Raw genomic sequence first — 62,220 nt, 5'->3', positions numbered from 1 at the left:
GTCCGATGGGTCGGCGGCCGCGGCGCCCAGTCCCAGAAGCAGTGCAAGAAATCCTCCTTCGCCTTCTACCAGGCGGTGAGGGACCTGCTGCCCGTCTGGTTCCTGGAGGACATGCGGACCATGGAGGTCTTCCACTGGGAGGACGGGGGCAAGGTGAGCGTGTACTCACCCTCGGAGGCCCTGCTCTACGCGCTGGTGCACGACCACCAGCCCTACGCCCAGCACCTGCTGACTAAGTTCCCCCAGAGCGCCCTGGCCGTGCCCAGCCAAAGCTTCAGCTGCTGCCAGTCCTCGGCCCCACACCTGGCCATGGCCGTCCGCTACAACCGGGTCCGCGTCCTCTTCCGAATCCTCAAGGCCATCCAAGCCTTCCCGCCGAGTGACAGAATCGGCCACCTGGACCGCCGGGGCTGCAGCCGCGTGGAGGGCGGCAAGACAGCCTTGCATGTGGCCTGCGAACTGGTGCGACCCGAGTGCTTGCTCCTGCTGCTCGGGCACGGCGCATCGCCCTGCTTGCAGGACAGTGCCGGGAATACCCCCCTCGACACCTTGCTGCAGCAGATTTCCCACACGCCGGCAGTTAACACGCGTGCCAAGCTCCTCTGCCTCGCCTGCCTCTTCTTCTTTGTGCCTCAGGACCTCCAGTTCTCAATGAAGCAGCAACTGTTGGACAACCGGCAGCGGTGGCAGGACCTCCTGGGGGAGAACAGGTTCCAGTGCCTGCTGGGCTTAGCTCCCCCGTCACTGTTTGTCGGAGCCATGCGTGTCTTGATCAGGACCATTTCACCTGAGCATTTCCCAGAGGCTCTGGACAATCTGCCTCTGCCTCAGTTTCTAAAGCCTTTGGACTTGAAACTGGAGAGCTAGAGGGGTGGTATGAGAGTCTCCTGCTCACCTGACAGAAATAGACTGTTGTTCTAAAAATGTATTGGTATACAAAGCTGCTAATGCGGCAGCCAAGTATCCATTTTAATTAGAACTGTATTTTTTAAAAGAATTGTATCTGGCACTTTACAATATATTTTATTTAAAGATCCTTGTGGTGAGGTGGTCTGCACTGCATTTTATAAAAACATTCTATGGCATGTAAAAATGAGGGTATGTGGGAGAATATATTTGTAAATACATCTGAATAAACCAGTGGCAGATGTGATCAAAAGACAAATTGAGCGACTGAAAACTCTGAAGTGGCATGTGCCTTGGGAAAGCATATGCGGGGTGGGGGAGTATCTTTTCGTTAGGATTTCCCTGTTACATAAGTGTCGCGGTCCTGGAACAGGATGACTCCTTTTTTACAGCTCTCCTAATACATCTTGGCAGGGATGCAGGGTTTTTTTAAAGGCACAGATGAAAACTTCCTCATCTTGTACACAAGACCAAAGAGAAGCCAGATACTATTAAAACTTCCCTAAATAAGGCTGGCAGGGATGTGCAGCTGAACAAAATATGTTTTAAAATATGCATAAATAACAGTTGGTTTCCTTGCGAAGTTCTCTCTGTTCCCCTTGGTGAGCCACGGTACTTGTTGTCGGGCAGAGGAGAGCCTGAGTACACACGTTGCTCTGGCCAAAAATGTTCCTGCCCTGGCAGGAGGCAGGAATGGACCCTGCAGCCACTCTGCGTGATTGCTGCAGGGTGAGGAGGGAAGCACAGAGCAGGAGGGCCAGCTTCCTCATGCCTTCCCTCTGCTATGCCCAGAGGCATTTATGTAGGTATGGCAATGGCCCAGGTCCCTAGAGCAGCTTTTTTCAGTGGATTCCGGCCCCTGCACTGCCAGTCCCCAGCAGGATGTGATGGCTTAGGTTCAGCTGAGAGAGCTGTGGCAGTCTTGGTGTCCACTCTGGGTACCAGAGGAGTAGCTATGATATCTGGCCTTCCCCCAACCATCCCTTCTGAGATGCTCCAAGGTACATAAAACATCTTCACAGCTGCTCCAGATCAAAAAGCCCTTTACGGGTAATGTCCTGCCTCCAACACTTGTGTTTAGACACATCGAAGTCCTGAGCAAAGGGTTCTTTGCTCTGCAACCTTTACTCTACAGCATTGTGGGCAATCACACTGTGACAGCCCTGTAAAACTGGCACTGCCCCTGCCTGCTCTGCAGGGAGCGAGCTGCGCCGGCTCCACCAGCATTGCAATGATAGAAATCTCCTAGGCCACAGCGCTGCAGCTTTGTGTCTGTTGTTGGAAGGTGTCAGTGAAACTGCAGGGTTTTGTTTCAGTGCTTAAAGTTGTAGCCAGGGAGTTGTTTGCCACTTGAACTATTTCAGCACTGTTGTTCCCTTTGGGGTCATCAAGGAACTGATGTGCTCAGAGAGAAGAGGCCATGTTCAAGGCACAGATTTCTTTATTCGTGAATTAATTTTGGTTAGGAAAAAAACCACAGAATGAGGCACTATAAGCTGTTCATGCTTCAGCAGAACAGAGTGGTATTTCATCTAAAATAATCTCCATACTGCATGCACAATAAAAGATAAGCCATACTTCTGAAATTTGAGATGCAACAGAAAGATTGCTATTCTTAGACTGCTGGCACCAAAAATGTTTCCTAGAAAAGCAAATGTTCCTTTTTCCCAAGAAACCAAGCTGATATGTGCTCAAACTAATTACCATGGGAAATTTAGGTCCCTTGCTAGAAAGCATAGAACAACTCTAACTGTTCTCTTCAGTTACCTTGTTGATAATGAAAATACAGAAATCCAAAGAACTAACCCCTCGCTTAGCCGCTTAATAAAAAAATTTTGAAAAGCTATGTTGCTAAATTCTTTATTTGACTACACATTCCCCATTGCTTCTGTAATAATGTGTGTGGAGGCATCTTCCAAAAACAGATGAGAAGTAAAGCAGTCAGGTCTAACTTGCACATGGAAAAGTGTCTTGAGGTGGGGGAAGAGACAGAGCTGGGGGTGCGAGGAAAGGATTATCAGCCTTGCTGACAAAGACATAATGAGATTCAGCAGTGGGGAGTTGGTCAGTTGAACCGAGCGCTGGAAGACGCTCCAGCTCCCAAGCTGTGAGGGTAATTACACATTGGAACAGCATGACAGGCTGGGCAGGACATCCTACACCTTAAGATAAGCCCGTTAACAGAACAATAATTCAAGGCCAAAGCTGCCCCTGTGATTCCCTACAGCCCTCCCACCAGCTCTCGGGTAATTCACTTTAACAAACAGAAAGGGTCCCCTCAGTATGTTGTGATGGGTCCAAAGTCAGCTAACTGCTGTGCCCCTCCTGTTATTCTAGCACAGAAGTCAAGCCTGTTGCTGAGCCCGTGCTGGGATCACTCTGCTGAAGGTCACCGACAGACCTTGCTACATGTGGCTCATAGATGTGTCTGGAATGCTTAATCTGGAGAGGCTGAGAGGAACTGTGGGCAAACTACAGTGGTGACTACACAGATCACTCACCCAACTGGGTCCAGGCTTGTTTTCCAAACAGAGTCACAGCTTGGAAAAAGGCTGGGGCTTCTCGGCTTTGGAAACAGAAGTCCTTTGTTTATAGACCAAGCAATAGTGGCATCAGCTTTCCTCAGACTGACTTGCCAGCATGTCTCTGTCCTCTGCCACCTTTGGAGCACAGTGGAGTGCAGGCTCCACAGCCTGTTCAGTTCTCCGTCTCTTGGTGAAGGCTGCCAGCGAAAATGCCAATTAGTGCCAGTTACAACACCATTGACAAGCTTAGTAAAGCAAACACAGACAGTCATTATGTCTCTGCAGAAGTCGCCAGTGCTAGTCAGGGAGCTGGCCACAAAGGTGTGGGAAAGAAGATTCACCAAGTCCTAACACCATGAGAGCACAGGGGTAAGGATATATACGTAAAAGCTTCTGTCTGACCTGCACAGGTTAATCTAGTCACACAAGGCGAATTACTCGTCTGTACGAAATGCTTTCAAAAGCATATAAGGCAGTATATAGAGCCAGCATTCCTGAAAAGCTTAGTTACAGCCAGTTCCTCTAAAAGGCTACTTTCTATCATGAAACAGTGATGAAATGTAATAAATACTTCCCATGTGTTGCTCAAGCACTTTCAAAACAAAATATTCCTACACTACCCACCTTTTAGTACAAAGTGGGTTTATATGTTGTGACAGGTAAAAAAGGCCTGAAACACTTTCATTCAGAAAGCAAGGGGAGAGGGTAACTACTGTGTTACTTTTATATTTGACTCTTTGCAATTGACTCCTCTCTGCAGCTCCCTTAAATATTTCAGGAATTACAAAGTTTAGCCTGTCTAGAGTCTGCTGAAGGAGCTGAAGTCTACTGTAATTTTGAGTAACTCATTTAAAAGATGGATTTAGGATCTTTAAGTCTTCTTTTACCCAAAATATTGAGTAGTTAAAGTATTTAAATTGTTGCGAACACAAAACTAGGTGGTTTAAATAGTCTAAAAAAATCCCTTACTACAACATTTGTCTCAGTCTTGCTCTCTGACGTACTGTCCTGTCATAAAAGCTGCATCCTTGTTCTTGCCATGGTCACAGCCTGGTACGAGCATTGCCAGGGCACCTTAAATTTAGTGGAAGAAGCAGATATTAAGTACACCTGAAAATCGCTCCCTTCATGAATATGCATAGATTTGGAATATCAAGCCTAGCATCAGTTTAACACTCAGCACCGCACAAAGAATATCTGCTGCAAGTAAGTAAAGCTTTCACACAGCTTCAGAGGGAGAGGACGAGGACTGTTAATGAACAGGCTCCATGTGGACAAGTCTTGCAAATTAAACCAAACAGGCAGGCATAAAGCAAAGGAGAAGAGGAAGCAGGAAACCACCAAGAGCACGACCTGCCAGGGGAGGAAGCCTTGGCTACAGGTATGACTGCAGTTACAGGCTGGTTTAAAATGAAGTTGAAAACAGCAAGGACAAAGATCCAGCACAGAGGGATGGAAAGACAGAGACTAGAAACAGGCCAGGGTGCCAGGTTTGTTTCCTAATCCCTATTTGTCCTATGTCTGGTGTTCAAGTCGTACGGGTTTTTGACTTGCAATATAACAAATCTATTGACATCAGCAGATCATTGTGCATTGCATCACCCCGTCTTCAGATCGATGTTCTCAACTAGACAAACAAAGCACCCATGCCATGTGCTTAATATTTAAACAGCACTGTAAATCCTTGCAAACCAACTTTTGTAACACCTATGTTAATAACAGTACTTCCATCACTGGTTGGTGTCAGCAGCTGTCTGAGGTTAGATCACCATTACTTCCTAGCCTGGCCTCTCCTCCACCTACAATGTGTGAAAAAGAAACTCTGCCTATTACTTGCTCAGACCACATCAAACTGACCTGTATTATCACACACAAGAATCACATCTATGGTGTTGCAAGGCTGCTGCTTGCACTGATTTACTCCTGCTCTTTTCCACCAAGCAGGTACACATGCATGTGTAGCACAAGAACGGAAGGAGCAGAACTCTCTTGCAAAACATAACTCATCAGTCATAGCAGAAAACAGAAATACAGTTTGCAAAGACATCAGAGATCCCTCACTGCTGCTAAAAGAAATGGATCCAAGTTCAGCTGGGATAAAAGGGTTCCCCCTACTCGCCCTGATGACCTCTGAAAGGAATGGTATCTCTTTGCCCAGTAGTTTACCTGATAAACGGAAAGACCACATAAATTACAAAGCAAATCTTTACAAGCCTCAAATGATGAGAAACTCATCACGTTTAGGAATTATTGCTAAAGTCAGAAGAGTCTAGTCATCTAGTCTAAATTGTGTATGACACAGGTCAGCAGTTCCCATGTTGGGCCTGTCACATCTGGTTGATTTGCAGCATCTGCTTTAAGTCCAACTTTGTTTTATAGATTTTTAAACAGTGGAGCATCCAAGACTCTCTGAGGAACTTGTGGCTGAGTCAAGCAAAGGCCCCATCCAGATCACCTCAATCTCTCGTCTGTCCCTAAACCACAAAACATCCTCTGCCATCAACCCTGCCTCCTTCTTCTGTAGGAAAAATTAATCACTTCCTAATGCAAATGCGAGAATTGACCAGAATGGATCTGAGTCAGCAAGGAGGGAGGCAGAGACCCACTTCAGAGAAGCAGGGAAGGCAGAAAGGGGCTTTGATCTGTCCCACGCTTGGGCTTCAGCTCTGCGAGCAAGGTTTCAGCAAGAGTCTGAGCCAGTAAGTCAGGGCCCTGGGTGAGGTCCAGTCACACCAGCCATTGTAAGGTTACGTTCCCTGTACTACAAGTCTAATGGGAAACACAGTGCAAACCAACCCTTCTCCTTCAGGAAAGCATATTAGGCCCAAAAAGTTCAATTCCCAAATTCAGGCCTGATGCAACCCATTCTGAGCCATGGCAAGACACCTGCATGCCCGGGATATGAGGGGAGACCATGGGCCAGCCTCCCCGTCCCTGCACTCCCCACCTAAGGCAAACACAAGGGCAGGAAGCTCCACGGCTCTCAACAGGGAGGCGAGCAAGGCATCAGGGCCAGCCAAGCCCTTCCCTTAGGCTCCTCCGTGGAAAGCAATGGAAGGAGGCCAAGGGAAGAGAGAGAGGCTTCCAGGCAGAAAGCACTTGGCTGCACGCCTCAGCCAGGACAGGGAGCAGCTTCCAGCTCCGAGGAGGACAGCATCCTCCCTGCCGCCTGGCTCCACGATTCCTGCCCCACTTGCCACCAGCACCACAGCTCCTCTCCCACAGCCTCACGGCTTTGAGGGCAAATTGCCTGTCCTCCTACCTCCTGCTCACACACCAGTGATCAGGCAGTGTCCACAGACCCGGACTCTGTTTGGAAGACTGGGCAGCCCCATCTTCTCTCTCAGCCAGCAAAGCTCCTCGGCCCAAAATTGTCCCTCCACTCCTTTGTTCCAGCCCCAGTGGTAATTACTGTTTTGATGTAAGGGTGGTTTTTTGGCATCATGCTCTTAATATTCAGGCTTTATTTTATAATCATTAGGGTTCTTCTTTTTAATGGCACAAGTAAATTATAGTAAACACATTATACTACATCACATTCATATTTTTAATGTGGTGTCATTTCCCTGACAATGTTTGAGGTAGCATTTTAGAGCAAAGCCTAAAAGGGTAAGTAATTTCTAACTCACAGTAAGAGAGAATCAAGTCCCTTGAGGAGCTGAGTTTTTGAACATCCTTTCCTCCAAAACCATCTGCTAGTGCTCTCCTGCTCTCTCCCACTCCTGCAATAAGGAAAGCTATTGATGGTTAGTGACTCAAAGTGACAAGACAGAAGGATGCAGACTCTCAGACTGATTTCAGTCCTTTGTTAATGACATGCACAGACAGGGCTACAGCCAAAGGCAGGCTGGACAAAAGTCTTGAACTAGTAATGGAGGTGACCTGAGTAACTGCTTATCCACCGCTTCTGCAAGGAGAGGGGCACATTGCTTCTTTCACTTATAACACATTTGCAGGCTTCCCTCAGGTTTGCCTGCTCCTTCAGATGGCCAAGGTTTGACTCAGCTTTGCTGCCATGTCATCTTCCCTGCCAGTAGCAGCACCAGGGCTGTGGTTAGACTGAGAACGTCCTGGCAGAGAACCGCCTTCTGAGACAGCCCTGAGGTAAGAGCTGCTGGAAGGGCAGACCAGGTGAGTCACTCACTGAGTCACTCAGCAGGTAGAATATTTTGAAGGATAAAACCAGATCATTTCCTTCAAAATGAAATGCCAGCTGCACAGCTAAAGTAGTGCACGTATCACCCAGGTTGCCTTCACTATGGAGAACACTGGCTGTGCTGTCGGAGCTCTGTACAACGTGCTGACCAGAGATGGCCAGTTCACATCCAGCAACATCATCCCAACCTTCCTGATAGGTCAGCAAGCTATCACCCCATCAGCCATGGCTATGGCACCAAGTTCTAGGTGAAAGACTCAAGGTGTGTCTCCTCATAGCCCTTTGCTCCAGCCAGTCTGATCTCTCAGAAGACTATGGCTTCTCCTGAGGGTTGTCACCCCAGACTGGGTGTACAGTGGGAGACACTCCACCCTCCATTCCTTCTCTCAGGAATAAAGACCCCTCCCCCAGCACAGCCTGTCCTGAGACTCTTGTCTGCCACTGGCCCCTTCCAGCACTGCTTACACCCCTGCTCTTAAGGTGCAGGGGAAGCACACTACCAGCACGGTAACGGGCGAAGAGCATGGCCAGCATCCAAGCTATCCTTCATGGTTGAAGAGACTTGGTAAGTCCCAGCTCCCCAGTGAGACCAGACCCCTGGGGAAGCACAGAGTAGGAGGCACCTGGGTGTTGGGGAGAGCAGCATGGCCAGGCAGACAGCGGGGCCAAGCACCACAACAGTTGTATCATGAATGCTGTGAGAACTTGAGGTCCTAATTCTTTGGTACCACATGGTATCAGCTGTGCTTGCTTACATGCTTAGATATGCCTAGCAACGATATGCCTGTGGTACTGACACATTGCCCACACGATGAACAGCCAACTCACATCACATCTCCCCTTTCCAGTTTAGAGAGACATAGAGCAGTTAAATCCCAGCTTCTGAGCTGGAACTTTTTCTCAAGCGATATCAGCAAATATTCTTATCACCAGAGGTCTCTGGCTCAATATTGCCCTGCGGTGGCCTCAGCAGTGGCCTTTAACTCTTCAAGTCTCACAGGCACTGACTCAACACAGCCAGCTAGCAGCAGACCTTGTCCTGCAATAGTCCGTGCTGTACCTGCAAACAGCACTTTTGCTTGTACAAGCCAGGGAGTTATCAGGTAAATGTTTCTCTCTAATGCGCAGCTAAGCCCGCTGGGGCCAAAAAGAGAACCATAATCCCCTGCACGCTGCTCAAACTGCAGGACTTTGCTGTGTTCCCATCCTCTTTCAACTTTTGCTGAATGATGGGAGGAGAAGAAAGGGGGAGCGAATTGCCTTGCTGCCCCTGATAGTGAGGGAGTAACTTTCCAAGACAGAGCCGGGCCGAAGAGGGGAGAAGTAACACAGAGCTTGGCTCTGCCCACCTCCAACTCAAAAGGAAAAGCTCTGCTTAGCAAATGCTGTGCCTTTCAGAGAGTGCTAAGCAGCACTGAGCACTCACTTTGGGAAGTGACAGGTCCCAGCTGGTAGTCTGGATCTGCATCTATTCACCTTTTCAGCATTTGCAGTTCATGCATGGAGAAGTGGCACTGTACTGTACCAAACCAAGGATACAGAACTGGGAAGGTATTCGGAAGTATTTTGTTCCAGAATCAAAAGAAGTCTTTCCTGCCTCCTGCTTGGGATTTGATGCTTTAGAAACTGGTTGCTCAGATACCAAATAAATCTTGTGTAGACTCCCTGTTAAAACAAAAGCATAGAAATTTATGCAACCAAATCCCTGCTTTGGACTGTGACCTTACCAGGCCCTATTCATTAATTAGGCTACACTGAAGCTTTACTCAGATCCAAACCCGACACTAATGGAGCTGACTCTGTAGGAGACACCCTTCCTGATGGCACACACACCGAACATGCTGTTTTAATGCTATGTCGACCACAAGTGGCCTTGATGACCTAGGCATTAAATATAGTGTGGCAGAAAGATATGTGTCCTACCTCTCTCTATTAGCTGGTGTCTGTGAAGAAAAAAGCCAGTTTGGCTATCTGAGCTGATGGCTTTTAGCTCAGCTGGCAAAAGGGCTGCATGCACTGTGATAGCAAGTCTTGAGCTCAGAGCCTATGGAGAACCTGTATTCTTTGTGGTATCAAAACATGAAATTCAAGCACAATGATCATGGCATTTCTGCCCGCCTTCCTAGTTCCCCAGCCTCTGCAATGGGAAAACATAATTATTGGTTTGTTGCTCACTTTTCTATTACTGTAGGATGTACTTGCCCTGACCGTCATGCTACTCTCAAGCCCACACCCTCATCATAAAGTCCAAGCTTGACACCCTGCTGAACTTCTGGTTAGCGAGGGTCACCCCACCCTGCTCACCACTCGGGTTTACTCCTTTCTGAGCAGTGTTTGGAAACTGCTCCCAAGCACAGTAAGTCTGCCAGCAGCAAACCTTCGACTCCTGTTTCTTGTTTGCCTGCCCTCCTTCTTCATCTGCCTACAGGTAAAGACAAGTTTACTGCTGATCAACCCTTCGGAAAGTGCTGCTACCACAAGAAAACATGGAGAAATACAGGAGATGGCTGGCTTTGGTGAAAAATTACAAGGTTAAGAAAAAAAAAAAAAAGGGGTTACAGCACACAGCTCAGACTTATTGAAGACAAAGGCTGATACTAAATGTGAGCATCCACTTATGGAGGGATCACCTCTGGGAAGAAAGATTATTGAAACCAGCACCTAGAGCTTGACAAAAATGGATTTACTATATAAATCTAACCATTTTCCTCTTCTAAATCTGCCATATTTTGTAATGTCAAATCATCAGTGGTCAAATGAATCCCTCTCATCTTATGCTCTTGACATACTGATTCTGAAAATAAAAACAACCAAACAAAACCCCACTTGTGTTACAGCTATTACAGGTGACATTACATGTACTACTAGCTACCTGGTTGCTTTCGTGCCTCCCCTACAATAAAGAGCATTGTTTTCACACAGGCCATCAATAAGCCCTGAATGTTCTCACATATAAGCCAAAATAGCTGGAGGACTGATTTGCAGAAATGCTGAGCGTCCACAGCACCAAATGACATCAATGGAAGATGCACATGTTCTGCACCTTCAAAAGCCCTGACTTTCTGCTAATGCCTTTCAGATCTACTGAACAGAACACAAAAGGACAAGTACTTCAAGAAGTGAAAACAAGGTGATACCACCTACATAGAAGAATCAAGCAAAGGAACAAAACATTAAATGGCTCTGACAGATGTTCTCATCCTTTTATATCATTACAAGATTGTTCCCTTTGTCCAGTCTTAAATGCTTCATAGAATTGGACTGCCACCATTTCCTGACAACAGCACAATCTAATAAGCCTTATTGCGAGGAAATGTTTCCTGCCATTAAGCCTGATTCTCCTTTCCTCATCCTTCTTCCATAGGTCAGAATTACTCTTTTCACATTCCCTGAAACCATCATATTACCTCTACTCACCCTAGCAACCATGGATTAAGACAGGTATTCTTTAAAGGCTCTTTGACTTTTATTCCTGCCCCCCTCCCCAAGTCATTATCTCTGCTCAGTTCATTATTAACACTGGTGTTCTCAGAACTTCTTTTCTGAAATTCAGGTGCTTCCAGCTGTCTGTAATAACCTAGATGTGAACACATCAGTATCAGAGGGAAAAGAAACTACGTTCGCACTATGCAATGCAAAAGAGCTTCACCCCGAACCAGGACCACAACTGCAAATATTATACAAAACCTGCTACACAGCTCCCCCTGGGACTTGACTGTCCTTTGAAAAGATATGCTCCTGTTTCCCCAACCAGTGGCGTAAAATGGCTTCCAAAGATACTTCTTACTTATCTGGACTACAGCAGAGACACTGGGATAAAGAGGGGGGAAAAAAAGATGGTTCCTTCCCCAAGTGTCATCCACGTTAAAACTTTATGAGTCACTGCCAAGGAAGACAAACACTCAGTACGTGGCTCTCACTTCAGACAAAGTAGATGCATTTATTTTGCAAAATCACTTCCCTGGAATCGCTTCCAAAGACATCCCCTACTTGGCTGAACAGAAGCAGAGTTGCCCCTAGAGATGTCATATGGCGAAGCCTTAGATCCTACTAATAATATTCCTGAAGCCATATCCAGATCCATTGTAGTGAAAGCTTTGCCATGGATTTATATAGGACTAAATATGAAAGACAAGCGTTCCAATATTCCCTACTTGCCTGGCTGTGTTTTCACAAAATAATTTTTCAAAATAATTAAAGATTATTTTTCTCTAGTCACCACGGTACGGTTATAACCGTTACCAGTGTTTCTTGAGCTTAACATGACAACTGAATTCAGATATTGCAAATCTGCTATTGGGAAAACAGCTAAATATAAGCCAAGAAATGATACCAATGTTAATAAACAAAAATAAACTCATATTCATAGTTATCAGATTATTTATTCTTTTTGGGAAAGCAAGACTATGTACACATTTCTACTGCAGCAGTGTTTCTGGAGCAGTGATTCTCAAACAATGCTCCATCAGGCACTGACAAGTGGACCATATCTGGTTTACAGACATGTACCACTTCTGCAGTGCAACTTCTGCAGTGCTTTTTATTAAAAGCTTGATGGAAAAAGTGCGGGAAAATCTACAAGGAAGTTTTAGTGGTGACCCAGGTCAACCCACTCAAGAATTTGGGGAATCACTATTTTAAATTTACTCACTCTGTACAAGTTGGAACTTGTAAAACTAACAGAGATCAATAATGAAAGATGAGGAGCCTGAATGCAGAAAGCAAATAGGATAATGATATGCAAATCATCTGGGTACGCAGAGACAGATCTAATTGTTGGGTCCATTAGACACTGGATTTCAAAAATACCCAGCTCAAGCTGAAAGTCACTGTGACCCATTAAGGTCCTCAAAAAACTGTAGATGGTAGATACAACGAGAGCTGTGCTACTCCCCACAACGCTAACTTTTTAAATTAAAAACTGCATGAAATTTGGTGAAATTCAGCATGAAGAGAGCATGAAGTAAGTTTCATTTGTAACAACTGATCGAGGATGTCATTTATGTCTGTGTTATGCTGACGTGTTCCACCCTGGCTGACTTCAGGAACTGTAGCAGGGAACCCTAGACCTAAAGCAAGAATCCTTAGAGACAGACCTAAGAAACCACACATTTGCCAAGATCTGCAAAAGATTCCTATTATCCACCACAGAGGCTGGCAAAACTCTCAAGGCAGGGAATCATATGTAGACTATGAGCCTGTCCCTGCTGCCCAGAACAAATGTGCTATGGGAGACACTGAAGTCTAGCTCTTAGCAGTACAGTTCTGCAGAGACAATATCCTTCTTTAGGACTCTGAACCCGACTGCAAGATAGATGCCAACCTGCTCCTAAACTGGCTTTGAGAAATCGCTGGATGTATGATTGCAAAACTTAGGGATTGAATGAAGTATGGCCTTTTAAATGAAAGCTGAGCTCACCTTGCTCAGTATGCTTTGAAAACTCATCTGGCAAGATACGGCATCTCTTGCCCATTAAAAAAAGAAAAAAACAACCAACCATCCGTCACCTTCCGTCTTGAAAGTCTTCTATTAAAATCAGTTTTAAGAAGTTATCATATTGCAAGCAGCCAGCAACGGTGAAAAACATGCTGCAAAGGACTATGGACAAGGTTAAAAGTAACACAAAAACCTGCTGGCTTTAACTTTGGTTTTAATAAAATACCAAAGCTTAAGTAGAAGGAGCTGCTTTGCTACATCCCTGAACCTCAGCTCCTGTCCTAGAGCAATCAGAAGTGGCAAGATGGGGAGGAAGGAAAGAAGGTGACATATAAAACACTCAGAATAGCCTCTACACAGTCCTGTGTTCTCCTCCCAGGAATGCTCTATATGGGCACCGTGTGATCATGCAGTTGTGCATGGAAGGACAGGAGAAAGATCTCTCCACTAAGCAAAGAACGGTATGAAAAGAAGTCAGCAGGCCTTAAAAGCAACAGGATTCAGCTTTCCAATGTATCAGTTCTTAGTACAGACAAACACATATTTCAGATTTTTTTGTTGTTGTTTTAAACACACACCCCACACTGATTGTATTTTAAGTAACCAGCTAATTAGACCTGAAGCCCGATAGATCTCCTACACAAGTACCTATGGCATCAATGTTAATATTTAACAAGGTCAGCATTATTATTACAGTAACTATAAAGTGAATTAACAGTGCTAAGCCTGTTGTTTCAAAGTGTTACACTGATGATTTACCATGTTCTCCTTAACTTAAAAGGAGTGACTTGCACCACAGCACCATGGAATGAAGTGCAGATCCGCTGCTTCACATGTTCGTTATTCCCAATTTGGAGCGCTGGGTGCAGCTCACGGAGGGAACAGACTATAGCCCATCTGTTGAGGCAGAGAACGGATTTAGCAAGACAAGCGTGGGAGCTGAGCAAGTAAAATCTCAGTCATCCTAGCAATTACCCTACTTACTTTGCACTTCCCATGATCAGCTGGCTGGTCTGTCCCTATAACAACCAGGGATTGTGGGGTTTCTTCCTGGCAGTTGCATTTTTCCCCCTGCAGCTCAAGCAAATTCATTCTTTTTTGTACATCCCCCTGCTGTGTAGCCAGCACATGTGCCAGGCAGTCTGCTGGGGGCTTCCCTGGAACTTTCCTCCCAGTCTTTTATTTTTTCCGGGAGAGGTCTAATTAGCTTGATCTTTCACCTGACCCAGGGGAGCTTTTCTAAATTCATCCAGCCCACAGTTAGGCAAAACACGGCAGCGTAACAACTTCAGCAAGAAGTCACCTATTGAGTATTCCTATTTCATGCTTTAACAGACATAACATCTATGCTACTTCTCCATTCTATATACAAGATACCTATGCATGCTCATAAGAGAGAGCTCCTCCTGGCAAAGGCTCACTATGCTGATTAGACTGCAGGTCCACTGAATACAAATAAAGCATGCAGTCAACTTGTGCAAATTCAGGATGGTAAGTACAGGACGTTAATACAATTCTGTACACATCTTTAGGTATATTTTCTCTGGATATGAGATTCAAAACACAAGTGTTGTAAATTGAAGTCTCCTTCCTTTATCTCTATCTGCTGTAAGTGAATCTCAGCTGAGGTTATGAGAAAGGTATATTAAAAAGGAAAAGTAAGTCACTGGTTTCTTCTATATTGGACAGAAATAGTGAATAATGTTTGAAAGATTAATTCGTAACTACAGCTCCACTCAGTGCTATTAGTTGTGCACTATTCGGTGCCTCTATCAGAGAATCACAGGCTATAAAAATCAGTATATTTTAGTCATCTCTGAGGGCCAAGATAGAAAGGGCATTTTTCAGCCTGGAGGGTTTAGTATTTTTTGGTATTTTGTTATCATTGTACTAGCTTTTAGAGAACAGAAATCAAAGTTTTTATATATATATATATACACACACCCACGCATATATAAAAGTCCACATTCCATAAGAACATAAAGTTTCTCAAACAGATCTTTACTTTTTTCTACAACTTTTTTTTTTTTCTCACTAGCATCAAGCAGGATTTTAACTTTATGGCTAATATAACAACTTTGATAGACCTATTCAAATAGATGGCAAGTCAGATAAACTCGAAGACCAAAGGAATCATAATGGTAATTTCACCTAGCTTCCAGTCTGATACCAGCCACAGTATTATCTACAACATTTCCTGCACTGAACCCAAAACCTCACTTCTTATCTTGATTTCAAGTGATGAGGAATCCATAGCTATTTATGTGATAAACCTAGATATCACCATTCAGTAGTCTATGGAGATCATTTCATTTATCCAGATATTTTAATCTTTATTGGTGGAGCTCTGCCTGTAATAATTCACAAAAGATAATGACTGCAACTCAACTTTCACTGTTCAGTAATTAAAATCTAGTCCTCTATATTACAAGTTCTCTTCTGTTCTGCTGATGTGAGAGTGGTTATTTTTAACTACAATAACTCAATTCTCAAACAATCAGGGTGATCATCTTTGGCAAGGGATACATCAGCTTTCTTTGCTGGCTACTTGCCAGCATAATACTATCTCCAACATGCAACTTTCATTTTCAGGAAGGCTGTAAGAGGAATAAAGCCTGCATCTCACATTTTACAGCTAGAAATCCTCAATCCAGATCTTATCTCTCTACTCCTGACTGTAGGGATGGGATGTGGACAGGGCTGCTTAATGTAAAAACTGAAGATCAGAGATTTTTCACCAAGGTAATGAGATCTCCGTATCTTCATATATGATTTATGCTTTTCTAATTGCTAATTAACAAGGCAAAGCCATAGGCATACAGGCACTTGAATTTCAAGCCTTTACACTCAGAACAGCATTTACTGAAAAGTTGTCTCAAGGTTCTTCCTTGGAATCTATCCAGAACTCTAGCAGAAACAACTAGCAACAGCTCACTCATCAAAGGGAGTTTTATGAGAGAAGCAAAAAGATAAGCCAGAATGCCATGCTAGCCTGAAATAACCCACAAGTGCCTTTGAGATACGTGACAGGACTCATCTATTGAGAAGTAATGTAGAGGAGTTATGGGGTTCAGACCTTCTGATGTCCACATGTGTGTGGGGAAGAAGGGGGGGTTCTTGTCCATCACATCAAAGACACTTTTTGTACAGGTTCAAAGAGTTTGGAATAAATGTGACTCTTTGTCCCTGTATAAATAAAGCTATGTTTAGACAATGACACAAGTCCATAATTAAGTGTTCCTCATTATCATTTTCTTAGCAGTAACAGTGTTTCCTAACAACAGTTCTACTATCTTACTTAAGCAATTAATGTATTTTCTTTGACACTTGTTAGTGAAAGATTTTCTTTGTACCATTTAACATGATCTTATTCCTTTTTATTGCTGCAACGCAGAGAAAAACAAGAGTTACTTATATGTCTAAGATGGCTGTTTCACACCAACTCATCACAGTCACCTGAACTTCCTTAAGCTGTGACATAAGGATTACTCCTGCATAATAGCAATGGGCTGGTGCTGTAAGGAAACTACTACTTCCCTGCAGGAGCCAACAGAAGCAGCTGAACCAGTTTGTCAAGATAAAAGCTATGATAATTAGCAAGGACATTGCCATCTGAATCTGAACAGGATTCCTGTGGCTGGAAGTGGGTTTAAGTGTCAGAAGCATCATTAATCATTGCTGTGCTTTCTTGTTTGAAGTTACCCAGGTCTCAACTCTGTCAGGAAACAGTTCTCCCCTCTGGTAAGCGAAGCCAAGGTGCTCAGAAGCCTCAGCTGCAGTTACAGTCACAGGCCACAAACACAGGAATTCTTCAGATGAACTCAGATGTTTTAAAATGCAAGGAAGGGTGGAGTTACAGCACGTGATACAATCACCTGTTTTCTGCTTGAACATTTTCTAGTTGTGACCGCACATGCATATTCTTCACTGAAAGCTAAAATATTTAACATGCAAGTGCAATTTTTGTTTAGCATATAAGGAAAAACTTGTTTACTTCTATTACAGCAAGACCATTTTAACATGGAGGCAATAAGCTTAATATTCAAATAAGAGAAGAGTTTAATTGTCTTTGCTTGGAAGATGACCATTTTGCTGGTTTGACCCACCTTTCACAATTAAAAAAAAAATATATGAAATAAACTTTACAACATCCAGGTCCTTACACCGTCATTACCGTATTGTCTGGGGTAATAGTAGGGGAGGGGCTTCATAAGCATGTCTGTCTTCCACATCAAGACAATTTCCAGACACAGAGATCTCTCTTGTGAATCATACAACAGATGAGTCTTACCACAGTAATTTATTTCTTAAAAATCTAGTTTATTGCACTTGTCTCAAAGCACAAACAAAACCAAAAACCTAAATACAGAAATAAAAGTAAAAAACCCATCCTAATTTCATTAAAACTACCCTAAAAAGTAGTCTGGTAAGAGCTCTTGACACCAATTTAATATTAATGACCATAGCAAGGTACAGTATTATACAGTAAACAAACAACTAGCAAGCTCAAGCCATTACTAAGATGACTTTGAAAAACGTAATACAAAAGTGTCACTATTAAATAATGCCATTGTACTTGAGCATCTGGTGCTTGGCAGGCTGCAGAGAAGTACTCACGTCCCTTCTCCAAAGTGATTGACTCAGGAGCTGCCACAAGATACTTTTAAGCTGAATTTCAGCTTCTTCGGGGTCCTCAAGATACCAAGCTATGCTTGCATAAAACAGACTGGGTTACTTCACAAGCTGTTTCCATTACAATCCACTGCCAGACAGGCTAAAAAACCCTCTGGGGTAATCTCCATATACAGATGAGATAGCAATCAAGCAAACTTATCTGTAAAAGGGAAACAAATCTGCCCTCTCTGTAAGACTGAAAGATCAGACTGAGAACTGACAGCAATTATCACAAATGCTACTAAAAAGTGACATAACTTGGTTCTCTCTCCACCGATTCACATTCTCACCTTGCACCATGTTTGTTCCAAGTTTAGTGCAGTACACACATGAATTATACTGAAAGAGAACAGGGGTTAAAAAGAAAACATGTCCTTTTCCGTACGTATTAAGTTCTCAAAACAGAAACATCCCCACGTTTCAACTCCTGGCCTTTTCTGAAGCTGGCTCTTTTACAGTATTGGTTAGCAGCTGCTTAAAACATCCTGATGATTTATAAGCTTAGAACGAACACAAAGCAACTCCTCCGCCTACATACTGAACTCAAGTTCTCTCATCTATAGTTCTATTGCTTAAAAAAGATGAGGTATCTTTCAAAGAAGATTTAGAGTTTAAAGAAAAATAAACTGCAATGATTAACTTCGGTTACTTCCCAGTTCATCACATACCTCTGCTGCAACATCTGTTAAGTATAAGACACTTCAAAATTTAGCTAACATAGCTAAAAATCAGAATATTGTTAAGTATTTTCTCACAATATCACAATTTTTAATGGGATATATAGGTAATTCTATCAATTACCATTTTTCCTCTTAATACATCTAGTTTGGTACTCAAAACAATTTGAGTCCAAATGTTAAAGCACTGGCTGGAGGCACAAATACAGCACAACAGGAATTATGAAAGCTGCCTTGTACATTCCTGCTTTGTAGTACAAACCCAACATGCAACTTCTTCCTATTCCAAAGCGGGACTTACACCCCAAAATCTGTCAGCTTCCTGATGGCTGTGTGAAATGGGCAAAAGTCCCCCTGATATCAGGTGTAATCCAAACTTCTCCCTTGTGAATGAAGCCAAATTATGAACCACATTTCTAGAAATGGAAGGTTAGTATAGCCTTGCAGATATTTATATGGAAATGGATCAAACTAAGTTCGTTTCAACACCAATGCCGTGTAATCATGATGTTTTGAGATCTTACTAGGAAATACTTTGCCATATTTTCTTTCATGCTGCAAGGGAAAACAATTCTAAATATATGTACAATAGTTGGAGAGCGTTCCCATCAGTTTGGAGTTCCAAGTACAAGAAGAAATTGAGAAATGCTTAATGTTTCTGCTGTAGAGAAATATTTAATGCAACAGAATTCCTTCTCAAAATAAGTACACATGTATTAGTCTGCATGCTGTTGTGAAATAGTCACTTTCATTGCTAATAAGATTAACTTAAGAGTTATATTTCCAAAGGAGCTTCTACAGTAGTACAGTATAACAATTGCAGTATGCCACACCTAAAGAATCTCCCAAGAGATAATGGAACAAACATCAGAACTCACAGCTTGGAGGCTATTTAACAGGTCAGTTTTTCAATACAAAAGTGCTAATATCACAGGTCCAATATGAGTGGCTTTTAGATCCAACATTCTGTACATACATTACAGAAATTCTGTTGTTCTGTTTTTTTCACTGCTTCACAAGCTTGAGAGACTTCATATCACTTCCCATTCATCTTCAAAATCATCAGTGTGAAGCAGAACAGAAGTGTCATTGCTTTTCTGCAAACTATGGGAATGGCTAAAGGTCTTAGTGAGGCGCTGGAGAAGGGATCCTGAAGTACTGATCGCCCACAATTCATCTAGAGGGGTCACTGCAAAGCATAAATTGTCCATCTTTTAATTAAGGTAGCAGGCTCCAATTATAAACATTAAATAAATAATATTTGGATCTATTTTCCTAATTATACCCAGAGAAGGTTTTATACTAATGTGATAAAAGCACCATTGGTGAAACTCTCACAGTCAACAAAGCATTTAGAGTATGCAGCTCTCCCTGCACATGGTCAGCTTGAGCATCATCAGGCAGAATCAAAGCAGGCATCACAATGTTTTGGACTGTCATGCAGAACCAACTTGCCTGTTAAACGTGAGACATTTCCAGGAATCTTCTTCCAGTAGTCTCCTGCTGGATTCTTGTCAGTAATGCCGTATCGACGAGCTACATCTCCATTTGGACAGCGTGCCCAAACGGTCCTTGTACTTATAGCCAGCTGACAAGCTTGCAAACCTAAAGATAATTGGACATGAAGAGGGAATAATCACAGGCTTTCTCATATACTAATTACACTTGCAGAAAAGTTTATTAAGAGAAGACGGCAAGACTACAACAGTTTTTATATATTCTTATATTAATACTAGAGAAGAACTCTCCATTATAAAAGGCACAAAGAAATACCCAGTTTTCCAGGAGGCTTTCTAAGAAAGGATTGGCAAGACGACAATTTAGGACTACTTATCTCCTTACACTGACTTTAGGGAAGCTGAACAGAGTAGATGCTAATCGAATCTGAGCATCTGGCCCTGTGTAAACAGAGTATCAGGAAGCAGGCCACTTGCAGCACATGAAGCACTGGTGAACAAAAAAGCTTTTTAATTGCAGACTTGGTACTCACTGCATCTATTGACCACAAGGATATCACACTGTGGATACATTTTGTTATGTGGCCACAGCCACAAGCAACAACCAATTAGAGGATCTTCATAAACATACTTTTAGAGCCTGTGCTGTATTTTACTACCACATGGGGAATAATCCAACAGTTGTAACTCTAGTTTGCCTAAAAATGGTTAACATTATAGACATTGTGGACTTTTTTTTTCCTCGTCACAAGAAAGCAAGTACTCCGCAACTAAGTGCCATGCATTTATGCAGTGAAAAATCTTTAAAAAGCAGACAGTATCAATACACAGTTATTTAGAAAGAAACAACTAAAATTTAGTTTTATTTACAGGCAAGGCAAAAATGTAATTACGTAATCTAGAATGCATCCAGCATGCAGGATTAATAGAAAGATGTGCAAAATAGCATTAGGTTTTTGTTAGCCACGTCTAGATAGGAACCCCATGTTGTATCACATTTAAATACAAAACTTCCCACAGCTCAGTAGTCTCCTATTGCTTAGGAATACTGCTTTAGTTCTAACTGAAAGGGAACTGTACCATTTATTACTTCAGTGGCAGCAGCCTGAAATCATAGAATCATAGAATCATTGAGGTTGGAAAAGACTTCTAAGACCATCGAGTCCAACCGTCAACCAAACACTACCATGCCCACTAAACCATGTCCCTAACCGCCTCATCTACACGTCTTTTAAATACCTCCAGGGATGGGGACTCAACCACTTCCCTGGGCAGCCTCTTCCAATGTTTAACCACTCTTTCAGCAAAGAAATTTTTCCTCATGTCCAAAAATAACTCACAACAGAAATTCATCAAAAAGATCAGATTTCTTTTCAGTTAACTACTTAGTGTTTTTAAGTAAAACCAAGGTCTTCTTTAAAAGATAACCCTCATCAAATACTTTACTATGTTCCTATAAATAAGCACACTTGATTGCTGAGAAAAATATTTGATTTAAGCATTGTTAGCCAATTTAAAAAGCAACAGGAAAAACAAAACAAAACAAAAAAACAACACTGAGAAAATGGCAGAAAGAATAAGGAACTGATGCATTAATTTTTACCTGGTACGTGTTCCCAATCAGTGCCTACAGGCATTTCATCTGTAATTCCAACTCGTACGTGGACATTCCATTTGCTATCAATTGCCCACAACATCTGATCATTTGGACTTGAATGAATGCTGACCAAGTTGATTCCTACTGGCTATAAAAATTAAGCACAGTATTTAAACTTTGTACTATTGTATCACTTGTTCTTCACAGAAGTACACAAGAGAAGTAAATTATTTATCAGATACTAAAGACAGGAAGAAATTTAACCGACATTTTATTTGTCATTGTACAAAATTACCGATTTCCCAAAAAGTCAATCCCTTCCTAAATAGAAAAGGAACATGAACAAATGTCACCCAAAGTTACTGATAAAGATATTCATATTTAATATTCAGCATCTGAGTCTAATATTATTAGTATTTGCTTAACCACTGTTATTCCAATCAGGTACAGTTTCAATCGCAAGTTGAAGAGGGAACTCTTCCACCGAAACACACGAAGTGCAATATTTTCCTCTTGCCTTCCTGAAAGTTTTCCTGACATAACTAAATCTGCACTTTATTTTTAAACGTATACAAGCAGTACGTTTTTAGAGTCTGAATGTCTCCTCTTTGCAATGAAATGGCGATCTGCCTTCTTCCCTGTATTCCATTCTACAGGAATACAACCGTGGAACTCATTGCAGACCACCGCAGTACTGGAGCAGCCACACCTGCAGCAGAGTATCCACAACACTATCTGTTGGCAAACCCAAGTGAAACACACGTCCCATTCTGCTCCCAGGCAAGCCCTTACTCTACCTGCTTCTATGGAGATTTGCCTTAACTACTGTTCAAAATCAGTGTTACTGACCACAACATTTTACAGATGTCAAAGACGATGATTTTGTAGCAAAATGTAGCAGCCAACAGGCTTAGCCAATGCAAATATCCTGCAAAACACGTACTTTAAATAACGCAGATAAGAACAAGAAAAAAAGGTTTTCTCCACACTAGCCTAATAAAGGCACTGAAGAAGGCAGTAAGATGCCCTGAAATACATGATCACGTCACAAAGAAGCACTGCATTTCTTGCTTTAGCCTCATAGGCATAGCTGAATTTCCAGTGTGATAAATACAAGAGCAAGCAGCTCTTTGCATGTATAAGACTAGGAATACAGAAGCATAATCTGCATGTGTATATAAGCACACAACCCAGTCCCAGATGGGCCTTCTGTGCACATAACAGTTACCTGCTTTGTTCTTGCTTTTAAAATTCTGGTGCTAACATGTGTCTGACCCAGCTATAACCAAGTTTGAGATGCATCACCAAATCAATCCTGTCTATTCAGGTTGCAAGGCCTTTGACAGACTACCTTCTCACGTTTGTGCTCTCATTAGGTACTTGTCCTCCATAGGAAGCTTGAGGCTGGTAGAGGCTTGATGAAGTGTCTACCTCTGGTCACAGTAAATTCACAATTGCTGCAGTTTGAACACTTACAGTAAGAGACTAATTGTCTTAGAGTGTTTTGTGTAGTCAACAGTGTAGTCAACACTCTCAAGAGTGTTGACTACATAAAATATATAACTGCCTAGCGACTTTCAAACTGGTATTCTGCCGTATTACAAATAAACTAAACTACTGTATCATAAAAAAACCAAACCAAAACACAAAACACCACCACAAATCCAAAAAACCCAACACCCCCTCCCAAACCAAATCCAAAACCAACCAACAAAAAAAACCCTAAACCACAACAAAAACAAAACACCCCACCAAAACCCCATGCAACTCTCCCCTCTGATCTTGCTGCCTCTTCACTGGAAGTTATCCTCACTCCTGGCCCTGTTCCTGTTTCTCCCCTCCATTTTTATTTGCTTCTTTCTATGGCTACTTTGGCTCTGACTCTTTCCTACTTCACCCTGTTCACCTCCCCACACCACTGTCGTGGGTGTGCCTCACTACTGTGCTGCTTCCAACTTCATCACATCCCTCTCCATATTTCTGCTCCTGTAGTCCCATGTTTTTAAGTAAGGAAGCTGTGCAATTAATAGCTTGTGCAGACTGAATATTACTGCACATAACAAGAGATCTTTGCCTTTTTTTTTTCTTTCTTTCTTTTAAAATCTACTTATCTCCTTCTCCTCGCAATGTTATTCTACCACAGTCACATCTTCCTCAGATTTAGGACTTTCTGCCACTCTTCCCCCATCTCCTTCACACCACGAATTGCCAGTGTGTCTGTCTATGCTCCACCTCTGCAATACACTTCATGTTCTAACTACAGTCCTTCACAAACTGTGCCAAACAGCTTGGTGTGTCCCTTGTTACTGAACTGTTGAGATTTGTGCACCTTGCTCTCCACTCTTCCATGTCAGGACCCCATTCCTCTCTTTGTCATTTGTCTAGAAAAGAATTCCCTGAGAAAGAACTGGAGGAGTATTTCCATCTAGAAAGACTTATGGAGCGCTTACACCTAGTACCTAAGCCTGTGCATCACCACAGATTTATAGGTAGTGGAAGCTAAGAAAAGCAGACAAAACACCCCAAAAGGGTAGTATGAAAGGAGCTGCATGATGCTCAGCTAGATTGCTTCTGATACCACTACAGGTTCAAGTATAATCAAAGCAATTACCTCTACCCTATTCTGCAGCACCAACAAATCTAAGAAACAAATGGAAATTATCAAATTCAAAGTAACATCTCTACAAGCTTGGCCAAAAATTTTTCTCATTCTTTGTTTTTCTAAGTGAGCTCCTGTTTCCTCATCAGGTTTCCCTACCTCTCTGGGTATTTCACTTTTGGCTTCTCTTCCTTTTTCAGGCTACTTAGGTCTTTCTCATAAACTCGCATCAATGAAACAATCCTCCTACTCACTCTCGTTATAAGGGATCCAGGCAATACACTGATGGCAGCATTCAATGCTCTTAACAGAACTGCCCCCCCCTCCACTGCAGCTTTCTGCTGTGAAACAGACAGTAAACAGCACAACTGGCAGGACAGCTAGTGATATGATCATATACAGCAGCTTTTGGCACAAAACAGTGACAAGACATTGGGAAACAAGTACAGGCAATTCTTAGAGCCTGTTGCAGAGGTTTTACCTCTGGGTTTTTGTTGGTTTGTTTTTTTTTTTTTTACCCAGAAAGCAGCCATCTACAACAAAAAGGTGTTCTCATGGCTACCACAGTAGGGTGGATAAATTTAATTTAAAATTTTCTTGACATAATGTACCATTTTTTGGAACAATCATACTGACATCATCTCAGATATCCCTCATTTTCACTAAGTTTTAATTACCATAAGCATGCTTTAAGTATTTTATAATCTATATAACAAGAAACAGATCTCTACAGCTGCAGTTAAAGATTAAATAGAGTTCTCTCATAGCAGTAAGGAGAGATATCTGTGCAAATTTATAAATCTGCTGATAACATTTCAGAGACCGATAACCATGAAAATTAATAAATTATTTCAGCATAGCATTTTCTTAGCTGGTTTAACTTCCAATAGCATTCATGAGATTTATATACCTTGACCATGAAATATGTCGTATTTGTAATTTACTGAAGAGTTTGGAATTTTAAAGGGTCTCTCACCAGTCTCTCAGCCTTCCTCCTCAGGCGCTGACACACCAAACTCTGTTTATAGGTTTATCCACAACACTCATCACTGAGAGATCGATTTGTTATGGAGCATTAATGGATTCAGTGTTACCTGACGAAAAATGGTGGAACACTGTCTTCCTTTTACTTGTGGTGCCAAAAATTTCTAAACTCAAAAAATCTCAGGACACTGACCGTTTTAGCCAAGAACAGAACGCAGATCTTCGTGCCCTCTAGTCTTGCACCTCAGCTACAAAAACCCTAGTCGCTCTCTGTCTTTTGAAGATTTCCCACTACAATCATGGACTGCAACACATGCCAACTATGTACTTTTCAACATTTAAAACTACATACTAAGAGCTGTGAATACCTTTGTCTGCTACAAATAAAAATAATGAAAAATAGTTTGCTAGCACCCACGTGTCTGATGAGAAAACAGTGCTGATAAAATGAAGTAATCTTGAAGGAAGCACTTAACCAACAAATTGTTAAATGGTATCAAGAAATAGTGTCTGTGCTAAACATATTTAAGTTATAAAGTTGTCCATTAGCTTTATAATTCTGTGCAAGTCACTTCCTTTCTTTCTGCAAACCACAGAGAAATAAGCTTCAGTGTAAGAACTTCATTTAAACAACAGTATCAAACAAAATCCAAAGTAAAAACTAATGCAGTTCCCCCCTCTCCCCCAACCTACTACTAAAAAGTTTTGTCTTACTGTAACTACTTCAGTCACGGCTGAACCCAAAACACAGTGGTTCAACTTCCCTGTCAAGAAGGAAAGGACAAACACACACACGCATACAAAAAAGGCATCAGTACATTTTCCACATCAGTCTTCAGGAGCTGAGAGTCCATGTATCAGCAGACCTCCACTATCTCTGTTCTGCTGCAAATATCCAGGACGAGGAAGACTAAACATAACATTCTCAGCCTGTCCAAGCCCAATCCGTTCCAGAACAGGTTGGTGACTACAAGCAGCACAAATGTTCTCCTCACCTTCAAAAGACAAATCAGAAGCACCGACAGCTGGTCCAGGCCAGGCTGCAAGAAGGTCAGATCAGAGATGCTTCTCACACTGTTGAGCATTATCTGTATATCAGACTAATCTGACTATTTTCATGGCTAACAGACATCCAGACCCTATTAACTAGTATAACAAACAAAGAATGCAACTTAGAGAGACCCTCCTCTAAAATAGGCCTAACTATTTGCATGTTATTTTCTGAGCTCCATTTGAATGAAGGTTGTAAAGCACTTTCAGCATTAGAGATATCAAGAAAGCATGAGCAACACAGGAGCGGTATTGACCAGAACGTTTTGCATTCAGATTTTTGAAGAGAACAGCTTGCTAAATTAAGTGCCCCTTTTTTCTCCGCAGAGACGTTCAAGGCAACATACAAGACCAGGAAAGATGAATCTATGTTTAATCTTCCTGGAAGCCACGTGTTCTTCAGTAATGCTGCCATTGAATTGTCAGAGAAAGATTATTATTTATTGACTAAAAAACTGGAGCATTATTTTCCTCAGAAGCCTTAGAATAACAACATGACCCTTTCCCCACTTTCTGCCTTTCGTGAATAAACAGACAAGGGCCTTAGTTGGATATCTCCAGCCTATGGCTAGCACAATCAGGAAGAAAAGGCAAAGTCAAGGAGTCAATTCCTTGACCTCTCCTTTGTCAACTCTAAATTTTTTTATTCCAAGGGTTTTTCTCACAGAAACACGGGAAAGACTACAACGCATGGCATCAAATCCTAGAAAAGGTCATGCCAAACCCATGCGACCATTCAACATGATAAAGCTCAACAGAACCATAAAATACTTTCAAAATATTTAGTACAACTGTTCCTTACAAGCATTTTAAAAAAAAAATTTAAAATTTAATGCAATCACTTTAAAGACCATACAAACTACAGGCCTACTCAGGTTTGCCCAACTGTCTTCTGGTCACACTGTCTTATACCTAAGATTATAAACTGTAGTGTAGGAGATGGTAAGATGTCTGCAATTACCACTACAGGTATTTTTAATAACATACTGAAAAATTGAACTATTGGGACAAGAACAACTGTTTTTACAGAAATGTATGTTAAGTAAACACTACGTGCAAAAACTTCCCATGAAACAGAACATAATTTAGTACGAGGTAATAAAAACCTTGTATAAGCAAAGCTCTAAGTAACTAAGGCATTTTTTCATCTTGTTTTTTAAAAACACACCTTTAACAAGCATCAGTAAAACACCCTCTCACGCAGGCTATTCCAGTAAAGTCCACCTCTCTAGTTTTTGAAACTTAAATACTTTACGAAGGAAAGTAAAGCATTTTTGTAAGGTAAAAACACCCATGCATTTTTAAGTTCAGCCTCAGCTCTGCTTTGCTCTGACAATTTTAAACAGTTATTAAACTGTTGCCTTTTCTGCCATTTTGCTTTTTAATGTTTGCCCATGTTATTTAACACATTTGCGATGAAAACACCACACACCTTTGATAGTAACAGAAATTCCTGTTTCATTACTGCACTGCTTTATGAACAAATGCATATAACCTTTATGTGTTACAATTCATTTACATAACCAGAGGGGGGAAAAAAAACCCACACCCAAAGCACCTGTAAAAGAAAACCCTACAAACTTGGGGGGGTGGAGGGGGTGGGGGTGTGTTTAAAAAAAAAAAATCAACAAATGTTGACCAATTCTGAAAAGTTACAATCTATCAGGATGCAAAATACATCCTATAAGCCACAGGAACACTGGAAGTGCACTCAGGATACAACAATTACTACTCATCTAGTAGTACTCATCCAGTGCTAAAGCTCTGGACTAAGTACTGTCCCAGGTAAAGTGTGGCCCCTAAATACAAGGCTATGTAATGTGTTACACTACTGGATAAAAACAACAGTACTCCAGGGGTCAGGGATCAGAAATTAAGTCACTGCCTCCCAGAGAGATGATCCATTTACTATAGTCCAACCTCCTCTGCCTTGCTTACTTCTCAGCTTCGCTAGACTTGGGTTCAGTAGACAGGGTCTTCCTACAGACCAGACTATTTGTCAGTTCTGTAGAAGGGCCATCAGAGCAGGAGATACACCATAACCCAGCCCTCCAGCTCCCTGAGAAGGCAACTGATAGCTAGGCTGGTCTGCAAAGAGAGGTCGTCAGCATCTCGTCTGCTTACATCATCATCATAAAATAGGGAGGCAGTAATACAGCATGGGGAGGGGCCTCCAAGCTCCTAATTCAAGGTCGAAGGGTCTGATGTGCCCAGCAGTTATCCCAGGATGTCTCCTTACTCTGTGTGGACTTGTTGGCTCACTGAAGTTCTCTGCACTGACCATACACTCTGAGCTTAGCACCCACCTTTGCTGCCCCAACTTACTTCACAAAAGCTAAGCCCCCAGTCACAAACCTGTCAGCTGGATCCAGCCCCCCACAGCTTTTAAAATCAAGCAAGCTGAAGTTCAGTCACACAAAAAACAAGAACTGCTCTAACCACAATTCAGAACATGCAGATGTAGCTTTAACGAAAATGAAACAAAGAAATCCCCAAAACTCATAGTTTATACTAGCCCAAATAATTTTTTATGACTGTCTCTCAAAATCACTTTTCAAGGACTCCTATTTATTAAATACTTCAGGCTATCATTACCTGCAAGCACACGAACAGCTCCACTGAAACCAAGGCACTTGCTTGCTAAATCAAGATGTGTATCCTTTACCCATGAATTTTTACACCATTATATTTTTATTTTTAAATAGAATTCTGAAAAACTCTCAAAATTCAGTGATAATTGTAGTTACTTTATTTACCCAACTGAATGTTAAATATACTTCTTAATCTCTCTGAAAAATAATTAAATATATAATTCCGTGTTAGCTAACCAAAATATGGGCACATTGGAAGAGTACAGATGTGAGGATGTTTCTAGCACTGAACAAATGAAAGTATGAAAACAGAAGGCTCTCCTTCCCACAGTTTTTGTTTTCAGCGTAAGCTAGTCTCGTCAAAGAGCAAATATACCACCTTGAGATCGTATTTCGAAAGGATACAGAAGGATCGTCTACTCAGTTTTCTGGGTGTATCTCATTTTGTGCACTTTTTGTGATCTGAAGCTTCTGGTGCTGATAATAATTGCTATCTCATGTGACAGACTACATGCACGCTTTTCTGAACACGGCAATAGCAATGCCTTAAAACAAGTATCAGAAGGCTAAAACTCCAAAGCAGAAAAATAGTGAAATATAGCGACAGCAGTTTTCTTAACTAGCAACAAAAGAAGATAATAAGCACTGAACTGAGCAATGGAATTGGCGTGAGGCAACTTTAGTAAAAATGCTGGAATTGCATTTTTTTCAGTATCTAAAGCACCTTTTATGTAACTTACGATTTCTTAAGAAAGGCATGTCTGTGAAGAATCATACACATTTGAACTTAAACATTATGGCATTCTAAATCAGCTAAACAAAATACACTGCAGTGGGAGCTTTGATCTCCTATACTTATTTGCAACCCACCTCGATAAAGCTACTCTGACTACTGCCAAACAGTTTTTCTCTACATCATCTTGAGAAGTGCAGCCCTCCAGGAAAATCCTCTCCCTATTAATGTCTTCAGGAGGCTTCACATAAGTAAAGATATACAGAAGAACAGGCTAGCTAGTCTGGTCTATAGATAACCAGAAGGTTTAATGCGTGTATTACCTCTCCAACCTAAGCAGAATTGGTCTAGGAAGATACTTCCTCTGCACCTCGTCTTAGTAGTCCGAAGTAGAACTCATATCAACTCAGAGGATATCTGTGCAACAGCTAGGTAATGCAAGCTAGTCAGTGCTAGTGAAAACAATCCTACCAAAAAAGATGTAATGGCAAATCTGACCTTGAGGAGTGCTCACCGCTTCCTCCCGTAAGTACCACTTAACACAAAACTGGCCTTAATAATAATAGAAACCTCACTGAAAAATGCAAAGGCAAGGCAGATGGCAGAGGAAGAAAGTCTCCAGATTTGCATTAAGTGTTCTGTAAGGTAAGCAGAACTTTATTTAAAGAGAGGAAAGGAAACAAAGATCATGACAACCATTTCTAACAAGTCACCGCTCATCCATAAGGCACAACCAACCTCCTTACACTGAACAGAGATTAAGACAAAGGAAGGTATTGAAAAGAAATGAAATCTAGCATGTATTGGTCTTGCAGAATTACAGAGAAATTTCCTAAATTTCAAATGATATTTTTAACTACCATTTGCTTTGTAGTTTTAACAATTTTTGAATGACAGTGAAAGTGTGAACAGCCTTAATTTCTTTTTGCGTGTATGTGTGAGGAAAAAAAATAGCTTCTCCTAGATCAGTAAGAATTTCGACTAACTTCTCTTACCTATGATATCAAGCTTAAAATATAAAGAGACAACTACTAGGTTGTTTATGGGAAGAGCAGTAAATCAAAAGTTTCTTTAGCTTCAAATGCACATACTGCAAGAGACCATTTTATGGCAAACTAAGTGAAGCGGTACTCTTCTGCTGAGACCCTAGGAACAAAGGATCAACGGAAGTTTTACACGGTAGCCAAATAGCAAACATCTCCTTAAATAAACCCCCTTCACTCTACAGTTCGGACAAGCTAAGTGGATATTTAAATAAACCTCTCGATTTAATAAAATTGCTTTTTCAATTTGGAACAGGCTGCCCAGGGAAGTGGCTGAGTCACCATCCCTGGAGGTATTTTAAAGACGTGTAGATGTGACACTTAGGGACATGGTTTAGTGGTGGACTTGGCAGTGTTAGGTTAATGGTTGGACTCTATGATCTTAAAGGTCTTTTCCAACCTAAATGATTCTATGATTCTAATTAAGCAAATGGCAATTAATAAAATGTTTGATCTACTTTTAGAGTAAGAACGATTGTTTACAAGCGACAGATGATTGGTCACTCATTACAAATACTTGTTGTGATCTTTGTTTCCTTTAATCCTCTTAAATAAAGTTCTGCTTATCTGATAGATCCCTTAATGGAAATCTGAGAAGGTGGTTCTTAAGGCCAGTTTTAATGTTAAGTAGTACTTGCAGGAAGTGAGCATTTCTCAAGATCAGATTTTGTCTCTGCATCTTTTTCAGAAGGTGCCAAAAATCAAAACTGAAATGTTGAAAGAATTCTTTTCAAACAAGCGTTCAACTTCTGGGGACCTTTTAAAGCAATCTGATGATTTTGAACTTTTGATCAACTTCTACTCCATAATCACCCAAATTAGTCTTATTGCCTATATTAATTTTATATTTGATTTTAAATTATTATTTCTTTAGGTCAGAAATCTGAAAAGCATTAAATCTTCATAAACATACATGCACACACATCTAGAAACATACTCTATAGTATCTACATAAATCATAAATATATTTCTTGCAAATTTTTTGAATTAAATTTAATGTATATTGAGGCATGCTACAGCAGATAATAGTTTTATCCTGTATATTAACAATAGAATGAAAACCATTTTCTATTTCCTGGACTAAAATCATTTCATCAAAGAATTTTGATCAGCTTTGTCAATGTCCTTAAAGTAGCTTCCAAAAAGCTGTTTGACTACATAATTATTTTGACTTCTAAGACTGCAGAACAGAATGGATGAAGCACAGAAACATCTACACGTAAACTACTACTGCTCAAGATACTGTAATGATGTTGTCAACCACTTCTGAAGTGTTGGATAAAATAAAGAAGAGGGAGGGCAGACAACATAAAATGTTATTTTTCATCTCAAGGGATGCTGCAGTATGCAGTTAAAAAGGGAAGAGTAACAAATGAGAATGGTTTTAGTCTAGATTAAAAAAAACAAAACAAAACATACAGCATCACAGAGCAAAGAACTTAAATTACATTCACTGATTTTAGCATGAGTAAAATCTCATCAAAATTGTTGTCTCTGAATACCTTTGTGAAGTTTTGCAAAGATGGATGCTGTCCAATTGCAGCACTCCTTTAACGAGAAGTGACACCATAAAAGCAGAGTCTGTAGCTGCTCACGAGCTGCTCATGAGTCATGAGATCTGGGATATGGCAAGTCATATTGGCTCTGACATTTACTAGGGAATGAAATATCCATAGCTGGTTTTAAATTACGTTATTTGAGAATGCTCCTGTACTTAAAGCAAGTGAAAGGCAATTTTGATTTCCTTCTTCAAACAGAAAATGACTGAATCATTCACAAATACATCTTTCAGTATTTCTGTTGTTCTGAAGATCAAGTGATGCAGCATGAACTGTGTCAAAGTCAATTAAGGGACAGATAACAGTTAGGTGCTGCTAATAAGCAAATATTGTTCACGGAATATCAGCCATCATGTTGTATTTGTTATCCAAACACTAAGCTAGCATTTGAAAATCATTTTAAAGTTCACATATTTTCTTATTTTGCATTAAGCCTTTTTAAATGCATGAATGGCTGCTCCTTCAGTACTTTAATGACTTGTTTTAACATGCTGGAATTGTCTCAAAACAAGCATGTAACCCATGAGTTTTCATCTTCTCTGCAAGCAATGTTTGAATTTTTGCCCTTTCATATTGACTCATTAAATTTGCAACATCAGGTGTTGGCAAGATAACAGGAACGAGAATGACATTGCTCTGGGTATCAGAAGGTTATCATTTTGGAATGCAACATCATCCAGCTTCCTCAATAAGCTAGTAGGAAATAATTTGATTTTCAGCCTTGTCCAATTAAAGACTTTCTACATAAGGAAGTCACTGCTAAATAATGAGCCACGGCAAATCCCAATTTCTTGTAACCACCTTTGTATTGAGTAGTTTAATCTACTTCAGTGGAGGAGTAGAGAATGCACTTAGTACAGACAAAATAGTATCAGTGTAGAGAAAACGGCTTTTTGGGCTATTTTCCTGGATAGACAAATCTTTGGTAAGAAAATACGACACAAGTTTAATTCTCTGTCTCTTGGCAAACTCAGTTTAAGTGGAACATCCTGGAATGTGTTTTCCCCCCTTTTTAAGAATACTACCCTTATGGAAGACATCATCACTGATATCCTCAGTCTCCTCTACCTGCTGCCCTACCCCGTTAGCAGGAAAAATTTCTCTCTTACAGATTACATCAGAAAGACCCACTTGCAGCGCACAAAGAATGAGCAATGTAACCTAGCCCTTGTTGCAAGTGATATTGCTACTTATCAGTCTGTTCTGCTATTCTGCAAAACAAGGTGCAATTTCTGCAATTTCACATTCCCAGCACAGAAGAACACGTCTAACCAGTGCTGTGCTAACTCATGGGATGCAAATCTGCAGTTTCATTTCACTGTTTCCCTGCCCTTCTTTGCTGTTACACCCTGAGATTCACAGGAGGAGCTAATAATTGGCTGATGAGAGATAAGCAGAACTAGAAGTAAATGATGTAAAAACCAAACTATTGCAACTCCACTGCCAGAGATTTACTTTTATTTCTTAATATGTCCTTTCCTTTTTATGTACCACACATTTCAAAATCTTCAAGAGAAATTCTGTAACATTATAAAAGGTAAACCAAGTATGCAAACACATCCAGTGCTACTGTGCTAGATCAGCAGACTGTTCAAGTGATTTCGTGCCACGTAGCAAAGAATTAAATCAGTAGTCAGAGGTCAGATCCATTACAGCAGTCCCAACCCACGACACAGAAATCACACTCATTTCATAGTTTAACTTGCAAAGTATTAGAGCAGCAACGACAGCAAGCACTGAGGTTTAAGGAGAGATTAAAAAAGGAACCAGACACTGGAGAAACATATTTTGTCCATTCTGTATATTCAGAAAAGATGCTCCAGGGTACTTTAGGGGGCTTCTTTCCACTCTGATCCACCCAGCTGGCAGGTGGAAAGGATATAAAGTTTGCCCACATCAAGAACAAGGGAGGAGCTGCAATTGTACTGCTCGCTTACTCACCGCTGGATGATAAGGAAAGTCCCTAAATCCAGGCACAGCACCCTGGAAAGCACCCCAAACTCACAAGGGAGAGGATAAAGGAAGAGGGAGGCAGGTGTTTTCAGCACCATGCCACTTGAGCAGAGCCTTCCCACACCCTCTGCCTTGTGCTGTTTGCCAGTCCAGCCTCTCGGCTAGCATACAGCAGGTATTCAGTACATGGTTCAAGGCTGAATTCTGCTATATGCCTATAAAGCTGCTGTATTATGAGAAGAGTAAACTTTCATTAAGGATAGAAAGGAAAACAAAACCTTCCACTTTTGAAAAAGAAATAATATTAAAGTTATTTGTAACGATTAGATGAATTTGGGATGACTTACGGTGATAAGGCAGCATATTCAGAGTACATTATACAGACTCTGGGGGTTCTTTCCTTTTTTTTTGTTTTTGAGAGAGAGAAATCCTGTAGAATTCAAACGTGGGACACAGTTTTAAGCTACGCATTTAAATTCTGGCTCTATTGTTTTACAGGAGTGTTAAAACTATTCTTTTTCAAATGCGTAAAGCTAAACCACTGGGTTACAAAGAATTGTAATCTACATTTTACCTGTATAGGTGGCTCAATCATTATCCACGCAGGAAGCATCAAACTTGGGTTAAGAGGTTGAGTTCCTACACGGAAATAAATGCCACCACTGGTGTCACAGGCCCAAACATGCTGATTTCCACAGGTCAAGCTGATCAGCTTTACAGCACCTAATAAAAAAGAGACTATTAGCAACCTGGCATTTTCCTTTCAAATTCAGCTAATGAGAACTTTTATTTAGACTTGATTGTATTAAACTAGCTTTAAACACAGCCACATAGAAATGATTAAAAGTGAATACAACTTGTGAGAGAAAAAAATCATTGGATACAATGAATAAAACCAACAGGTAGTGTATGTGAGGTATTTCTCTTAAATCTAAAAGTAAATGTTTTAGTCGTAGGATACTGCAGTTTCTAAAGCCCACTAAAAATACTCTATTAAAATAACCGAATTCAAGCAGGGAAACATTCTGTGACAAATGTTATCAGTGCCTAGACAAACTTTCACATGACCTAATGTGAACTTTTCTCTGTAGCTGGCCATGCTTGCAGATTTTTAAAGGTGTTGATCTGCTAATACATTCAGCAAAAAACATTCCTAATGCTACCAGCACTTTAAAAATATGAGAGCATATGGATTATGCATTTCAGTGTTAACATACCAGTGTCACATCTGTAAATAAAGGCGCTGACTTTCAAATGGATTTATATTCAACAGTGTACATATTTATTACACCTATCTCAGAAGTGCAGCAGTATTTTAACCCTATGTAAGTCAGCGCAATGAAAACAAAGCTGCCAAATAAGTATGTTTTGGAATTTAGGGATGGAGGGTTTTTTGCATACCCAATCGCACCCATCAATCTTGCTATTAAAAGTTTGCGAAGATAGTAGAGAAGCATACCTGATATTTTAGACTTAAAAGAACTGCTAGTTAACTGTCAACTAGAACTCTTACTCTTCCACATTCATTTTAAAATAGCCATATGATGTAATATACGTAACATTTGTTTTTTTTTTTTCTCCCAATGTTGGGATAACACAATGTTAAGTAATGGAAAACATGTTCTACAGAAAGAGAGACCCAATCAGTCAGTACAGATATACTACAGAAAGAATGCCCTGGTCAGACGCCAAACTAAAGACTCTAAAAATAGGCCTCGCTGGTTGATTGAACATGCAAGTGCTGCTTGGGATATCCCATTCTTGGTAACAGTTCTCTCTTCAGTGATGTGAAATCTGGCAACAAATCCTTGTAAAGTGCATCAGATACAACATTCCTTAAAGAGGGGGGTGCAATTTTATCCCACAGAGTGCAAGTTTAAAGCACTTATTTCTGCAGAAGACAATATCCCCTGTCGTTAAGGCGTGCTGGGGAAAGAACAGGGAACAACAGGACTACACAGCTTTATCTTCTAGTTATCTGTAATAGTAAACAGATCTTCTCATTAACCAAAATTATTTAACTTTCTGAATCATAGGAATTCAAATTAATTCATCTCACCCCAAAATTTCCTTTAATCATACAGCTTCATATTAAAAACAAGTGACAAAACTATACACAAAAACTTCTACTGCTTGGGATAAGAACATCTAGAACAACTTTCTTTCGCAGGCAGGGGCTTGACATTCAGCTACAAAGTCAAAATCTTACTTAAAACCTCATTGTTCCTTCTAACAAAGTATGACTCGAAGTAATGGCTTTGTCACATGATGTCTCAGCTGTTGAGATGTTCTGATCCAAACAAGCATCAGAGCACTCAAACATGGAATCACATATCACCTACTCAGCATAGCTGGTATTATTTATGTCTACAGTACAATTTGATATTCAAAAATGCAGCCCTTATGTAAATGTTTTGGGGTTTCTCCCTCCTCCCACTTACTGTTTTTATCTTAGGAGAAGGTCACACTAACCACATTCATCTACTGTTTAGAGAAAGTAGCATTATTCAGAGGCATTGTTTATTCTTGAAACCTAAAGGTCATTCTACTGTGTTTAGAAACCTTGATACCCATAGTGGAACTCTAATCAAAATAATTTACTAGATACTACTCCCAGTACATAGAGTAAAGGCAAGAGGAAGATACTCCCAACATAATATGAGTATTTCAACATTAATGCTGACAACCCCATCACTTCCATACAGAATTCCAAATTGCATTTTAGAGCAACTTGCTTCCCCCGCCCTCCGCCCCCCCAGATTACAGTCCCAATGCTTCAGGAGTAAGCTTAAACATACACCTGAACAATAACAACAGTTCTCCAATTTCTTCAGCCCCATTAGAGCAAATGAAGGCTCTTATATTATAACCATGGATATGCACTATCTTGTCAGCAGTGATCTACCATACGCATTTAATTGGAGGAAAAATGCCCCAAACATTTTCACACTTAAGCATTAACCCACAGTGACAGGTGAAGCGGAGTGTTTGAAGTATTTCCCACCCCCAGGTTTCTGCAATACCACCACGAAGCTAACAGGAACAGACGAATGTGAAGGTTGAACTTCTGAACTGCTGAAGTTCACAAGCCAGATATTACAGTCAGCTAGTACCAATTACACTGATTTCCTTTATGAATGCTTTGAGATTTTCAGACAATAGCATGAAGTTATTTATCATTTCAGTTAAACAGTTATTATCGAAACTGCTGGAAAGCAATGGTATCATGAGAAAAGTTTCAAACTCCACTAAGCAACATGAGAAGAAGAGTGTGGACAAACCTATCCTGTAGGTCAGTGAAGGTAAAAGGCATCAAGCAGTGCTTAAACTATGGTACGATTAGTGATTTGGAACCAATTCATCAGGTCTTGAAAACCCGGTGTATAACTGGCAAACAAATTAAGAGACGCATTTTAAAAAGTTTTCCATGAAGTATTACAAATTGCATACTAAAATTGTACGTGAGGCTTCAAATCTGCCAGCTATGTCTGCCTTTCCTTAACCGTGAAGTTAAAATTGTTTGTCTGTTCTCAGAGCAGTCATTAACATTGCCATTAAAAGGGAAAAATTGCAAAACAGTTGAATTATTTTTAAAACAGTGCGAGAATGGTGCATAGTCTCAATTTCTTTTATTGTCTCTGGAAACAGGAATGCAGGTTAGCATGAAGATAAGAATGTTCTAACAGTCAGACTATCAAGGAAATAAATCTAATTGGAATATTACTGATGAAGCTGACAAGTGGCCTGATTACCCCAGAGCCAAACCGGGAGGATATTTTAATGATCAAAACACGGTCAACCACCTTGGTCTTATGCCTAACCAAATAAAAAGAGCAGTTAACCAGCAGCAAGTTCTTAACATTATGCTGAATCATTAGATCAGTATAAACCTGAACATAAGTGTGTCATCAGCTGCATCACTTACAGATGATGCAACTCTTGGAGCATAATTTTTCCTAATGAAGCTTTGACCACTCTGTTAAGAACACATTTAACCACAAAATTCAGGGCCTTGTGTGTGGAACTGCCCAGGACCACACGATTGTTGTTACACTGTAGTACAAGAACTAGACTAGTTAAAGCTACTGGTACACCTGCACAGCACTGTGTCAGGACGAGTTTTCTCAGACTGACAAACTGTAAGAAGCACATACACACACAAAGTATCTTGCAAATAGTAAACATGCTGTCTCCAGCAAAAGGCTAAATGAAACATTCTTTGAAAGCCATAGCTGTTCCTGATGTTTTACAGTCCTCTGCTGTGAGGCCCATTATTGTAAGGTACTATTTAAACCAGTAAATGTAATATTCCATATCAGTAAACCAAAAGATACTTCTGAAGGAAAATATTGACTGTCTGCTAAGGGAGTTAAGAGATAGTCTACTCAATAAAACTGTCATACCTAGTTGAGAGAGATCCAATTTTGTCCAATGCATCCCTGTTGGACAGCTGGATGAAAGTGTTCTGATAAATATCTGCCCAAGACTATCCAAACCCCAAATGGCATCCTGGCAGGCAGAGTAGTGCACCATTTCAGCGTCCGGTGGCAGCTGCACCGTAGAAGGACGAAACTGAGGATTCTGATCACTGACACAAAACAGATCCTTGTTGCTTTGGCACAGCCACAGAAAGCTTCCTATGGAAAGGACATTTCTGTTATTAAAATCATTCCTTATCCACTCTGAGAAAACTTACACACCTGCTTCTTCTGAAAAAATGATCAGTGCATTTGAAGACAAAACAAAAGCTTCTTGGCTATGTTCATAGGGTAAGATTTTGAAGTACAAATACACACACCAAGCCCTTATTTAGGCACCCAAATACTCCCTTTCTCAAATCAAGTAGTAAGTGATCTCATTTGAAAAACATCTCATTTAGAGAAACTAATAGAGAGAAAACATACATAACAGTGCACTATCACGTCTCTCTATTCTTTTGCTCTTCTTTATCCTTGATAATTGCCTTTGAAAAACAACACTCCTTTTCAGCTCTAAATCACACATTTTTGCCAATACAGCTAGTGTACTTAGGTAATGCAATTGCTAACTATTGTAACTAGCAGTTGAATTCCTTAGTGTGGTTGCACTTTTACCGATAAAATGTGCAATTTTGCTGCAATAACTGCACTGACAAGAGATGTACTTGGTTAGTATAGGCACTCCAGCATAGCATGCTCCAAGATTTCATATTACAAATTATGGCAGTTCATGCTGCCGCAATTTAGGAAGTTACTGCTCCTAAAGGATTACCCGTTTCTCTGTTGGATGCCACTCCACACCAAAGGTGGGAGAGTGAATGATATGCCGCCTTTTTTTTTTTTATCTCCGGTAGTTTTACAGATATATTGCCACCTTACTTCAAGTATTTTAGATCCCTGAGTACAGAAAAGGCACCCAAAATCTGAAATCATTCAGGATATTTAATTACTTACACCATCAATTCCACTCTATTTAAAAATCAGATATTATATGCCTGCACTGTTGATTCACTAACCTTCTTTAGATGAAGCTGTGGAAGCCAACACAAAAATCCATTTTGTGGCAGAAGCAGTACCACGAGGCACAATATTATTCCAGTAAGTGCCTTGAAAGAAAGAACAGAGTGGTATTAGTATGAAACTGAATTTTTATTTGTTATTATTTAAAATGTTACCATTTTTATGAAATTCTATTGCAATCAATTATTAAATATCATCTAGACAAGATTTTCTATGTAAATCTTTCAAGAAACTATTGGGGGGGAGAAAACATCCTCCTCACACATATGTACACACACACACACACAGAGAAAACTGGGAATGCAGAAAAGGAGAAGGGAGAAGATTAATGGCCTCCAACAGGAGACCAATTTGGTGACGAGGTTAAACAGACAATGTTCTAGGTCTATTCTTAGTGTTTACCTGATCAAAGAAATGTACTAAATCAAAATTCTATTTTGAGAAACATAGCAAGAAAAAGAAATAAAGCAATTCCTCTATTATCACTGTAAAACCATAACATTACTGTTTTGCATAGTCACACCGACCATGAACCAGACTCCATTGTGTAGATACAACAGGTACAATAGCTTAAGATTGCCTTCTCACCCCAGAGAAGCGACAAGTGTAGGTACTAAAAGGAGTAACGTGCACAGTTCACTTGTGGACAATGAATTTTCCATGAAAAATATTTCCCTTTAAACGGGAAAGTATTTAAGACCAAATGCTAAGGAATCATTTCATTTAATTTTTAAACATGTAACTGTTTGTTAAAGCTGCCCTGACTCACTGTGGATAATTTTTGTGGTGACAGAACGGTAGTTAGTTACTTTCACCTATTTATTTTTCTTAACTTAAAAATATTAGATGTAAAAGCACACCAACCTATTAAGTTTCCCTTTGCCACATGGAATTCATTTTTGCCTGAAGAGATCCAGACTCCGCTGCCATTAACTCCAAGGAGGCTGGGTTGACACTGAAGCTGCTGTGACCAAAATGCCATTCGAAGTTTATCAGCCACCTTCTCCACAGGTGCCTGAGCTGCTGTTGCCACTGTATGAGTTGCCTGGATTATCGTCTGGAACAGGCTGCACTGGTCAAACACTATTGCCTGAAGAGATCCAGACTCCGCTGCCATTAACTCCAAGGAGGCTGGGTTGACACTGAAGCTGCTGTGAAAAAAATGCCATTCGAAGTTTATCAGCCACCTCCACAGGTGCCTGAGCTGCTGTTGCCACTGTATGAGTTGCCTGGATTATCGTCTGGAACAGCTGCACTGGTGAGTTGCCTGGATTATCGTCTGGAACAGGCTGCACTGGTCAAACACTACATAATCAGTGATGCTTACCTGGGGGGGGTAGAAAAAGCGTTCTTGATAATTAGTTAAGCTTTTGGGTGAACTGCAGAATCTTTCATAAGAAGCTTTTTTTTTTGTGTGTGTGCTTTATGTACAGGAAATCTACCAAGAGTTTAGAAACCTTCAAAGTGTAGGAAGAAAAAAATAAAACCAGTACATTTTGAATATGTAGGAGTCTTGACAATAAACCAGAACCAAAACCTCCTACCCAACAATCCACTTTGAATTCTGCATTTTAAGAAAGCCCTTTGTTTTGGGATGACTCTTCTCTCCCCCTAAAAACATGTCGAACTCTGCAAACTAAGAGGTGAATTTTCAGTTTCCCAAAGGAAGAGAGAAACTTGCGTAGTGTACCAATTTAAATGACATCACAAAAACTTGTATGTAATACTCCTTTACAACAACCTCAGGGGCATTTTAATTCATAAGGCAGGAGGAGGTCTAAATAAGCAATTGCCCGAGTTCTGTCATGGATGACTAGGTTGGCAACACTCTGGGAGACTCCTAGAAAGGAAGGAAATGCTTAAGAGCACAAAAAGAAAAGCAGTTTGCCCATAACCTCAAAGCCAAGCTATTCATAATGCCCATATGCAAGAAGAGATTACATATGCACATAAACTGAAATTCTTTTAACTTAGGTAGACATGTAGACAACCAAATTTTCTGTTTAACTGTCTTTGTACCGCCTTCTCCCTCACACCTATCTCTGGGGAAAATAAGAAAAGCTGGGGAAAACAAAGAGTTGGGAATTCTAAATCAATACCAGGGAGTACTTGCAGTAACTTTGTTTTTACAGCCATGATCTGCAACTAAAGGAAGCAGCCCCACATGGTTTGCAGAAACCTCAACTGAATGGAAAAATGTGTAATAAAAGCATTTTTGCAAGGTTACTTATTTATTTCATCTAGCTAAGGAAAAGGATGGGTACTGGAAGACAAGAGAAGAGACTGCATTCAGCAACCAGACTTGAACACTCTGCCTAAACAGCATGTCCTATTGCCACTGTTAAGATACCAAGCTACGTGCACCATTGATATGACCTGGTAGAGCATTTCTTGTGTTCTTGAAAACTGCTGTGACGCTGCTCTGGATGACCACAGGATGTTTTTTTCCCCTTTTTTACAGCAGACATGACAAGGGATTTCAGCCATAGCCACACTGCTGTCTTAATATATTGACTAAAGAGTGCTATAATATATCAAACAATTCACTGAATTTTATCTTAGAATCTCATGGGAAAACAATACAAATAATAAACCCAAGGTAAAAGACTAAACTGAAAGCAAAATAAAAAAATGCCTACTTGCCACCAATGGTTATCATCTCCTTGTGGTTTCTTTGAAACTATACCAGTTCTGAACCACAGATTTCCATGGATATCCAAAGCCCATAATGTCTGCTGATCTCCAAGGGTTATGCACACTGGTTCCAAAGCTTGCATTTCACTGGAAATGCAAACAAGTAAAAAAATTAAAAACCTTACTTCAAATTTATGCTTACAGTATTTTAAGGAAGCTGTTACAATGCTAACAGCAGTTCAAAATGATAGAACTCAGTGTGGCCAAGCTCAAAAATACATTTGATTTCAAATTTTCACCGTTATTCAGTAATTCAAATTTTATTAGTTTGCATAAGTAAAAACCATTCAACAACAAAAATTACTCCTTCAAAGATCACTTGAGATTTGAAACTTGCATACATAACAGTAAAACTAAACAAAAACTATTTTGTTCAGTAAATAAGAAATAAAGAGCTGTGTTCTTTAAGTTTTTGATAAAGCAGCTTCATAAATGTATCTCCTCCAACTTCTTTGACCTATTCTGAGAACGATACTAGCAGTTCAGGGACCATAAACAGAAAACTCAACCTAACTATATGGCAAAGATAAATGTTGAGTTTAGGACTATAAGTTTCCTGTATAAGTAAACAATTTTCAAGCTCAGAAAGTCAACAGGATCAGGTGATCATACCAGACATTTAAAAGGTAGCCAACAATGCTATTTCTTTCAGAGAACCTTTCTCAACAATTTAAGAAGAAATACAGATTGCTTTCTGCAATTTTAATACAAAGCCCAAGAACATTAAGTGTTCCTAAGGCATAGGTCAAGCAGATGTTTTCATTAAATAAACTAATTAAAGTACATGCAAATTTCAGATTTGAACAAGACACTGGATATTTCCTTAGACTTTTCAAGAGCCAAATACCAGGCTGGGAGGTAACACAAGTTAAAGCTTCACAACAGGATATTCAGTAGAAGATAAAATCATATGATGACAAGAACTGGAATTTCTTCCTATACTTGCTTCAGGCTGATGTCACAAGAGAAACTATATTCTAGATTCTCAAAGCCAGCACTAAACACTCAGTGCTTCTAATCTTATCACAAACTAACTACCGCAAGCGTAGGATCAACTACAAAGCTAAATACCAGTTACCCAGAATATTTATAAAAATCTGTGACTGGGAAGTGGAAAAGTAGTATCCAGCTGTGTGGATGACCAAGAAAATGCTGAGATTTAATCTCAGGACAAATTCATTCAAATATCCAGACAGCTCATTAAAGCCATTATGGCAAAGATTACAGAAACAGTATTTAATCAAAAAAATCATATTGACAGACATTATAGAGATCTTTTAAAAATTGTTCCCACTTTCTTAAACTCGCTTTAATTGTGTTACCACTTCTGTTTACGGCAATTTCTTTCATTACATAGCAGTCATTCATCAGACAGAAAAACACCAGTTACTCTGAATATGGCTGGACAAAGACTAAAGGACATATACATACACACACACATATACATATGTATACACATCATACACACACACACACACATATACATATGTATACACACGAGTTCAGGTAATACTTTTTCAAACATCAAGGAGTTCCAACACTGACAACAATTATTTGTGTCATTCTGGTTATGACGCTGTCCCACCACAGTGTCATTACCTGACAATATCACTCTTCCATTGTTCTCCTTCAGGACAAAAGCTGCGTACTCCCTCCCGGTATAGCAGGGCCCGCTGCTCACTCAAAGCCCACACAACATTATTTCTGGATGTAACCTGCGACAGTGGATAAGGGCAGTCAACCTTTACTGCTCGGGCACAAGGACGATCCACACTCAGGCCTAGAAATCAAAAAAGGAGGATGGCTTTACAAACTTTGGCTTTTTGCAACTAAGAGAAAAGAGACAAAGCTACCCAACAAAAGAAACTGAGGAGGGGAATATCCCTGACATACTAACACTTTTCATTTGATCACTATTTCCTCAATTGACTGTTCTTTCTGTAAACTATTAATTATTTCCTCTAATATAGCTGAATTTATATTTTAAGAAATAAAACACTGTGTATCCCCTTCAACATCCTGAAGTCCTGTTCTGTCATTTCTGTTCCTTTTCTCCCTCTAGTGTCAATATCAGGAATCTCCATTTATAAAACCTGTATTAGACTTGACAGAAGCATCAAAGAAAAAGGCAGTAATGGAAGAACTTTTGCCCAAAACATCCCAGGGGGAGAGGTAACCTTATCCGAATAGTGGCAGCAGGGCTGTTACAAAAGAGCATGCCTCAGTGTGTAGTACTGAAAGAAGGAGAGAGGTTCTGGTAGATTTATGGGTAGTTTGCATGCATTTACACATACAATCTAGAGGAACATGTCTTCTTCACAGTTTCACTGAAGCTTGATTTGCATGGCTGTATGTGAAACACCTCAAGAGACAGCTTTTGCTTAATCTTCTCATGCTGCCAAAGCAAGTATGAACAGGCTCATCTGTATCATATTGTAAAATAACAAGAAGAGTGCTCATTTCCGAACCTCTGAGCACACACTTTTGTTATCGAAGTTAGACAGGACAGTGGAGGGAATGAAAAGATCCTGGAGAAACAACTATCACTGGTTGCCTCACATTAACTAGACAGATACACTGAGAATTTATTTTTGGCATCAAAGACAAATTAGAAACCTAAGAACAGCAGAATGTAAGCTGAGGTAATCAAACCAATCTCTCACAGGGAATAAAAATATTGATTCAAACCTCCACAGAGCCCTGTGTGATAGCATCAAAAGTTCACTCTCACCACTACCCATGCTTGTTGGCAATATGCATTTCTCTGTAACTACTAAACTTAATTAAAAGAAAATAATCTAAGAGTAGAGATTCTTTGAAACAATGCTGTGTATTTAAACAGTTTTCTTAATCATGAAGAATTTCTATATTGTGCTACAGCAATTAAACCTACAAGAGAAATTAGGAGAGTACCAGAATTAAATGGAAGATAAGTAAGAATTTTGATAGCCACTCTGAAATATCATCCTGCTTTAGCGTGTCTTACCGTTTCCCCCCTAGCCAGTCCTCCTCTTACTTCTCCAGTAATTCCTTCATTGTTATTTTTCCTGACCAACTCAGCTCTCTGTGCAAAGCCTGCATGCCAGAGTCCTTGATATTCTTCTCCCTTAACTCTAAAACTTGAAGCTCCATCCTTCATCCTAGCTCCTTGTATTTCGCCTGAATATTCTCTGCATAACACCTTCCAAATGCATTCTCTGCTATTCACTGAAGCAGATGAAACTAAGGCCTTGACTTCAAAGTTGCCACTGCACTATCCTTTTTTCTGATTCTTGCCTCATTCACATCCAGTGAGAAGGCAGCTGTAAAGACTGCTGCTCCAGAGACTGTTCCATTCCTCCACTGGCTTTGCTTTCTCTATCACATAAAATACATACCACTTGCCTATACTTCCAAAGCACTTTATGATCTTCTGTCTCAGAATATGTTCCTTTCATTATCAAGTGGTAATTCTTACTTCCAACAGATCTGTGCTTTTCAAAACAAACAGTTTCTACTTTCCCCTACTCTGCCCCCTGTACCTGAATTTCTTCTGAACAGACACAGACTATCTCACTGCCTTTCAAAGTCCTTAAAACTTTGTTAAAATCCTTAAAGCAAGAAAAGAAAACCCACTGAAGGCTCAGTCATTTCAGTGCACCATATCACTTTCAAGGCAAGAATATTATTTCAATATTTTCTGCAATCCTTTTCCATTTATCTGCATCCATCCCATATCCTTCCCATGTCATAAGTTCTCCATACCGTATGTACTCCACGTGGCACAAAAAATAAGCGGCTATGAACTGGCTTTTCCAGCCTCCTAATTACACAGAATCTCACAACTGTTTCCAACCATTTCGCAAGATAAAAAGGTTTCCCTATGTCCTGGCTGTGTATAAAAGTTTAAAACAAATTGTGATCATTCCATAGGCTTGAACTCTAATAATCTTAGCCCACAAAAATTCAAAGAGCCTGCAATTAATTCAGGTACCTGTTTGCAGATACAGATCTCCATTTGTTCTGATAATCCAGGCAGTGTCATCACTTAAAGCTACAAATACAGCCTGGGGTAAAGCCTCATACCAGTGGCGTTTTCCTTTTATAGTTACTTTTCCACAAGCAAATGCTTTGTTAGTCTTCTGTTCAATCTTCCAGAGAAGAGCCCCTGTATAAGGAGTTAAGAGAGAACATAGTATCACTTAGCAATTACTGTAGCAGAGACGGCTGACTTATCCTACCTACACCTAAACTAATGCGAGGGGAAAGGCAAACCAGTAGCATTAAACAAAGATGCAAGATTTAAAAACGCTTATAATTTTTTTTAAAAAGCAAGACCAGAACAGTGGCCAACTTCTCTAGGAAGTGCTGAAATGCATTTACCATTAGAGTATGTGCAATTTTTAAATGTTCAAATGCAAGTTACTTCTCCTTAGTTATACACTGAAAACAACAAACAAAACACGTTCCATGTCAGGGCCAAATAAGCCTACTATTAAGAGACTGAAGTTCATGACTTGCTTCTGTACTAGTAGGGTACATCCTCAGTACATAAAGGAAAAGGGATTAATTGTAGTACTTTCACCTTTTACAAATACTAGTAGCATTAGTAAGGTAAATCATAAAACTTTTGTGGACCAGTCATGAGCGAAAAACACCTGAAAAGGTGTGCTGTCCCACACTGCAGTGGGCAGTGCGATTACCTGCTCGTTACATAGCATGTCACGAGCAGACAAAACTCAGAAATGCAACTGCACAAATCCATCTTGGGAACATTTTCCCCTCACTCGAATCAGCAAGGATAGCTCAGAATAAGAAAACCAAATGGAATTCCAAACTTAACTGCTGATTGGCATCCGTGCTGGTTTGTACCACAGCAGTATACTGTCATATTAACTTCCTTGCAATAATTCCACGAAGTAGCACTTGATTCCATTTTGACGTTTGTGGATAACATGCTCTTGTGTTAATACATCCACAGGAAACTGTGGATGCTAGAAATTTGTATGGAGTCAATGAAAAACTGCGTGAGTTCCTGGAACTGAGGGATAACAAATGCAGAGAAACAACCTTTTGCCCAGGAAATCTCTGAGCCGCCAACAACTGCAGTCTGAAACTACCAAGGGCAAATGTCATACATGCTAGCCCATTCCTTTTACTTTTCTGCAGGCATCTGCTTTTGACCACTGTTAAGGACAAGATACTGCGCTGGGTGAACCTATGATCTCACCTAGTACAGCCACTCTTAAATTTTTTTGTCCATAACAAAGCTCAGCTACAGATCAAATAAAACACCTTTCTTAAAACAGATAGCAAATCTTCCCCTACAGAGAAAGGAAGATTGGCATGTGCTTTTGGAGATGACAGGGGAAGAAAAGTAGTGGCAAGGCAGGAGACTAAGTAAAGAAAATGTCTGAGGAACTTGCATTTTCACACCAGTCCTGGAACAATCTGGAAGGCCAAAAGTGACACAAGTTTATAACCAAAACCCGTATAATTTTAATCCAACATAATCCTCATTCCCAACCATCCAGAACAAACTCATACGCAAATGCACCAAAAATTAAAAGGCTTTTTCCTTCAGTATTAAAAAAAAAAAAAAAAAAAATCAATAAACAATCCCATACACAAAACCAATTCTACATTTACAACAGAAAGAATTTTAAATCTGGGAATCATAAGCAGTTCTGTATCAAAAACCGAGGTTTTATATAGACAAGGACCTCTTCATTCATCTCCGCCTACCACTGAACTGCTACTTCTGAAGTTTACTTTAATCAGGCAGCCACATGTTGAAAACTTCCCAAAATGCAACATGAACCTGTTAGAAAGACAGCCACTTAAACTAGAACATGGTATGCAGAGGTAGTGAAGATGCAGTCATATCACCCGACTTTTTTTTTTTTTTTTTTTAAATTAAAAAAACCCCACACTACTTTTACATGAAACAAGACCCAAACAACCAAGTTTCTGGAAGTACTGTATTAAAAAACCCCACGAAATCGCCTACAGGGAAATTACATATGCACTGAACTGTATTTGTAATCTCAGAAAAATGGCAAGTTTCACCTAATTAAATAATAGCCGCTGTTAAAAACACAAGAAAAGCAAAGAAAACGCACAAGTCTATGCCAGTTTTATATTTACGAGGGTACAGTGACGCAGAAGCCAACCCACCTGAGGGGGAAACTGCCACCTGCTGGACACCGTCTTCAAACTTCTGCCACCGCAGCCCGGCCGCGGGAAGGGCGCTGCAGTACAGGCTGCCTCTGTAGTCCAGGCACCAAATATACTTTTCTGAGACAACCAGGCTGAGGATGCCGTAACCAGGGCCAGAGTATCCCATCCAGCTCTCTGCAAACTAAAAACTGTAGAGTCAGAACAGTGTCAGGCGTCTTCAAACTGCACAAGAAAATGGCTATATAAGCACAGCAGCTCCCACCCTTTGATTAAAAAAAGCTGAGCTTAAGGTTCTGAAGTACTTTAGTCAATGAATAAATTTGCCTTGTGTAAAATAAAACTACATCTGCCCGTGTTCTCTAAAACAGTATGTACTGCGAAATAAGACTGCTAGAACAAAAGTTTTAGCAAAAAAACCCACAAAACCAAACCCTCCGCACTGTCATCTACCTCCAAAAAGTGGAACATCCTCTCTTATTAATTAAAGAACACATACTTAAAGGAAATGGCAGATGCAAAGCAGAATACATAAAAATGTACAGTCTGTCTGTAGTCCAGGAAATTATTTCTTGTCTATGAAGTGATGAGCAAAGGGAACAAGATAGCTGGAGTGCAGAGACAGCTAAATATCCAACTCCGATACTCTCTGTATGGTACAGGAGCCATGTACTGCAGAAATTTGGTTTACAGACTGCTTTCTTAAATTTTTATAGCTTGCATGAGGTGAACCCAAGCACTGCATACATGACCTGTGTATGTAAAAAGCATTTGTGGAGCTTTACTAAACATTTCAGAATGCAAGAATATCATAACCTGAAACTAGAAGTCTTCTACACTTTGGGCTGCAGTTGTTACTAAATAGGACACCATCAACTTATAACTCAACCTTTATCAACAAATATTTGGTTGATCTCAATACAAGGCTGTTACAGATTTAAAAAAAAAAAAAAAACCCCAAAACACCACACACCACACCAAACCCCCCAACCTAGAAGAACTGTATTTCCTTATTAAGACTTCTGCTAAAATTCCCAGTGATTTTGGCAATTTTGCAGATTTTACAATTAATTTTAGTACTTCTTTTCTATAGTCTGTATGAGAATTACTATTTCTGGAAATGTTCACCCACAAAATGACAATGAAGGAAAGAGGGATAACAGAAAAAGGAAAAATGTCAGTGTTTTAAATAGTACTAATTGCTGTCTAGGACACAAAGAAAGACTAATCCTTATTCTGAGTATTTACAGGTAAAACGATCCTTAACCAGAGGCCAGCCCCATGAGATAATCAACATTAATTCCCTGTGAGGTCAGTTGAAGTTGGGAACAGCATCGTGCAGAATTTGGGCTACTGGAGACCCAAACAAGGAGCAGCCTTTGAGCATGACTTGGTTTTACTGTTCACTCTTTAATGGATGGGTTTATGACAGCATTTTTGTTGAGCTAGGAATAATACAGCCAGTGCAGCTTCTTGACATTGTAAGCACACATCAACCATTCTGAAGTCTGATACATCACATTTCATAAGAGTTACAACATATATTGCTGTTTGGCTTTATGCTTTACTTGTTTACTCCAATCAAGTAAGAAGAAAATTGCTTTCCTAAAGAAGTAAAGGATAGTAATTACATGAATGTTTCTTTTGAAATGCTGCAGTTAAGTATTTTAACTAAATTGAAAACATATACCTGATCAGATTTTAATAGCACCATTTCATCTAGGCTTATCTTGGCCACATCCTGGGAACCAGGCCCAGCACCATCTTCAGGCATGCTAGTCTCCGAGGATGAACACGGTAATCCATGTCCATAAATATCCTCTTCATCACTTGAGGCAGATTTCTCAGCCTTACTTTCATGAGTGTCTGTTACCCATTCAGCAGTGCTAGTACTAGATTTAGCTTTGATTGCACTTTCAAAATTCCATCCAGAAATGGAAGTGTTATCTGAATAAACATCGTTGGAAATGTCAAAGTGGAGCACAGAAGGATCTGACAGAGCGCTGTGTATTAGAGAGAGCTGCTGTTGGTCTTCCCTACCAGTTTCATCACTTTCCTTTGGTGTCAGTGATGTCTGAACACCAAGTACACTGTCACATTCCAAAAACATTTGGTCTGTAAGGTCTGGCTCTTCAAAAGATTTTTCAGTAGCCTGCAGCTTCATTTTATCTAAATTTTCATCTATTTTACACAACGTAGGAAAATCCTGCTCCTCCTCTTGGCTCAGCTTTCCAAGACAGCATTCATTGCTTGCAGAAACCACACTACCACTGTATTCACCATCAACACTGCTTGTCAAGTCTTCTGTGAGGATTAGAGGAGAGACAGATGTCAAAGTGTCTATAACAGTTGAAGTACCCATGCCACTGTCATTATTTGGAAGTTTCTGTAAATCAACCATATCTCCGTTTTCTTCATTAATTAGTACAGTCACAGACTCAGGAGACTGTAGGACACTGAAAGTTTCTGAACCATTATCTTCTTGCAAGATCGTGTGGGACTCCACACTGAACATGCTCTCCTGATCTGGAGATCCAGTACTCAAATGATCAATGCTGCCACTCATTAGGCTGGAAGTCATGGAAAAGGAGTCTGCATTCAATGAATGTGGACTATCACCAGAAAGCTGACGCTCATAAATTGGTGTACCTTCCAGAGAGCTGTGGTTTTTCCTGGTCCCACCTTCTGTTCTCACAAAACAACAAAAAAAAAAGGGGGGGAGGGGAATAATATTAATGAAATCTATTACATTTTGATGCAAAGTAAGACATTAAAATATTTTTATCACTGGGGGAAGATTAGAGTTAAATCTAAATTTTGACATACTGACTTTTTCCAACTTTAACACTAAATGAGACGTCTAAAGCCAAAAAAGTCTTAATAGCAAAACATTTTAAAGTTGTAATGCTAATATAGTAAACAATTAGAACAACCAAGTACTCACACTATTTTAACAAACTAAAAAGCATGGCTAAGAAAGACACTGTCAAATACTCTAAATAGGATGAACAGATATTACACAATTCCAACATAAAACTGGAAGCAGAGTCCACTGTATGTTACCATTAACCCATACATTAGAACCTTAAGCATGTTTACATAAAGCAAAACAAAGTTAAAAGAATAAAACAAATAGATCTAAAAAGACTTAATCAATTTATCACTTTCAAAACAGACTTTCACCTTAAACATAAATGGCCCACCACAAACACTCAAATACCTCAAGAGCATGACAATATAAGCAAAGCATGTCAAACTCTTGTGTGAAACATCAGAAGTGACACGTTCTAATAATGAGCAGTGACAGGGAAAGTTCTGCTAGACTTACCTTGTTTCTTCTTTTTTTTCTTTTTCACTTTAATTGGCTTTACAATGAGCTCTTGATCAAAATCTTCAGAGCTGATTGTGCTGAACCGTTGCGAAGAAAGTTGACCCTCTCTCTGAGCTTCTGAAAGTTGGTCTGCACATACCATAAAGCTAGAGCCACTGTCCGCAGAATTTACTGAACTGCTCCTGCTTCTTGATTCACTTACAGAGCAGCCCCTTCTTCTTGTTTCATTGCTCAAGTCTCCCACTCTATCAAAACTTTTCTCCGATAGCGTTGGAGTTTCCAGATCATCTTTCACTAAAGAATAAGAGTCATTTTTATCACCAATAACTGAAGGGGAAGTAACCATTTTTTTATTTGTTTCCACTGAAGGGCTAGATGATACAGATGCAATTACTGATAATGGGGTCAGCAATTTAGGACTCGTATCTGTTAAAGGATTCGGCAATTTTGAATTCACATCTGAAACTGACCAAAAGAAAAATAAAAGTATAAATACTAGTGTGTCAAGTGAGTAGGAGCATAGTTCTTGGAGAGTATTAAAAGAAAAGAAGCTTTATGCCATGGAAAAATAGTCTAAGTTCGCAACATTTCAAAAATATATATATATATGCACACACACAACGTGAACTTCACGTAAGTAAATCTATATGAAATCATTTTAGTAAAATCAATCCCCCAAAGCCTGTATCAAACTTCTATTAGCAAAGTTCTGAATTTATGTTTATGTATGAAGAATGGTACAGGTCTTCAGTGTGTGATATGGTTAGGTCTTCCAAGCTAAAGTGCCACCCTGTATCTTCAACTTCTTCATTCAAACATTTAGCATCTTGAAAAAAAATCAAGGAAAATTTACCAGATAAACCACTATGGCAATTAGAAGAAAATATACTTCAAGAAGGCTCCTTTCAAACAATACTTGGAAGTTAAGATGAAAATAATAAACACCCCCTAGAATTTTGTGAGTAAAGAACTGCTTGAATGACTAAAACTATCACTAATATGCAATGATAAGAAAGTTAAGTTCTCTAGCATTCAGTGAGACTTCATAGCATATTTACTAGCATTTTGCTAATACAAAGCTAAGATGGAGTATTTCAAATGCATAAGTAGTCTTTCTGTGAGTGTAATATGCTGGATAATGGTGTTTACAATCTTTATGATTGAGAAATCAGCCATCATTAAGGAAGTATTATTAATCCATTTTAGAGAGTTCTAGTAACATAGATGCTGAACTCAGATGGCAACAAATAAGAAAATAAACCCTCAAATTCTTTTTGGAATTTTAGTGAGTATTCTTCGGGGTTTTTGCCAGTTCTTTCATTTTCATTGCTGGGAAGGCTGAGATTTCTTCTGGAATGTGGGTGGTGACAGGTGGCACAGAATCAACATATTCAGGTATCTCCAACCCAGACAATTGAGATTGATCAGTAAAGAGAGAACTGTGATGAGGAATCCAGATTGCTTCAGCATCATGGTTTAGAATAAGGTCTCAAATGCACAGATTAGAGATGCCTTGCTAGGATAATGCTGATCCACTCTCAAAAAAAGGGAACCATAATTAATTTCTTAACGCCCTCATTCTCACAGCAGCCAAAACAGAAGAGCAGATAAATCAGATATCTAAATATAATATGTAGAAAAAGGTAAGTAACTCTACAGAACCTGGTAGGTTTTTGCAAGAACCTGAAGGTTTTGGGGGGGGGGGGGGGGGGTTGGGTTTTTTTGGGGTGGGTTTTTGTGTGTGGTTTTTTTTTTTTTTTATATTAAAAAAGTATGATAGGCACCATGTTCCGTGACGTACATACTATAGTTTGCTAATCTATACAAACCTATTGATGACAGTCCTTCAGGTCTACTTGAAATTCTTATTATGTCTCTATCTCCCTTTAAGAGAAAAATCTCATTGTTGGTACAGGACACAGACACAATATCACCATATCCTTCCAAGCCACCAATCAAAGCCTATAAAGAGTCAACACAGAAAGAAATAATTGGTATCAGATTAACACACTGTTTAGACAATATGCTGCTCTTAACAAAAGTGTTCACTGGAATTTTATCAACATATATAGTTACAGAATAAAGATTTTATCTTATCAAAAAGAAAGAAAAGAGAAAAAGAAAACAGAAAAGCACCCTTTAATCGTGATGTAGGTCATTTTTATACTAATTTTAATTCCATAGATCTATTCATTTTCTCTGTCCAAACTAGCAGCAATGATATAACAACTTAAACAATATACCATCTGGTAGCAGAAGAGAGCCACAGTACAAATGTTTAATACCATTTAGACAAAAAGATTTTAGATTTATATATGCTTCGCTAAGTATCAGAATTGATTATGATGTTAACACCTGGACTGAAAGCTTTAAATATATTTAATTTTTGTATGTAATGTATCAAGCTAGTTTGTGAGTATATCATTGTAATGACAACTTGAAGAGGGAGAGAATAAAGTTGTCTTTGTTAGGTTTAAATATGGATTTAAATCATAGAAGCATAATGGATAACCCAAAGAGAGTCTCACGGCATAGCATGAACAAAAACAAGTAAGAAACAAAATATGCATCCACAAGATTTATCTACCTGGTTCACAGTGTCTAGTAAGTAGATGCTGTATTCATTCCAGGTCAGCACCCATCCTTCTCGGAAAAAGCATGAAACAAGCCCAAGGTGTTTCTCTGGGGAGCTGTAACTTCCTCTGTCAGGTGGTTCCAAACGAGGATACAGTTCAAAAGTTTTTATTCCTCCAGCAAATACATCTTTCAATATGAACGTGGCCTGAACAGTTCCATGAACATCAGACTTCCAGAGACGAAGCCCAGGTCTGGCAGCAAATAGTGTCAGGTCACTCTGTTTACATAGGCCAGGTATAAAACATGCTCCAAATTTGCCAGTGCTAAAATGCAAAAGAATAATTTATTTTAAAAGTTATATACTCAACTTAGAAACAATTTTTAAGACTAATGGCACAAATTTACAACTGCAAATTATCAAAAATAAAAGTTTTGTTCTTTGATTAAAGTATTCAGTCAAATGTCTGAAGTACAAATTCGGTTACGGTAAGACAAGAACAGTGCTTCCAAGTAACAACAGTTTTCCCTCAGCTTTAGATGTCAGATACTACATCTATTAGGCAAGTTAAATGACTCCTCCTAATAAGCTTCATAGCCTTAATGGTACTCTGTCCATCTCGGAAAGATCCTACTATGCAGTCATCCTTCTCCCAGAATTAATAAAACCCGAGCAAAACACTACAAACTAATGCTAAGAAACTGACAACCTCTGCTTGCGAGAAGCAAGGAATGCAACTCAACTGTTAAAATCTTCATCTCTCATGCATAAAAATACTACTACTATCACCCAAGAAAACTCCTCGTACATAAGACGGTCCTTGGTATTCCTCTTATTATTTATATCCCTGAGAGATACATTATAAACCTTCTTTCAAGAGTCCATTTTGTCTACTTCCAGATACAGTCAGTCATGCTGTTCTAAGACTGGGTTCCCTCCTCCTTCATATCTGAGAGAGATTACACAATAGAAGATGCCAGAAGTTCCTAGCCTTCAAGTCAACTTTAAGTGCTTGCTATACATTTTCCCTTTTAATTCACTTTCATGCCTAAGAAAAACTGCTGACTTGCTTTTTGCGTCGGATATTACATCACCCGTTAGATGAACCTGATTACAATGCCTGCTCACACCAAGTCTCAGTAAACCAAGAGGGACTGCAGAGGAAGTCTGGCAGTGATTTCAGTTTAAACAATGAGAAAACATCTTAAATATTTTTGCATAATAGTGCCCTGAAAATATGATTGTAACATAGTTGCAACCGTGTAGTTTCTAAGTAGGTAGAATTGTCATTTCATGTTTGAGCACACATAGCTACTGTAACTAACTTTTTATGAGCGGACTGCTGGGTTGTATTAATTTCACTGCTTAGATCACTCTTTCTGTAATCCACTCTGAAAAGCAAGAATTAATAGAATTAATAGATGCGCCTGCATCAAGATTTTATAAGGGTTACTTTTTTCTGGGCTGTGTTCCAACTTGCTTGACAGATTTCTCTTCTGTGTAAAAAAGTAGAGTCCGTTGTAAAGTAGAGACAAGCAGCACTTTCTGGTTGTAATCCAACTGGACGATCGAAGATGGCTCTTCCAATACAAGGCTGGAGTTGCAAATACCCTTTTAAAGATACATGCAATTAACAAGAGTCAACCCTTCTAAAAATATAAGGTAATAACTAACACTTCAAAGACATTAATAAGCCCAAGAAAGAGAAAACAAATAAACAAACAAAAGCTTTTGAACTGTTGCTCATAGTTCACTTAATGAATGTGGAGTTCCTTTATGCAGAAAAGAGGGGAGTTAGATTGTCTGTACCACAGTGGCACACTATGAAATTCAATTTCTCTTGGAGTATTGGCTAACGCATTTCACTTGAAATCAATAGAAACTCTAGGACACATTTTCTTCCTTATTCTCCACTGCCAGGTCACACAATGCTGAGACAATTGTTACATTTGGAGATGTTAAACCTTTCTGTCAAATCAAATGAGGGGCAGTCATAGGTAAATCAATATGTCTGTTGTTTAAACTTTCCTCCCATATAGAAATTCCAGTTAGTACTTATTTTGTTGACGTCCCAGGTCTGTATCAATTAACAAGACATTAGAAAAATTCCATTTACTGGTAACATGCTAGTCACCCAGGAGAACCCAGATATTACTTTCATTCTACACTCTAGACTGAGATGCTGAACAATTCTGAAAAAAGTACTTCATCAATATAGTGAATCAGCAATGTCACATCATTCAAAAGTATCCTTTCCATACAAAAGAGAAAGTACTGGCTGAAAGCTGAAGGAAGATATGATAGTTATTTCAGACAGAAACATGATAAAATGAGAAGGATCACCACTTTTTTTTTTTTTAATATATTATTTTTTTAAAAGGTAAGGCAGTTGTGAAGGATATCCAATGGTTATCTTGCTGGGTGTGTGCCACACTTGGCCAAGTATACACATACCAATAAAACAGTCCAACTAAATACACGATACTAAGCAATTAACTAACTGTTAAATATTTAAACACACAAGCATTCTTCCAGAAAATTGTAAATGGGAATTAAGGTCTCTATAATAAATGCTCACCTGGTCTAGGTCTAGGGCAGAGTAGACAATCTTCCCTTTGTCATCTCCAGAGAATAACTTCATTCCATTGGGACTCCAAGCTAAAGCTGTAATGCTACTTTTGTGGATACCAGCAACGTCAAATCTCCGCAGCTGTGAAACAATACCAAAGCAATACAAGAATGATGGGAAGAGAAAATGGAGACACAAAGCCTATTCAGTGACTCTGATAAATTGGAGATCAAGTACAAAAGTGCAGGTCATTCTAATTTTTATTTCGCACAAAAAAACTAAACAAACAATCAAAAAACCCACCACCAAATAGCTCAGCCAGTTATTACAAATGAGGAATTTCTCAAAAGCATTTTTTATTAAATATATCTTTTGTAATGAAAAGCATGCTTTAAGATTATTGCTTTTATAAGCTTAACGTATGAAGCCTAAAACATATTCACAGATATTTCATCAGGCAAAACTCTCTGGTTTTCACTATTATAAAGAATCACAGTAACACTCTACTAGGATTCACCATACTAAACCTCACAGAAGTTTAGCCAAATGCAAAGATTTACCTGTTTGTTTCTTCCAGGTAATGAAGACACAAGCTGAAAAACTGCAACCCGACCCGAGGCTGTACCAACAGCAACTAGATCATCGAAACAACTCAACAGCTTTACAAAAGTAATAGATTCACACTTCCCCTGTTGAAACAAACCATACATAAAACTCACAAAGTTAACGAGAGACAAACAGCAGCTCAATTCTGAGCAACTCAGCTTCATTAGAAGAGACGAGTAAAAGTTAGTATTTACCTCAAAATTATATTTTTTCATCTGGTTTAAATGTCTGCAGTAGAGATAAAGCATTCCAATGCTGCTCCCCACAGCAATGTAGTCTCCATTGGTATCAAGTGCTGTGAGGTATACCACAATAGAGCGAAAGCCTTTTTGGATCTTTGTAGGAATGGCATTGAGAAGATAATATAAGGGACAAAACTCCTTAAATATAACCGGTGAAGCCACAGATGCCATAGCAAGCACTGGCATCGGCAATTTTAAGGCTGAAATAAACGCATCTACTTGACCACATAAGGGAATCTGAAAGACAAAAGCAAAAGACATATCATTAACTTCTTGGAAAGAGTAAATGGTTAACAGAAAGCCACCATTTAGCAAGTAGGGATGCAGAAATTCTCAGGTCTTGTTTTGTATAAAGAAACAGCAAGTCAAACTCTTCTAGTGAATGTAAGTTATTCTTAGAAGAACCTTTTTCTTAAGAATAAGCTTATTTCTTAGGTTCAGCCAATATCTAAGGATGTACGGTAACTACTAAATATGGGATAACCACTTTCTCTTGCAGATGTGAGCTCGTCAAAGTTGAGTTCAAATGCAGTATTTCTTCTCATCTGGCTAGTGAAAGAACCGTTAAGGGCTCTGACACTGAACAATCCACGCGGTATATTTCTTCCTCTATCTGCAAACTCTAGCCTCAGTCCTCCCAGTGCTGAGAGCATGGGATATTCACTGTGTTAGACAGTGCTGTAAGATCAAAGCGTCAAACTAGTATTTATGCTCAACTCCTTAATGCCCCACACCCCAAGAAAAACATGGTTGAGAAACAATTCAGTTAGAGCTACATCCGCCATATAATCAAATAACAACCAAAAAAATAAGAATAGTGTGGGAAGAAAGGGGCAATGCAAAAATGAAAGAAATCCCAGTTTGACAGACGCAGGAAAATATCCATGTAGCAACTGAATTTAGAAAGATAAGGAGCAAACAGAAAAAAGTACCATATGCCCGTGTTTCCCTTTGGCAGTTAAGCAAATAATTTCATGCTGATGAGTGACACTGTAAATATACTTAGGGGACAATTCTGGTATCTTTCTAAGAATAATGGAAACAAAGATTCTGTTTGCCTTCAAGAAAAAAACATAGTCAGAGCTCATCATAGTAATGATGTACTGGGATCTTCATAAAAAGCTGATATGACCATGACATATGTAAAAATATTTAAAAAATTTAATTAAACCCAGTAATTTTTCTCATTGTGGGGTGACAGCCTTGACAAGAACTTTTTTGCAGCAGTAGCTATTCTCCTCATGGATAACTTTGGAACACGGGAAAGGAAAGAAACCTTCACTTCTTGAATTTTATTTTGCCATGACCAAGTCCGATTAACAGAATGGTTTAGAATCTACCAAAAATATTTGCAGTTCCAAGACAAGAATTTGGATTTCTGTAAAGACAAAAGTTTTCTACAGTTGATTAAGCCTGTACCATTGGAGATTTTCTTAAGCTTCAGCAGAGTTATAACTTCCTTAGAGAAATGAAAAACAGAAATATGCCAGCTGAAGTTAGAAACACTTCTAAATGCTCAAAATTATTCTGTAAAGTATTCCTGCTGTAATTTGTGTGATATGTCCTATTGTGCCTAGGTTTTATTTCTCTAAGGATGGAAAATGGTATTTGTTTGGCAGCTTCACACATTGCTTATGGTGTGTATCAACTAAATTAGAAAAAATATAGCTGCTCTAGTTTAATATCTCCATTACTGTGAAAAGCTCATGTCTCAATTTTCAAGCTATTTCAGTTATTGTGCAAGAGGATTCAGCACGCTGGCTTTGGGCCCTGCAACACTTGCTGTTAACATACAATTCCACTAAATCCAAAGGGATTACTTGCATGACGTTACCCATTCAAGCCCATGTTAGACAAAACCGCAGGAATAAAGATTGGTTACTAGACCCATATTTTATCTGTGTTACAAAAAGTGCCAGTAGATAAGCTAGCAGCAGTTATTAGATGTTCTTAACTGTGATAAATTTTACTGCTTGCTAGAGCTTCGAAATTAATTCCACTCTCCTCCAGTGGTTACTACCTGTCATGACACCTATTTCATAAATTATCACAAGGATTAACTGATTAATATGCCCAAACTATTTTTGAATGAAGAATTCCTTTCAGAGTTGTTTACTAGTTAACAGATAACCTCAGTGCATCACCACTCCTTCACGATATTTTCACACACCATCTATTTCCTATCCTGTATTTTAGGTCTCCTGCCCTTTCCTTCAGCATTTACTACCTTCTATCTACAGTCAACTAAATAAAAAGAGAACCCACTCCTAAAATCTCTTGTTCTAAACATGCTGCTTTGCCGGCTTAGTAATTTTAGTAGCTGCTGGTCTTTTTTTCTTTCTTTCTTTCTTTTTCCTAATAAAATAAAATCCATTCTTTGACCTGAGTCTCACATGTACAAATCATCTTCTGTCTAATCTCAACTTCTACCAATCCCCAGCTACTGCCTCATAAATTTCACATTTTGTTTTTTAAGTCCCCTTTGTCACTCCTACAATTCACATCTGTCATCATCCCAAGCTGTGTTGTAGCTGGAACCAGCTCACACTCCCCAGTTGCCAAAGGACCTTGCAAGTCCTCAAAATTCATTCTCTCTCTTAGTTTCCATCACTTATCCTTCCAGCTCAACTAAACTGTTAAAAACATAGTAATTCATTACAAACTATGGAATTATGGAAATTTCTGTTATCCAGAAAGGCTATTACTTTTTCCTCTACAACAATCCTATGAGAGTTTTCCCCCATAGAAAACACTGGGTGAAATTATTTCTTGTCATATACTAAGTTAAATTAGAAAAACCTGCTGTCAGGTTAGGGTTCTCACTCTTCATAAAATTTATATACAATCTTATTTCAATCTTCTCTGATGGCAAAGTTGTAAAAAAAAATGAAATTATGTTTTGGTCTCTATAACCCATTCACCCTGTACAATCAAAAAATATATTAATAAACTGTAATTTCTTGCCATCATACACAAATGAGTTTCATCTTGAGTGGTTTACAGACTAACAAAACACTTGCACTGCTTGTGTGAAAACATATAACTGAAAGCTCAAATCACCACTTTACTAAAAACACTGCTAATTAAGTAATTTTATCTACACAAAACAAATGTATAAAGGACTAGAGAATTGCAATGTGGCCTATATATTCAAAAACTCTACACAAACACCACAATTCTCTGCTTTTGAGGCTAAAGTCTTCATCATCCCCCTAATCACAGTTGTGTATCACATAGTCTCCTTCTCTTTATTAACAGCTTTAGGATTATATGTTATCTGTTTTTCCTACTTCATTAATCAAAGGCAAACAGTGGATATAGTCTATTTTCTCAGACAGACTTTGGAATTGGATGCGCTTGTTCACTGTGTCAGCCACAGTTACTCTTAAGTACATAACAGCTGTATAGGGCAAATCAGCTTGTGCTAAGCAGCTATCCTGCAGCAGAGATAAAGTAGAGAAAAATACCTTATGTTGCACATCAAAAACAATCACCAGACAAAGAGAGTCCTTCCTTCTCAACTCACAAGTTCACAACAAGCTTTTAAATATTGCATTCAAGGCCATGTTTTGAAAAGCAAACTTTTTTTAATTTTCTCTGGTCTCAGAAACAGGAATAAGGCTCAGTGCTGCCTAACAGAGGCAACTAAAGCGGGAGATAATCCCATGGTTAGACAGCTAGGCAGTGGCTAAAGGTTCAGTGCCAGGGTATGCCACAGATTGACTGCAGGAGGCTAAAGCTGCCACTGCATTTCTCTGAGCCCAAGTGTCCTGTCTGTACAAGAGGCACAACAGCTCTGGTCTTTTTATTCTTTGGCATAAAAACTTGAATTTAAGCTCTTCAGCATATGGACAAACTCACATATATGACCACAGCTAAACACGACAGTCTCTGATGTCAGCTAGATCCTGCCAACTAAAAAGAAAAGCTGTTTTATTTTCTAATACTTCTCACATTTTTAGCCTAAGGAGCAGGCTACCCGACTGCCGCATCTCCAGAGCTTTTCACAGCAAACAGCTGCCAAGCAGAGGGGAGAACACAAATTCACAGCCCACTGAGATGAGGAGCTCTGCTTTCATGCACCCCATTTGCAGGCAAGAGGACCAGCCAGCACACAGGTTGCTATTACCTGATTAACACTCACGTCGCTTTACACGACTCATAAAATGTTGCATTTTTGGCTCAGAAGAGTTTCTTTTGAAAGAAAAAAAACCACCCAAACAAACCCAGGTGACAGAGATAGAAAGGACAGAAAAGGAGCACCTGGGGTCACTGCGCATGCAGGTACGCCAAGGGTGGCAGCGGAAACCAGGCTTTACTCTGATGGTCTTGGGACACCCAGTTTCCCTAGGAAACCTTCCTTCCTTAAATACATTTCTGTATTCAGACAGATGTTTCAAACCATTCCTTCCTAATACGCTGCTTTCTAGCACTTGAGGGTTGCGCCCCCTGCCAGGGCAGGAAGAATACAGCCGGGGGCTCCCGGACGGACAGCCGGCAACATCGCCTCGCTTTCCCGCTGGCTTTACCTCAGCTTACGCCGGATTTACCACCCAGAGCCCCAGCCGGGCCGGCGGGGGGGCGGCGAAGCCCCTCCAGCCGCTCCCC

The 62,220-nt window shown here is 39.7% G+C and overlaps 2 protein-coding genes across 2 annotated transcripts; one reads left to right on the top strand and one right to left on the bottom strand.

Moving 5' to 3' along the window:
• Positions 1-6: 6 nt before the first annotated feature.
• Positions 7-2,750, top strand: ANKRD9 (ankyrin repeat domain 9). The gene has a single exon (XM_009280977.2). It carries the CDS (start codon positions 112-114, stop codon positions 865-867), a length of 756 nt encoding a protein of 251 aa, XP_009279252.2. The 5' UTR covers positions 7-111; the 3' UTR covers positions 868-2,750.
• A 16,279-nt stretch (positions 2,751-19,029) lies between these two features.
• Positions 19,030-57,845, bottom strand: TECPR2 (tectonin beta-propeller repeat containing 2). The gene is made up of 20 exons (XM_009280849.2): positions 57,565-57,845; positions 57,325-57,453; positions 56,774-56,905; positions 55,649-55,806; positions 54,208-54,520; positions 53,450-53,582; positions 51,618-51,914; positions 49,980-50,974; positions 48,290-48,473; positions 46,107-46,280; positions 43,733-43,913; positions 42,079-42,220; positions 40,707-40,766; positions 40,304-40,484; positions 39,436-39,525; positions 38,345-38,578; positions 34,516-34,664; positions 21,436-21,577; positions 19,831-19,980; positions 19,030-19,564 (listed from the first exon to the last, which is right to left on the bottom strand). Exons 1-20 carry the CDS (start codon positions 57,796-57,798, stop codon positions 19,407-19,409), a joined length of 4,236 nt encoding a protein of 1,411 aa, XP_009279124.1. The 5' UTR covers positions 57,799-57,845; the 3' UTR covers positions 19,030-19,406.
• Between the last annotated feature and the right edge of the window lie 4,375 nt (positions 57,846-62,220).

Source organism: Aptenodytes forsteri, unplaced genomic scaffold, assembly GCF_000699145.1.
Source record: "Aptenodytes forsteri isolate BGI_AS27 unplaced genomic scaffold, ASM69914v1 Scaffold193, whole genome shotgun sequence".
NCBI classification, from domain to species: Eukaryota; Metazoa; Chordata; class Aves; order Sphenisciformes; family Spheniscidae; genus Aptenodytes; species Aptenodytes forsteri.
Note: the sequence above shows the minus strand (reverse complement) of the source record. Positions and strands in the feature narration are given on the sequence as shown.

Excerpts from the sequence above, each read along its gene's own strand:
- ANKRD9 (XM_009280977.2), top strand. The coding sequence starts at position 112 with ATGCGGACCATGGAGGTCTTCCACTGGGAGGACGGGGGCAAGGTGAGC.
- TECPR2 (XM_009280849.2), bottom strand. The coding sequence starts at position 57,798 with ATGCCAGTGCTTGCTATGGCATCTGTGGCTTCACCGGTTATATTTAAG. Across the intron at positions 54,521-55,648 it reads GGAACACAGCCCAGAAAAAA|CACTGGCAAATTTGGAGCAT; the intron begins GTAACCCTTATA and ends TTTGCATTTTAG. Across the intron at positions 21,578-34,515 it reads TGATTGAGCCACCTATACAG|CCAGTAGGAATCAACTTGGT; the intron begins GTAAAATGTAGA and ends TAATTTTTATAG.